At 53.3% G+C, this 72,089-nt stretch overlaps 1 protein-coding gene across 1 annotated transcript; it reads right to left on the reverse strand.

The window, feature by feature from the left end:
- Positions 1-2,066: 2,066 nt before the first annotated feature.
- LOC140470055 (proteolipid protein 2-like) lies at positions 2,067-57,012 on the reverse strand. Its single transcript, XM_072566507.1, has 4 exons — positions 56,853-57,012; positions 9,524-9,616; positions 8,511-8,604; positions 2,067-4,969 (listed from the first exon to the last, which is right to left on the reverse strand). Exons 1-4 carry the CDS (start codon positions 56,898-56,900, stop codon positions 4,953-4,955), a joined length of 252 nt encoding a protein of 83 aa, XP_072422608.1. The 5' UTR covers positions 56,901-57,012; the 3' UTR covers positions 2,067-4,952.
- Positions 57,013-72,089: the final 15,077 nt, after the last annotated feature.

The following is a 72,089-nucleotide window of genomic DNA, read 5'->3' on the forward strand; positions in this document are numbered from 1 at the left end:
ATTAGATTAGATACCCTACAGAGTGGAAACAGGCCCTTCGGCCCAACCAGTCCACACCGGCCCTCCCAAGAGTAACCCAGCCAGACCCATTTCCCTCTGACAAATGCACTTAACACTATGGGACAATTTAGCACGGCCAATCCACCCTAACCTGCACATCCCTGGGCACTACGGGACAATTTAGCACGGGCCAATCCACCCTAACCTGCACATCCCTGGGCACTACGGGGACAATTTAGCACCGCCAATCCCACCCTAACCTGCACATCCCTGGACACTTTAGGAATTCGATGATAACGAGGCCCGGTTGCCAGATACACACAGGAATGTTGAACAGCGAGGAAGCGGGGGCATTGTCAGGGCCTGCCTGTGAAGTCCTGTGCGGAGTTATTCCTGTCTGACTCCCTCTGCATGCCGACGGTCAGCCTGAGGCCTGTGTCGTATTGGCCGATCTGAAGCCTGGATCGTATCCGGGCCTGTCCGCGGTCGGGCGCACAGACTGCTTCAGTGTCCGAGGCCGGATGTTGTCCGATTGTCCTCGTTATTCCCCTGGAACCAGTCGCGGTCGGGCGGTTACCTTGTCTGGCTGAGACAGTGGTTAGCCCCCCCCCCCCCCCCCCCCCCCCGTCGCACCCCCCTCCCCGTCCCCGTCATTCCCACACAGGGCCGCGTGTGCCACCACGACACGCCGAAGGGCCCTTACCAGTTTGAAAACCCTGAGGGGTTTCAGGGAACACGGGGAGGAGATTCGCTTCGGTCCCACATCAGACATGAGCTCTTAAAACAGCAGGTTAGAGGGGCTGAATGGCCTCCTGTTCCTGTGTAACAGGCTGGAGGAGGAGGGGCTGAATGGCCTCCTGTTCCTGTGTAACAGGCTGGAGGATGAGGGGCTGAATGGCTTCCTGTTCCTGTGTAACAGGCTGGAGGAGGGAGGGGGCTGAAGCTGACCTGCCTCCTGCTATCCCTGCTGTTGAGGGGCTGAATGGCTTCCAGCTACTGCTGTAGAACAGTGGAGGGGCTGAATGGCCTCCATTTTCTGTGTAACAGGCTGGAGGAGGGGCTGAATGGCCTTCTGTTCCTGTGTAACAGGCTGGAGGAGGAGGGGGCTGAATGGCCTCCTGTTCCTGTGTAACAGGCTGGAGGAGGAGGGGCTGAATGGCCTCCTGTTCCTGTGTAACAGGCTGGAGGAGGAGAGGCTGAATGGCCTCCTGACCAGTCTCCTGCTATCCCCACTGTTGAAGAGGCCAAATGCAGTTAGGTGCAGAGGGATGGGGGAGAGCTCCCTGATCATCTGGTTGGGAGAGGGGCTGAATGGCCTCACTGCTTGAGGACCCGCATCCACCCTTCATCATTTCCCATCACTACAGAGAGACAGAGAGAGAGAGAGAGAGACACAGAGAGAGAGAGAGAGAGAGACAGAGAGAGAGAGAGAGACAGAGAGAGAGAGAGACAGAGAGAGAGAGAGAGAGAGAGAGACAGACAGAGAGAGAGAGAGAGAGAGACAGAGAGAGAGAGAGACAGAGAGAGAGAGAGAGAGAGAGAGACAGACAGAGAGAGAGAGACAGAGAGAGAGAGAGAGAGAGAGAGACATAGAGAGACAGACAGAGAGAGAGAGAGAGACAGAGAGAGAGAGAGAGAGAGACATAGAGAGACAGAGAGAGAGAGAGAGAGAGACAGAGAGAGAGAGAGAGAGACAGAGACAGAGAGAGAGAGAGAGACAGAGAGAGAGAGAGAGAGACATAGAGAGACAGAGATGCAGAGAAAGAGAGAGAGAGACAGACACAGAGCGAGAGACAGAGAGAGACACAGAGAGAGAGAGAGTCAGAGAGAGAGAGAGAGAAAGACAGAGAGACAGAGTGAGAGAGATAGAGACAGAGAGAGGGAGAGAGAACCAGAGAGAGAGAGAGACAGACAGACAGAGAGAGACACACAGAGAGAGAGACAGACAGAGAGAGAGAGAGAGAGAGAGACAGAGAGAGAGAGAGAGAGACACAGAGAGAGAGAGACACACAGACAGACAGACAGAGAGCGAGAGAGAGAGATGCAGCACAGACACAAGCAGCCAGTCTCCTGGAACAAAAGGCTTTTATTTCCACTGACCCATCGCTCCGTGAGGAGAGGTGGTGTGTGTGTGTGTTGGGGGGGTGGGGGTGGGGGTGGGGGGGGGGGGGAGACACATGCACTCGTGATGTCCCTTGGGTAGGAACAGCTGGGGTGTAAACACCGCTGAGCTCCCCCCCTCCCCAAGCCAAGGGGCTGTAATCCAGGCACCAATTCGAGCTGCACACACACACACACCCCCCTCCCACACACAGCGCCACTTGCCTCCCCCTGTCGGAGGGGAGCGAGGACACATACAGAGCTTGGACGACTGACGATCCGAGATTGCGACTTTGCGCTCGCGAGTCTGAAGCAGCAGGCACTTTACAGACTGGGCTCAGTGGTGCAGCCATCAAACAGCAGTGCAAATCAGACAGAACGCAACGTGGACAACGGGAAACCCCTTCAGCCGAGTGAAATGACTCAAAGGGACCAGGAAATAGGCGGGAGCGGTCAACTGAACTCTGTGTAATCTTGCATCCCGGCGATAAACCCCATGGCCTCTCCCCTTAGCCTGTCACCACTCCTCTGCGTTTCGGTTCGACCCGTCTAAATTTGACTACCCCCCACCCCACCCCCCGCCAAAGAAACGATTAAAGGCACGAGAACGCTCTGGAGACGCGATCAAGCTCCACGACGTATCGCCACGCTCTCACGGAAAGGCACTTTGAGGCACTCCCCCCACCCTCCTCCACCCGAGGGGGGATGGGGGGGGATGGGGTGGGATGGGGAGTAGAAAGGGGAGTCGCTCTCTCTCTCTCTCTCTCTCTCTCTCCCCAACCGCTCCCCCCCCTCTGCCCAAACCCGCGACCCCCCTCCAACCCGCTGCTCGCCCACCCCTCCCCCAGCGCGTGACTCCATCCCGTACCCAGAGTCGAGAAAGGCGCAAGGGGAAAGGGGGGGGGGGGGAAGGTGTTGCTGAGGGGGTTGGGGGGGGGCAGTTTCCAGGCCGGGGGAGGATCGGATCCCGATGCCCCCGTGAGACAGAAGGCGGGGGGGGTGGGGGGGGCAGGGGGGAGTGGAAGGGGAGTTCCAAATCTGTTTCCCCTACCCCATCCCACAGATTTTCACCCTGAGGGCGTGACAGGCTGCTCCCCCCACCCCCCCACCCCCACCCCACCCCGCAGTGCCCTGCCCGCACCGACGGGCATCTCATGATCACAGCTGGGGGCAGGGTTGGGGCGCAGAGGACTGGCCGTGGGAGTCTGGAGGCCTGGCTACGCACCTCTGACCGTTGGGTTCAAACGTCGAACGCTCCAGCACAGCGCAGGGCGGGGGGCCCACGTCGGCCCTCGACATTGCGCCAACCCTGCACGGCCTCGAGCAACGTCTTGCCAACGAAGGCTCACTTCCCCCCCTGCCTTCACCCCCTTCCCCCTCCTCCCCACCATCACCCCTCTACCCCCCATACCAATACCTCCAAAACCTCCAGTAGACGGGTCGGAGTCAATTCCTGGAGATTACCCTCCCTCGAAGACCAATTCCCCAGACGTACAAGATCCCATATCTATCTGGTGCTCAATTGGACGGGTATTGGAGGGGGGGGGGGGTGGCGGGGGGGGAAGAGAGGGGGGAGCAAGACTCCTGGCCAATCTGTGGGATTAACACTTGGCCAACCCTTTCCCCAATAATCGCCAATATTTTTCCCAAAACATAATTCAATTCCAACCGCGTTCAAATATTTTGATCCTCTAACGTCCCTGTTTTCACTGCCAGCAAATTAGGAACGGGAATTGCCTTCCTTCCCGTTGCCAAAGATGGAGAAAGCAGCCAAAACTCCAAGTCCCCAGTTCTGCCTGAATTGTCCCTTTTTATATAAATTAGAAACAGCATCTATCCGATATTCGATAACACAAATAACATGATCGGGAGGGAGTGCACGATGAAAGGGTCCCCAACTCACATTGAGGAGATGGACCCTTCATATTTGTAACTCGAGGGTCAGGCTTCAAGCAATTGTTAGGCCCGATCACTGTCGGCGAAGGAGTGGATGCTGCGCCGAGGTTTCTGAGGAGGGAGAGGAACCGAGGAGGACTGAGGGAGTAGGAGAGGGAGGGACAAGGAGGAGAGAGGAGGGCGGAGGAGACAGAGCGAGAGAGGGACTGAGACTGAGAGAGAGAGAGAGAGAGAGAGAGAGGGAGGGAGGGAGGGGGAGAATTGGGGTAGGGCAGGTGTGAAGGGGAGCAGGAGGTAGAGTGGGATGGGGAACGAATCCAAGGGGATGGGGTTAGGGCTACGGGATGCCGTAGGGAAAACAGGCTGGCAGAGGCATCAGGATACAGGGATTGGGATTGGGACCAGGGTACCATGCCAACGAGGAACAGAGGGATTGGGATTGGGACCATGATACCATGGCAACGAGGGGAACAGAGGGTTTGGGATTGGGACCAGGATACTATGGTAACAAGGCCAACAGATCAATTGGGTTTGGGATACAAGGATACCACCGGAACGAGTGTATCAGAGGGATTGGGATTGGGATTGGGATACAGGGATGCCATGGGAACGGGGCAACAGAGGGATTGGAATTGGAATTGGGATACAGGGATAGCAAGGCAACAAGGTGAGCAGAGGAATTGGGTTTCGGACTAGGATATCATGGGAATGGGGTGAACAGAGGGATTGGGATTGGGATACAGGGCGACATGGGAACCAGGCGAACAGAGGGATCAGGATTAGGGCACAGGTTGCCATGGGGAACCGGGTGAAAAAGCATCAGGATTGAGAACGCAGCAGAGGGCTGAGGACGGAATGGCTTCCCGGGGTTCTCCCCCTCAGAGCCAGGACGGGAATTTTGAGGCAGCTCCGGCATTCCCGATGGCCTGTCCCGCTCCCCCTTGTGAACGGCCACGTTAGGTGTCCACGGAATCTGGGAGAGAGCGGAAAGAGAGCAGGAGGTCAGTGGGCAGGCAAAACGCTAGAACCTTCCGGAAATACGCGAGAACCTTCCGGAATCAGCGCACACCGTCACACAGGCAAAGAACCACACATCTGTCCACATCCGCACGAGAAAGGAGTGGAAACCCGTGTACAATTGGAAGGAAAAAGGAAATTCACGGGAGATGGGAAATCAAAATAAAATAATCAGCACCGACGCCCTATCTCCGTCCCCCCTTCAGCCCCCCACACCCCCTCTCTATCTCCGTCCCCTCCTCCAGCCCCCTACACCCCTCCCTATCTCCGTCCCCTCCTCCAGCCCCCACACCCCCTCCCTATCCCCGTCCCCTCCTCCAGCCCCCTACACCCCCTCCCTATCTCCGTCCCCCCATCAGCCCCCTACACCCCCTCCCTATCCCCGTCCCCTCCTCCAGCCCCCTACACCCCCTCCCTATCCCCGTCCCCCCTTCAGCCCCCTACACCCCCTCCCTATCCCCGTCCCCTCCTCCAGCCCCCTACACCCCCTCCCTATCTCCGTCCCCCCTTCAGCCCCCCACACCCCCTCCCTATCCCCGTCCCCTCCTCCAGCCCCCTACACCCCCTCCCTATCCCCGTCCCCTCCTCCAGCCCCCTACACCCCCTCCCTATCTCCGTCCCCTCCTCCAGCCCCCTACACCCCCTCCCTATCCCCGTCCCCTCCTCCAGCCCCCTACACCCCCTCCCTATCTCCGTCCCCTCCTCCAGCCCCCTACACCCCCTCCCTATCCCCGTCCCCTCCTCCAGCCCCCTACACCCCCTCCCTATCTCCGTCCCCCCATCAGCCCCCTACACCCCCTCCCTATCTCCGTCCCCCCATCAGCCCCCTACACCCCCTCCCTATCTCCGTCCCCTCCTCCAGCCCCCCTACACCCCCTCCCTATCTCCGTCCCCTCCTCCAGCCCCCTACACCCCCTCCCTATCCCCGTCCCCTCCTCCAGCCCCTACACCCCCTCCCTATCCCCGTCCCCTCCTCCAGCCCCTACACCCCCTCCCTATCTCCGTCCCCCCTTCAGCCCCCTACACCCCCTCCCTATCGCCGTCCCCTCCTCCAGCCCCTACACCCCCTCCCTATCTCCGTCCCCCCTCCAGCCCCCTACACCCCCTCCCTATCTCCGTCCCCTCCTCCAGCCCCTACACCCCCTCCCTATCTCCGTCCCCTCCTCCAGCCCCTACACCCCCTCCCTATCTCCGTCCCCTCCTCCAGCCCCCTACACCCCCTCCCTATCCCCGTCCCCTCCTCCAGCCCCTACACCCCCTCCCTATCTCCGTCCCCCCTTCAGCCCCCTACACCCCCTCCCTATCGCCGTCCCCTCCTCCAGCCCCTACACCCCCTCCCTATCTCCGTCCCCCCTCCAGCCCCCTACACCCCCTCCCTATCTCCGTCCCCTCCTCCAGCCCCTACACCCCCTCCCTATCTCCGTCCCCTCCTCCAGCCCCCTACACCCCCTCCCTATCCCCGTCCCCTCCTCCAGCCCCTACACCCCCTCCCTATCTACGTCCCCTCCTCCAGCCCCCTACACCCCCTCCCTATCTCCGTCCCCCCTTCAGCCCCCTACACCCCCTCCCTATCCCCGTCCCCTCCTCCATCCCCCACACCCCCTCCCTATCTCCGTCCCCTCCTACAGTCCCTACACCCCCTCCCTATCTCCGTCCCCTCCTCCAGCCCCTACACCCCCTCCCTATCTCCGTCCCCCCTCCAGCCCCCTACACCCCCTCCCTATCTCCGTCCCCTCCTCCAGCCCCTACACCCCCTCCCTATCCCCGTCCCCTCCTCCAGCCCCCTACACCCCCTCCCTATCCCCGTCCCCCCTCCCTCCCCTACACCCCCTCCCTATCTCCGTCCCCTCCTCCCTCCCCCTACACCCCCTCCCTATCCCCGTCCCCTCCTCCAGCCCCCTACACCCCCTCCCTATCTCTGTCCCCTCCTCCAGCCCCCACACCCCCTCCCTATCTCTGTCACCCCCTCCCTATCCCCGTCCCCTCCTCCAGCCCCCTACACCCCCTCCCTATCTCCGTCCCCTCCTCCAGCCCCCTACACCCCCTCCCTATCCCCGTCCCCCTCCTCCAGCCCCCCACACCCCCTCCCTATCTCTGTCACCCCCTCCCTATCTCCGTCCCCTCCTCCAGCCCCCTACACCCCCTCCCTATCTCCGTCCCCTCCTCCAGCCCCCTACACCCCCTCCCTATCCCCGTCCCCCTCCTCCACCCCCCTACACCCCCTCCCTATCTCCGTCCCCTCCTCCAGCCCCTACACCCCCTCCCTATCTCCGTCCCCTCCTCCAGTCCCTACACCCCCTCCCTATCTCCGTCCCCTCCTCCAGCCCCCTACACCCCCCTCCCTATCTCCGTCCCCCTCCTCCAGCCCCCTACACCCCCTCCCTATCTCCGTCCCCTCCTCCAGCCCCTACACCCCCTCCCTATCCCCGTCCCCTCCTCCAGCCCTTACACCCCCTCCCTATCTCCGTCCCCTCCTCCAGCCCCCTACACCCCCTCCCTATCTCCGTCCCCTCCTCCAGCCCCCTACACCCCCTCCCTATCTCCGTCCCCTCCTCCAGCCCCCTACACCCCCTCCCTATCTCCGTCCCCTCCTCCAGCCCCCTACACCCCCTCCCTATCTCCGTCCCCTCCTCCAGCCCCCTACACCCCCTCCCTATCTCCGTCCCCTCCTCCAGCCCCCTACACCCCCCTCCCTATCTCCGTCCCCTCCTCCAGCCCCTACACCCCCTCCCTATCTCCGTCCCCTCCTCCAGCCCCTACACCCCCTCCCTATCCCCGTCCCCTCCTCCAGCCCCCTACACCCCCTCCCTATCTCCGTCCCCTCCTCCAGCCCCCTACACCCCCTCCCTATCTCCGTCCCCTCCTCCAGCCCCCTACATCCCCTCCCTATCCCCGTCCCCTCCTCCAGTCCCCTACACCCCCTCCCTATCTCCGTCCCCTCCTCCAGCCCCCTACACCCCCTCCCTATCTCCGTCCCCTCCTCCAGCCCCTACACCCCCTCCCTATCTCCGTCCCCTCCTCCAGCCCCTACACCCCCTCCCTATCTCCGTCCCCTCCTCCAGCCCCTACACCCCCTCCCTATCTCCGTCCCCTCCTCCAGCCCCCTAAACCCCCTCCCTATCTCCGTCCCCTCCTCCAGCCCCTACACCCCCTCCCTATCTCCGTCCCCTCCTCCAGCCCCCTACACCCCCTCCCTATCTCCGTCCCCTCCTCCAGTCCCCTACAAATCTCTCCAACGCTCAAAGGGCAACATGCTGGTAAATCTCTCCACCTAGACACAATGTAAATCGGCCTCTGCGTTCGCCGCCCTCCCCATCACCCACCCCCCCAACCCCCCACCCCTCAGAGTGTACCCCCATCCCTCTTGTCATCTCAGTTCCTGAGTGATGGACAATACTCTCGCTGCGGTTTGACCAACGTTGGACACAACTCTCAGATGTCTGCCACCTCCCCCACCTCACCCCCACCCGACGGTGCCCAGTCTGTGCCCCACTCACCCCTGGGCGCAGGTGCATGCTGCCTGGTCCGAATACTCGGGATGATCAGGAAGGCATCGTACCCAAACAGGGCAGCAGTGACTAATCCGAAGACCTGGGGCCAAGCAGAGAGACGGTGTGTGAGGGAGAGAGAGAGAGAGAGACATACAGAGGGAGAGGGAGAACATGGGAAAGAGGCAGAGGTCAGGGGGATAGAGGAGGAGCTGGAGGAAGAGACAAAGGGGGAAGAGAGGGATGGGGCAAAGGGGAGCGAGGGAGAACAGCGAGGGACAGACACAGAGGGAGCAGGAGCCGTAATCCATTGCATCGCGGAGATTTGGTGCAAATCAGGATGAGAACTGGGAGGGTCAGCGCTGAGGGAGGGTCAGTGCTGAGGGAGGGTCAGTGCTGAGGGAATGGGGGCTGTGGGAGGGTCAGTGCTGAGGGAGGGTCAGTGCTGAGGGAGTGGGTGCTGTGGGAGGGTCAGTGCTGAGGGAGTGGGCGCTGTGGGAGGGTCAGTGCTGAGGGAGGGTCAGTGCTGAGGGAGGGTTGGTGCTGAGGGAGTGGGGGCTGTGGGAGGGTCAGTGCTGAGGGAGTGGGGGCTGTGGGAGGGTCAGTGCTGAGGGAGGGTCAGTGCTGAGGGAGTGGGGGCTGTGGGAGGGTCAGTGCTGAGGGAGTGGGGGCTGTGGGAGGGTCAGTGCTGAGGGAGGGTCAGTGCTGAGGGAGTGGGGGCTGTGGGAGGGTCAGTGCTGAGGGAGTGGGCGCTGTGGGAGGGTCAGTGCTGAGGGAGTGGGCGCTGTGGGAGGGTCAGTGCTGAGGGAGGGTCAGTGCTGAGGGAGGGTCGGTGCTGAGGGAGTGGGGGCTGTGGGAGGGTCAGTGCTGAGGGAGGGTCGGTGCTGAGGGAGTGCTCCACTCTCCGGTGAAATAGGAAGTCTCTGTGTCCATGTTGTGGAGATGTTGGGTTGTGTCTCGTGTCGGATGTGGAGCACTGTCTGACACTCCCCCCCAGGATTCCCCCCCCCCCATATCCTTACCCCAGCAGCAATCCGCGGCCCATCGTTGCTGGTGAGAGCGATAATGGAAATGATGGCAAATACGATCACCGCAATGGCACACCGGATCAGATCCTGGAACACAACCCGGCAATTCAGGCAACGGGGCACTGGACACACACCACACAGGAACACACAGACACACACACAGGGACACACACACACAGGGACACACACACACAGGGACAAACACACACGGGGACACACACACACGGGGACACACACCACACAGGAACACACAGACACACACACAGGGACACACACACACAGGGACACACACACACGGGGACACACACACACGGGGACACACACCACACAGGAACACACAGACACACACAGGGACACACACACACAGGGACACACACACACGGGGACACACACACACGGGGACACACACACACAGGGACACACACACACAGGGACACACACACACAGGAACACACAGACACACAGGGACACACACACACGGGGACACACACACACCCACACACACACACACACAGGGACACACACACAGGGGCACACACACACGGGGACACACACACACGGGGACACACACACACAGGGACACACACACACGGGGACACACACACACGGGGACACACACACACGGGGACACACACACACACAGGGACACACACACACGGGGACACACACACACAGGGACACACACACACGGGGACACACACACACGGGGACACACACACACGGGGACACACACACACACGGGGACACACACACACGGGGACACACACACACGGGGACACACACACACAGGGACACACACACACGGGGACACACACACACGGGGACACACACACACAGGGACACGCACACACAGGGACACACACACAGGGGCACACACACACGGGGACACACACACACAGGGACACACACACACGGGGACACACACACAGGGACACACACACACAGGGACACACACACACAGGGACACACACACAGGGACACACACACACAGGAACACACAGACACACAGGGACACACACACACGGGGACACACACACACAGGGACACACACACACAGGAACACACAGGGACACAGGGACACACACACACGGGGACACACACACACAGGGACACACACACACAGGGACACACACACACGGGGACACACACACACGGGGACACACACACACAGGGACACACACACACGGGGACACACACACACAGGGACACACACACACAGGGACACACACACACGGGGACACACACACACAGGGACACACACACACGGGGACACACACACACACAGGGACACACACACACGGGGACACACACACACAGGGACACACACACACGGGGACACACACACACGGGGACACACACACACACGGGGACACACACACACGGGGACACACACACACGGGGACACACACACACGGGGACACACACACACAGGGACACGCACACACAGGGACACACACACAGGGGCACACACACACGGGGACACACACACACAGGGACACACACACACGGGGACACACACACAGGGACACACACACACAGGGACACACACACACAGGGACACACACACAGGGACACACACACACAGGGACACACACACACAGGGACACACACACAGGGACACACACACACAGGAACACACAGACACACAGGGACACACACACACGGGGACACACACACACAGGGACACACACACACAGGAACACACAGGGACACAGGGACACACACACACGGGGACACACACACACAGGGACACACACACACGGGGACACACACACACAGGAACACACAGACACACAGGGACACACACACACGGGGACACACACACACAGGGACACACACACACGGGGACACACACACACAGGGACACACACACACAGGAACACACAGACACACAGGGACACACACACACAGGGACACACACACACGGGGACACACACACACAGGGACACACACACACAGGGACACACACACACGGGGACACACACACACGGGGACACACACACACAGGGACACACACACACGGGGACAGACACACACGGGGACACACACACACAGGGACACACACACACGGGGACACACACACACAGGGACACACACACACGGGGACACACACACACGGGGACACACACACACGGGGACACACACACACAGGGACACACACACACGGGGACACACACACACACAGGGACACACACACACAGGGACACACACACACGGGGACACACACACACGGGGACACACACACACAGGGACACACACACACGGGGACACACACACACGGGGACACACACACACGGGGACACACACACACACGGGGACACACACACACGGGGACACACACACACAGGGACACACACACACGGGGACACACACACACGGGGACACACACACACGGGGACACACACACACAGGGACACACACACACGGGGACACACACACACACAGGGACACACACACACAGGGACACACACACACGGGGACACACACACACGGGGACACACACACACAGGGACACACACACGGGGACACACACACACGGGGACACACACACACGGGGACACACACACACACGGGGACACACACACACGGGGACACACACACACAGGGACACACACACACGGGGACACACACACACGGGGACACACACACACAGGGACACACACACACGGGGACACACACACACGGGGACACACACACACAGGGACACACACACACAGGGACACACACACAGGGGCACACACACACGGGGACACACACACACAGGGACACACACACACGGGGACACACACACAGGGACACACACACACAGGGACACACACACACAGGGACACACACACAGGGACACACACACACAGGAACACACAGACACACAGGGACACACACACACGCGGACACACACACACAGGGGCACACACACACAGGAACACACAGACACACAGGGACACACACACACGGGGACACACACACACAGGGACACACACACACAGGGACACACACACACGGGGACACACACACACAGGAACACACAGACACACAGGGACACACACACACGGGGACACACACACACAGGGACACACACACACGGGGACACACACACACGGGGACACACACACACAGGGACACACACACACAGGAACACACAGACACACAGGGACACACACACACAGGGACACACACACACGGGGACACACACACACAGGGACACACACACACAGGGACACACACACACGGGGACGGACACACACAGGGACACACACACACAGGAACACACAGACACACAGGGACACACACACACGGGGACACACACACACGGGGACACACACACACAGGGACACACACACACGGGGACACACACACACGGGGACACACACACACAGGGACACACACACACGGGGACACACACACACAGGGACACACACACACAGGGACACACACACACGGGGACACACACACACGGGGACACACACACACAGGAACACACAGACACACAGGGACACACACACACGGGGACACACACACACGGGGACACACACACACAGGGACACACACACACAGGGACACACACACACGGGGACACACACACACGGGGACACACACACACACAGGGACACACACACACAGACACACTCACAGGGACACACACACACAGACAGACACACAGGGACACACACACACACAGGGACACACACACACAGACACACTCACAGGGACACACTCACAGGGACACACACACACGGGGACACACACTCACAGGGACACACACACACAGACACACTCACAGGGACACACACACACAGACAGACACACAGGGACACACACACACGGGGACACACACTCACAGGGACACACACACACAGACACACTCACAGGGACACACACACACGGGGACACACACTCACAGGGACACACACACACAGACACACTCACAGGGACACACACACACAGGGACACACACACACAGGGACACACACACACGGGGACACACACACACAGGGACACACACACACGGGGACACACACACACGGGGACACACACACACAGGGACACACACACACAGGGACACACACACACGGGGACACACACACACGGGGACACACACACACAGGGACACACACACACAGGAACACACAGACACACAGGGACACACACACACAGGGACACACACACACAGGGACACACACACACGGGGACACACACACACAGGGACACACACACACGGGGACACACACCACACAGGAACACACAGACACACAGGGACACACACACACGGGGGGACACACACACAGGGAGCACCATACACACTCTCCCTCTCACAAACACACACACTCTCCCCCTCACTCTCCCTCTCACATGCACACACACTCCCTCTCTCACACACACACACTCTCCCTCTCTAACACACACACACACTCCCTCTCTCACACACACACTCTCTCTCTCTCTCTCACACACACTCCCTCTCTCACACACACACTCCCTCTCTCACACACACACACACTCCCTCTCTCTCACACACACTCCCTCTCTCACACACACACTCCCTCTCTCACACACACACTCCCTCTCTCACACACAGACACTCTCCCTCTCTCTCACACACACTCCCTCTCTCACACACACACTCTCCCTCTCTCTCACACACACACACTCCCTCTCTCTCACACACACACACACTCTCCCTCTCTCACACACACACTCTCCCTCTCTCTCTCACACACACACTCTCCCTCTCTCTCACACACACACACTCTCCCCCCTCACAAACACACACTCTCCCTCTCTCTCACACACACACACTTTCCCTCTCTCACACACACACACACTCTCCCTCTCTCATACACACACACACTCTCCCTCTCTCACACACACACACACTCTCCCTCTCTCACACACACACACACTCTCCCTCTCTCACACACACACACACACTCTCCCTCTCTCTCACAAACACACACACACACTCCCTCTCATACAAACAAGAATACACAGTCACTGAGACTGACACGAATATACACAGTCACTGAGACTGACACTAATTCACATACAGTCACAGACTGACACTAATTCACACACAGTCACTGAGACTGACAAACACACAGTCAGTGAGACTGACATAATACACACAGTCAGAGAACAACTCTAACACACACAGTCACTGAGACTGACACTAATATACACACAGTCACTGAGACTGACATTAACACACAGTGTCACTGAGACTGACTCGAACACACACAGTGTCACTGAGACTGACTTGAACACACACAGTGTCGCTGAGACTGACTCTAACACACACAGTCCCTGAGACTGACTCTAACACACACAGTCACTGAGACTGACACTAATACACACAGTCACTGAGACTGACACTAACACACACAGTCACTGAGACTGACACTAATACACACAGTCACTGAGACTGACTCGAACATACATGGTCACTGAGACTGACTCGAACATACACAGTCACTGAGACTGACACTAACACACACAGTCACTGAGACTGACACTAACATACACAGTCACTGAGACTGACACTAACAGACACAGTTACTGAGACTGACACTAACAGACACAGTTACTGAGACTGACACTAATATACACACAGTCACTGAGACTGATACTGACACTAACACACACAGTCACTGAGAGTGACGAACACACAGTCACTGAGACTGACTCTAATACACACAGTCACTGAGACTGACTCTAATACACACAGTCACTGAGAATGACACTAACACACACAGTCACTGAGACTGACACTAAAACACAGTCACTGAGACTGACACTAATATACACAGTCCCTGAGACTGACACTAACTGAGACTGACACTAACACACACAGTCACTGTGACTGACTCGAACACATACAGTCACTGAGATTGACACTAACAGACACACAGAGACACAGTCACTGAGATTGATACTAACACACACAGTCACAGAGACTGACACTAATACACACAGTCACTGAAACTGACACTAACAGACACACAGTCACTGAGACTGACACTAACAGACACACAGTCACTGAGACACACAGTCACTGTGACTGACACTAATATACACACAGTCACTGAGACTGACACTAACACACACAGTCACTGAGACTGACTCGAACATACACAGTCACTGAGACTGACACTAACACACACAGTCACTGAGACTGACTCGAACATACACAGTCACTGAAACTGACACTAACACACACGGTCACTGAGACACAGTCACTGAGACTGGCACTAATACACACAGTCACAGAGACACAGTCACTGAGACTGACACTAATACACACAGTCCCTAAGACTGACACTAACACGCACATGGTCACTGAGACTGACACTAACTGAGACTGACACTAACACACACAGTCACTGAGACTGACTCGAACACACACAGTCACTGAGATTGACATTAACAGACACACAGAGACACAGTCACTGATACTGACACTAACACACACAGTCACTGAGATTGACTCTAACACACAGAGTCACTGAAACTGACACTAATACACACACAGTCACTGAGACTGACACTAACACACACAGTCACTGAGACTGACTCGAACACACACAGTTACTGAAATTGACACTAACAGACACACAGAGACACAGTCACTGAGACTGACACTAACACACACAGTCACTGAGACTGACACTAACAGACACACAGTCACTGAGACACAGTCACTGAGACTGACACTAACACACACGCGGTCACTGAGACACACAGTCACTGAGACTGACACTAACAGACACACAGTCACTGCGACTGATACTAACACACACAGCCACTGAGACTGACACTAACAGACACACAGTCACTGAGACTGACACTAACAGACACACAGTCACTGAGACACAGTCACTGAGACTGACACTAACACACACAGTCACTGAGACTGACACTAGCAGACACACAGTCACTGAGACACAGTCACTGAGACTGACACTAACACACACGCGGTCACTGAGACACACAGTCACTGATTCTGACACTACTACACACACAGTCACTGAGACTGACACTAATTCACACACAGTCACAGACCGACTCTAATTCACACACAGTCACTGAGACTGACGAACACTCAGTCACTGAGACTGACTGTAATACACACAGTCACTGAGAATGACACTAACACACAGTCACTGAGACTGACACTAACATACACAGTCACTGAGACTGACTCGAACATACACAGTCACTGAGACTAACACTAATACACACAGTCACTGAGACTGACACTAATACACACAGTCACTGAGACTGCCACTAACACACACAGTCACTGAGACTGACACTAACTGAGACTGACACTAACACACACAGTCACTGAGACTGACTCGAACACAATCACTGAGATTGACACTAACAGACACACAGAGACACAGTCACTGAGACTGACACTAACACACACAGTCACTGAGATTGACTCTAACACACAGAGTCACTGAAACTGACACTAATACACACACAGTCACTGAGACTGACACTAACACACACAGTCACTGAGACTGACTCGAACACACACAGTCACTGAGATTGACACTAACAGACACGCAGAGACAAGTCACTGAGACTGACACTAATACACACAGTCACTGAGACTGACACTAACAGACACACAGTCACTGAGACACAGTCACTGAGACTGACACTAACACACATGCGGTCACTAAGACACACAGTCACTGAGACTGACACTAATATACACACAGTCACTGAGACTGACACTAACACACACAGTCACTGAGACTGACACTAACAGACACACAATCACTGAGACACAGTCACTGAGACTGACACTAACAGACACACAGTCACTGAGACACAGTCACTGAGACTGACACTAACACACACAGTCACTGAGACTGACACTAACAGACACACAGTCACTGAGACACAGTCACTGAGACTGACACTACCACACACGCGGTCACTGAGACACGCAGTCACTGAGACTGACACTAACAGACACACAGTCACTGAGACTGACACTACTACACACACAGTCACTGAGACTGACACTAATTCACACACAGTCACAGACCGACTCTAATTCACACACAGTCACTGAGACTGACGAACACAGAGTCACCGAGACTGACGAACACAGAGTCACTGAGACTGACTCTAATACACACAATCACTGAGAATGACACTAACACACACAGTCACTGAGACTGACACTAATATACACACAGTCACTGAGACTGACTCGAACATACACAGTCACTGAGACTGACACTAACACACACAGTCACTGAGACTGACTCAAACATACACAGTCACTGAGACTGACACTAACACACACATGGTCACTGAGACACAGTCACTGAGACTGGCACTAATATACACACAGTCACCGGGACTGACCCTAATACACACATGGTCACTGAGACTGACACAAATACACACAGTCACTGAGACTGACTCGAACACACACAGTCACTGAGACTGACACTAACACACACAGTCACTGAGACTGACTCTAACACACAGAGTCACTGAAACTGACACTAATACACACAGTCACTTAGACTAACACCAACAGACACACAGTCACTGAGACACACAGTCATTGAGACTGACACTAATATACACACAGTCACTGAGACTGACACTAACACACATAGTCACTGAGACTGACTCGAACATACACAGTCACTGAGACTGACACTAACACACACAGTCACTGAGACTGACTCGAACACACACAGTCACTGAGACTGATTCGAACATACACAGTCACTGAGACTGACTCGAACATACACATGGTCACTGAGACACAGTCACTGAGACTGGAACTAATATATGCACAGTCACTGAGACTGACACTGACACTAACACACACAGTCACTGAGAGTGACACTAACACACAGTCACTGAGAGTGACACTAACACACAGTCACTGAGACTGACACTAACACACACAGTCACTGAGACTGACACTAACACACACAGTTACTGAGACAGACACTAACACACACAGTCACTGAGACACAGTCACTGAGACTGACACTAACACACACATGGTCACTGAGACACACAGTCACTGAGACTGACACTAATATACACACAGTCACTGATACTAACACTGACACTAACACACAGTCACTGAGACTGACACTAACACACAGTCACTGAGGCTGACTCTAACACACAGAGTCACTGAAACTGACACAAATACACACACAGTCACTGAGACTCAGTCACTGAGACTGACACTAACACACACGCAGTCACTGAGACACGCAGTCACGGAGACTGACACTAATATACACACAGTCACTGAGACTGACACTAACACACACAGTCACTGAGACTGACTCGAACACACACAGTCACTGAGACTGACACTAATACACACACAGTCACTGAGACTGACACTACTACACACACAGTCACTGACACTGACACTAATTCACACACAGTCACAGACTGACACTAATTCACACACAGTCACTGAGACTGACTCTAACACACAGTCACTGAGACTGATGAACACACAGTCACTGAGACTGATGAACACACAGTCACTGAGACTGACGAACACACAGTCACTGAGACTGACTCTAATACACACAGTCACTGAGAATGACACTAACACACAGTCACTGAGACTAACTCGAACACACACAGTCACAGAGACTGACACTAAGACACACAGTCCCTGAGACTGACACTAACTGAGACTGACACTAACACACAGAGTCACTGAAACTGACATAAATACACACACAGTCACTGAGACTGACAATAACAGACACACAGTCACTGAGACACAGTCACTGAGACTGACACTAACACACACGCGGTCACTGAGACACACAGTCACTGAGACTGGCTCGAACATACACAGTCACTGAGACTGACTAACACACACAGTCACTGAGACTGACACTAACACACACAGTCCCTGAGACTGACACTAACACACGCACAGTCACTGAGACTGACACTAATACACACACAGTCACTGAGTCTGATACTAATACACACACAGTCACTGAGACTGACACTAAAACACACGCGGTCACTGAGACACACAGTCAATGAGACTGACACTAATATACACACAGTCACTGAGACTGACACTAATACACACAGTCACTGAGACTGACTCGAACACACACAGTCACTGAGACTGACTCTAACACTAACACACAGTCACTGAAACTGACTCGAACATACACAGTCACTGAGACTGACTCGAACATGCACAGTCACTGAGACTGACACTAATACACACAGTCACTGAAACTGACACTAATATACACAGTCACTGAGACTGACACTAACATACACAGTCACTGAGACTGACACTAACACACACATGGTCACTGAGACACAGTCACTGAGACTGACACTAACACACACATGGTCACTGAGACACACAGTCACTGAGACTGACACTAATATACACACAGTCACTGATACTAACACTGACACTAACACAGAGTCACTGAGACTGACACTAACACACAGTCACTGAGGCTGACTCTAACACACAGAGTCACTGAAACTGACACAAATACACACACAGTCACTGAGACTGACACTAACAGACACACAGTCACTGAGACACAGTTACTGAGACTGACACTAACAAACACAGTCATTGAGACTGACACTAACACACACGCAGTCACTGAGACACGCAGTCACGGAGACTGACACTAATATACACACAGTAACTGAGACTGACACTAACACACAGTCACTGAGACTGACTCGAACACACACAGTCACTGAGACTGACACTAATACACACACAGTCACTGAGACTGACACTACTACACACACAGTCACTGAGACTGACACTACTACACACACAGTCACTGACACTGACACTAATTCACACACAGTCACAGACTGACACTAATTCACACACAGTCACTTAGACTGACTCTAACACACAGTCACTTAGACTGATGAACACACAGTCACTGAGACTGATGAACACACAGTCACTGAGACTGACGAACACACAGTCACTGAGACTGACTCTAATACACACAGTCACTGAGAATGACACTAACACACACAGTCACTGAGACTGACTCGAACACACACAGTCACAGAGACTGACACTAAGACACACAGTCCCTGAGACTGACACTAACACACAGAGTCACTGAAACTGACATAAATACACACACAGTCACGGAGACTGTCAATAACAGACACACAGTCACTGAGACACAGTCACTGAGACTGACACTAACACACACGCGGTCACGGAGACACACAGTCACTGAGACTGACACTAATATACACACAGTCACTGAGACTGGCTCGAACATACACAGTCACTGAGACTGACACAAACACATACAGTCACTGAGACTGACTTGAACATACACAGTCACTGAGAATGACACTAACACACACAGTCACTGAGACTGACTCAGACACACACAGTCACTGAGACTGACACTAACACACAGTCACTGAGACTGACACTAATGCACACACAGTCACTGCGACTGACACTAATACACACAGTCACTGAGACACAGTCACTGAGACTGACACTAACACACACGCAGTCACTGATGCACACAGTCATTGAGACTGACACTAATATACACACAGTCACTGAGACTGACACTGACACTAACACACACAGTCACTGAGAGTGACACTAACACACATAGTCACTAAGACTGACTTGAACATACACAGTCACTGGGACTGACACTAACACACACATGGTCACTGAGACACAGTCACTGAGACTGAAACTAATATACACACAGTCACTGAGACTGACACTGACACACAGTCACTGAGACTGACGCTAACAGACACAGTCACTGAGAGTGACACTAACACGCAGTCACTGAGACTGACTCTAACACACACAATTACTGAGACACAGTCACTGAGACTGACACTAACACACAGTCACTGAGATTGACACTAATTCACACACAGTCACTGAGACTGACACTAATACACACAGTCCCTGAGACTGACACTAACACACATTCACTGAGACTGACTCTAACACACACAGTCACTGAGACTGACACTAATACACACACAGTCACTGAGACTGACACTAACAGACACACAGAGACACAGTCACTCAGACTGACACTAACACACACAGTCACTGAGACACACAGTCACTGAGACTGACACTAATATACACACAGTCACGGAGACTGACACTAACACACACAGTCACTGAGACTGACTCTAACACACAGTTACTGAGCCACACAGTCACTGAGACTGACACGAATACACACAGTCACTGAGACTGTCACTAATACACACAATCACTGAGACTGACACTAATACACACAGTCCCTGAGACTAACACTAACACACAGTCACTGAGACTGACTCTAACACACACAGGCACTGAGACTGACACTAACACACAGTCACTGAGACTGACTCTAACATAAACAGTCACTGACACTAATACACACACAGTCACTGAGACTGACACTAATACACACAGTCCCTGAGACTGACTCAAACACACAGTCACTGAGACTGACTCTAACATACACAGTCACTAACACTAATACACACACAGTCACTGAGACTGACTCTAACACACACAGTCACTGAGACTGACTCTAACATACACAGTCACTGAGACTGACACTAACACACAGTCACTGAGACTGACTCTAACATACACAGTCACTGACACTAATACACACAGTCACTGAGACTGACACGAACACACAGTCACTGAGACTGACACTAATACACACAGTCCCTGAGACTGCCACTAACACACACAGTCACTGAGACTGACACTAACTGAGACTGACACTAACACACACAGTCACTGAGAGTGACTCGAACACAGTCACTTAGATTGACACTAACAGACACACCGAGACACAGTCACTGAGACTGACACTAACACACAGTCACTGAGACTGACTCTAACACACAGAGTCACTGAAACTGACACTAACAGACACACAGTCACAGAGACACAGGTCATTGAGACTGACACTGACACACAGTCACTGAGACTGACTCGAACACACACAGTTACTGAGACTGACACTAATACACACACAGTCACTGAGACTGACACTAATACACACAGTCACTGAGACTGACACTAATACACACAGTCACTGAGACTGACATGAACACACAGTCACTGAGACTGCCACTAACACACACAGTCACTGAGACTGACACTAACTGAGACTGACACTAATACACACAGTCACTGAGACTGACTCGAACACAGTCACTGAGATTGACACTAACAGACACACAGAGACACAGTCACTGAGACTGACACTAACACACAGTCACTGAGACTGACTCTAACATACACAGTCACTGACACTAATACACACAGTCACTGAGACTGACTCGAACACAGTCACTGAGATTGACACTAACAGACACACAGAGACACAGTCACTGAGACTGACACTAACACACAGTCACTGAGACTGACTCTAACACACAGAGTCACTGAAACTGACACTAACAGACACACAGTCAGAGAGACACAGTGATTGAGACTGACACTGACACACAGTCACTGAGACTGACACTAACACACACAGTCACTGAGACTGACTCGAACACACACAGTTACTGAGACTGACACTAATACACACACGGTCACTGAGACTGAAACTAATACACACAGTCCCTGAGACTGACACTAACACACACAGTCACTGAGGTACAGTCACTGAGACTGACACTAACACACACACAGTCACTGAGACTGACACTAACAGACACATTAAGACACAGTCACTGAGACTGACACTAAAACACACGCGGTCACTGAGAGACACAGTCACTGAGACTGACACTAATATACACACAGTCACTGAGACTGACACTAACACACACAGTCACTGAGACTGACACTAACACACAGTCACTGAGACTGACACTAACACACACATGGTCACTGAGACACAGTCACTGAGACTGACTCGAACACACACAGTTACTGAAACTGACACTAATACACACACAGTCACTGAGACTGACACTAATACATACAGTCCCTGAGACTGACACTAATACACACAGTCACTGAGACTGACATGAACACACAGTCACTGAGACTGACACTAATACACACAGTCCCTGAGACTGCCACTAACACACACAGTCACTGAGACTGACACTAACTGAGACTGACACTAAAACACACAGTCACTGAGACTGACTCGAACACAGTCACTGAGATTGACACTAACAGACACACAGAGACACAGTCACTGAGACTGACACTAACACACAGTCACTGAGACTGACTCTAACACACAGAGTCACTGAAACTGACACTAACAGACACACAGTCAGAGAGACACAGTGATTGAGACTGACACTGACACACAGTTACTGAGACTGACACTAATACACACACAGTCACTGAGACTGACACTAATACACACAGTCCCTGAGACTGACACTAATACACACAGTCCCTGAGACTAACACTAACACACAGTCACTGAGACTGACTCTAATACACACAGGCACTGAGACTGACACTAACACACAGTCACTGAGACTGACTCTAACATAAACAGTCACTGACACTAATACACACACAGTCACTGAGACTGACACTAATACACACAGTCCCTGAGACTGACTCAAACACACAGTCACTGAGACTGACTCTAACATACACAGTCACTAACACTAATACACACACAGTCACTGAGACTGACTCTAACACACACAGTCACTGAGACTGACTCTAACATACACAGTCACTGAGACTGACACTAACACACAGTCACTGAGACTGACTCTAACATACACAGTCACTGACACTAATACACACAGTCACTGAGACTGACACGAACACACAGTCACTGAGACTGACACTAATACACACAGTCCCTGAGACTGCCACTAACACACACAGTCACTGAGACTGACACTAACTGAGACTGACACTAACACACACAGTCACTGAGAGTGACTCGAACACAGTCACTTAGATTGACACTAACAGACACACCGAGACACAGTCACTGAGACTGACACTAACACACAGTCACTGAGACTGACACTAACAGACACACAGTCACAGAGACACAGTCATTGAGACTGACACTGACACACAGTCACTGAGACTGACTCGAACACACACAGTTACTGAGACTGACACTAATACACACACAGTCACTGAGACTGACACTAATACACACAGTCACTGAGACTGACACTAATACACACAGTCACTGAGACTGACATGAACACACAGTCACTGAGACTGCCACTAACACACACAGTCACTGAGACTGACACTAACTGAGACTGACACTAATACACACAGTCACTGAGACTGACTCGAACACAGTCACTGAGATTGACACTAACAGACACACAGAGACACAGTCACTGAGACTGACACTAACACACAGTCACTGAGACTGACACTAACAGACACACAGTCACTGAGACACAGTCACTGAGACTGACACTACCACACACGCGGTCACTGAGACACGCAGTCACTGAGACTGACACTAACAGACACACAGTCACTGAGACTGACACTACTACACACACAGTCACTGAGACTGACACTAATTCACACACAGTCACAGACCGACTCTAATTCACACACAGTCACTGAGACTGACGAACACAGAGTCACCGAGACTGACGAACACAGAGTCACTGAGACTGACTCTAATACACACAATCACTGAGAATGACACTAACACACACAGTCACTGAGACTGACACTAATATACACACAGTCACTGAGACTGACTCGAACATACACAGTCACTGAGACTGACACTAACACACACAGTCACTGAGACTGACTCAAACATACACAGTCACTGAGACTGACACTAACACACACATGGTCACTGAGACACAGTCACTGAGACTGGCACTAATATACACACAGTCACTGAGACTGACACTAATACACACATGGTCACTGAGACTGACACAAATACACACAGTCACTGAGACTGACTCGAACACACACAGTCACTGAGACTGACACTAACACACACAGTCACTGAGACTGACTCTAACACACAGAGTCACTGAAACTGACACTAATACACACAGTCACTTAGACTAACACCAACAGACACACAGTCACTGAGACACACAGTCATTGAGACTGACACTAATATACACACAGTCACTGAGACTGACACTAACACACATAGTCACTGAGACTGACTCGAACATACACAGTCACTGAGACTGACACTAACACACACAGTCACTGAGACTGACTCGAACACACACAGTCACTGAGACTGATTCGAACATACACAGTCACTGAGACTGACTCGAACATACACATGGTCACTGAGACACAGTCACTGAGACTGGAACTAATATATGCACAGTCACTGAGACTGACACTGACACTAACACACACAGTCACTGAGAGTGACACTAACACACAGTCACTGAGAGTGACACTAACACACAGTCACTGAGACTGACACTAACACACACAGTCACTGAGACTGACACTAACACACACAGTTACTGAGACAGACACTAACACACACAGTCACTGAGACACAGTCACTGAGACTGACACTAATACACACAGTCCCTGAGACTGACACTAACACACACAGTCCCTGAGACTGACACTAACACACGCACAGTCACTGAGACTGACACTAATACACACACAGTCACTGAGTCTAATACTAATACACACACAGTCACTGAGACTGACACTAAAGCACACGCGGTCACTGAGACACACAGTCACTGAGACTGACACTAATATACACACAGTCACTGAGACTGACACTAATACACACAGTCACTGAGACTGACTCGAACACACACAGTCACTGAGACTGACTCTAACACTAACACACAGTCACTGAAACTGACTCGAACATACACAGTCACTGAGACTGACTCGAACATGCACAGTCACTGAGACTGACACTAATACACACAGTCACTGAAACTGACACTAATATACACAGTCACTGAGACTGACACTAACATACACAGTCACTGAGACTGACACTAACACACACATGGTCACTGAGACACAGTCACTGAGACTGACACTAACACACACATGGTCACTGAGACACACAGTCACTGAGACTGACACTAATATACACACAGTCACTGATACTAACACTGACACTAACACACAGTCACTGAGACTGACACTAACACACAGTCACTGAGGCTGACTCTAACACACAGAGTCACTGAAACTGACACAAATACACACACAGTCACTGAGACTCAGTCACTGAGACTGACACTAACACACACGCAGTCACTGAGACACGCAGTCACGGAGACTGACACTAATATACACACAGTCACTGAGACTGACACTAACACACACAGTCACTGAGACTGACTCGAACACACACAGTCACTGAGACTGACACTAATACACACACAGTCACTGAGACTGACACTACTACACACACAGTCACTGACACTGACACTAATTCACACACAGTCACAGACTGACACTAATTCACACACAGTCACTGAGACTGACTCTAACACACAGTCACTGAGACTGATGAACACACAGTCACTGAGACTGATGAACACACAGTCACTGAGACTGACGAACACACAGTCACTGAGACTGACTCTAATACACACAGTCACTGAGAATGACACTAACACACAGTCACTGAGACTAACTCGAACACACACAGTCACAGAGACTGACACTAAGACACACAGTCCCTGAGACTGACACTAACTGAGACTGACACTAACACACAGAGTCACTGAAACTGACATAAATACACACACAGTCACTGAGACTGACAATAACAGACACACAGTCACTGAGACACAGTCACTGAGACTGACACTAACACACACGCGGTCACTGAGACACACAGTCACTGAGACTGGCTCGAACATACACAGTCACTGAGACTGACTAACACACACAGTCACTGAGACTGACACTAACACACACAGTCCCTGAGACTGACACTAACACACGCACAGTCACTGAGACTGACACTAATACACACACAGTCACTGAGTCTGATACTAATACACACACAGTCACTGAGACTGACACTAAAACACACGCGGTCACTGAGACACACAGTCAATGAGACTGACACTAATATACACACAGTCACTGAGACTGACACTAATACACACAGTCACTGAGACTGACTCGAACACACACAGTCACTGAGACTGACTCTAACACTAACACACAGTCACTGAAACTGACTCAAACATACACAGTCACTGAGACTGACTCGAACATGCACAGTCACTGAGACTGACACTAATACACACAGTCACTGAAACTGACACTAATATACACAGTCACTGAGACTGACACTAACATACACAGTCACTGAGACTGACACTAACACACACATGGTCACTGAGACACAGTCACTGAGACTGACACTAACACACACATGGTCACTGAGACACACAGTCACTGAGACTGACACTAATATACACACAGTCACTGATACTAACACTGACACTAACACAGAGTCACTGAGACTGACACTAACACACAGTCACTGAGGCTGACTCTAACACACAGAGTCACTGAAACTGACACAAATACACACACAGTCACTGAGACTGACACTAACAGACACACAGTCACTGAGACACAGTTACTGAGACTGACACTAACAAACACAGTCATTGAGACTGACACTAACACACACGCAGTCACTGAGACACGCAGTCACGGAGACTGACACTAATATACACACAGTCACTGAGACTGACACTAACACACAGTCACTGAGACTGACTCGAACACACACAGTCACTGAGACTGACACTAATACACACACAGTCACTGAGACTGACACTACTACACACACAGTCACTGAGACTGACACTACTACACACACAGTCACTGACACTGACACTAATTCACACACAGTCACAGACTGACACTAATTCACACACAGTCACTTAGACTGACTCTAACACACAGTCACTTAGACTGATGAACACACAGTCACTGAGACTGATGAACACACAGTCACTGAGACTGACGAACACACAGTCACTGAGACTGACTCTAATACACACAGTCACTGAGAATGACACTAACACACACAGTCACTGAGACTGACTCGAACACACACAGTCACAGAGACTGACACTAAGACACACAGTCCCTGAGACTGACACTAACACACAGAGTCACTGAAACTGACATAAATACACACACAGTCACGGAGACTGTCAATAACAGACACACAGTCACTGAGACACAGTCACTGAGACTGACACTAACACACACGCGGTCACGGAGACACACAGTCACTGAGACTGACACTAATATACACACAGTCACTGAGACTGGCTCGAACATACACAGTCACTGAGACTGACACAAACACATACAGTCACTGAGACTGACTTGAACATACACAGTCACTGAGAATGACACTAACACACACAGTCACTGAGACTGACTCAGACACACACAGTCACTGAGACTGACACTAACACACAGTCACTGAGACTGACACTAATGCACACACAGTCACTGCGACTGACACTAATACACACAGTCACTGAGACACAGTCACTGAGACTGACACTAACACACACGCAGTCACTGATGCACACAGTCATTGAGACTGACACTAATATACACACAGTCACTGAGACTGACACTGACACTAACACACACAGTCACTGAGAGTGACACTAACACACATAGTCACTAAGACTGACTTGAACATACACAGTCACTGGGACTGACACTAACACACACATGGTCACTGAGACACAGTCACTGAGACTGAAACTAATATACACACAGTCACTGAGACTGACACTGACACACAGTCACTGAGACTGACGCTAACAGACACAGTCACTGAGAGTGACACTAACACGCAGTCACTGAGACTGACTCTAACACACACAATTACTGAGACACAGTCACTGAGACTGACACTAACACACAGTCACTGAGATTGACACTAATTCACACACAGTCACTGAGACTGACACTAATACACACAGTCCCTGAGACTGACACTAACACACATTCACTGAGACTGACTCTAACACACACAGTCACTGAGACTGACACTAATACACACACAGTCACTGAGACTGACACTAACAGACACACAGAGACACAGTCACTCAGACTGACACTAACACACACAGTCACTGAGACACACAGTCACTGAGACTGACACTAATATACACACAGTCACGGAGACTGACACTAACACACACAGTCACTGAGACTGACTCTAACACACAGTTACTGAGCCACACAGTCACTGAGACTGACACGAATACACACAGTCACTGAGACTGTCACTAATACACACAATCACTGAGACTGACACTAATACACACAGTCCCTGAGACTAACACTAACACACAGTCACTGAGACTGACTCTAACACACACAGGCACTGAGACTGACACTAACACACAGTCACTGAGACTGACTCTAACATAAACAGTCACTGACACTAATACACACACAGTCACTGAGACTGACACTAATACACACAGTCCCTGAGACTGACTCAAACACACAGTCACTGTGACTGACTCTAACATACACAGTCACTAACACTAATACACACACAGTCACTGAGACTGACTCTAACACACACAGTCACTGAGACTGACTCTAACATACACAGTCACTGAGACTGACACTAACACACAGTCACTGAGACTGACTCTAACATACACAGTCACTGACACTAATACACACAGTCACTGAGACTGACACGAACACACAGTCACTGAGACTGACACTAATACACACAGTCCCTGAGACTGCCACTAACACACACAGTCACTGAGACTGACACTAACTGAGACTGACACTAACACACACAGTCACTGAGAGTGACTCGAACACAGTCACTTAGATTGACACTAACAGACACACCGAGACACAGTCACTGAGACTGACACTAACACACAGTCACTGAGACTGACTCTAACACACAGAGTCACTGAAACTGACACTAACAGACACACAGTCACAGAGACACAGGTCATTGAGACTGACACTGACACACAGTCACTGAGACTGACTCGAACACACACAGTTACTGAGACTGACACTAATACACACACAGTCACTGAGACTGACACTAATACACACAGTCACTGAGACTGACACTAATACACACAGTCACTGAGACTGACATGAACACACAGTCACTGAGACTGCCACTAACACACACAGTCACTGAGACTGACACTAACTGAGACTGACACTAATACACACAGTCACTGAGACTGACTCGAACACAGTCACTGAGATTGACACTAACAGACACACAGAGACACAGTCACTGAGACTGACACTAACACACAGTCACTGAGACTGACTCTAACATACACAGTCACTGACACTAATACACACAGTCACTGAGACTGACTCGAACACAGTCACTGAGATTGACACTAACAGACACACAGAGACACAGTCACTGAGACTGACACTAACACACAGTCACTGAGACTGACTCTAACACACAGAGTCACTGAAACTGACACTAACAGACACACAGTCAGAGAGACACAGTGATTGAGACTGACACTGACACACAGTCACTGAGACTGACACTAACACACACAGTCACTGAGACTGACTCGAACACACACAGTTACTGAGACTGACACTAATACACACACGGTCACTGAGACTGAAACTAATACACACAGTCCCTGAGACTGACACTAACACACACAGTCACTGAGGTACAGTCACTGAGACTGACACTAACACACACACAGTCACTGAGACTGACACTAACAGACACATTAAGACACAGTCACTGAGACTGACACTAAAACACACGCGGTCACTGAGAGACACAGTCACTGAGACTGACACTAATATACACACAGTCACTGAGACTGACACTAACACACACAGTCACTGAGACTGACACTAACACACAGTCACTGAGACTGACACTAACACACACATGGTCACTGAGACACAGTCACTGAGACTGACTCGAACACACACAGTTACTGAAACTGACACTAATACACACACAGTCACTGAGACTGACACTAATACATACAGTCCCTGAGACTGACACTAATACACACAGTCACTGAGACTGACATGAACACACAGTCACTGAGACTGACACTAATACACACAGTCCCTGAGACTGCCACTAACACACACAGTCACTGAGACTGACACTAACTGAGACTGACACTAAAACACACAGTCACTGAGACTGACTCGAACACAGTCACTGAGATTGACACTAACAGACACACAGAGACACAGTCACTGAGACTGACACTAACACACAGTCACTGAGACTGACTCTAACACACAGAGTCACTGAAACTGACACTAACAGACACACAGTCAGAGAGACACAGTGATTGAGACTGACACTGACACACAGTTACTGAGACTGACACTAATACACACACAGTCACTGAGACTGACACTAATACACACAGTCCCTGAGACTGACACTAATACACACAGTCCCTGAGACTGACACGAACACACAGTCACTGAGACTGACACTAATACACACAGTCCCTGAGACTGCCACTAACACACACAGTCACTGAGACTGACACTAACTGAGACTGACACTAACACACACAGTCACTGAGACTGACTCGAACACAGTCACTGAGATTGACACTAACAGGCACACAGAGACACAGTCACTGAGACTGACACAAACACACAGTCACTGAGACTGACTCTAACACACAGAGTCACTGAAACTGACACAAATACACACACAGTCACTGAGACTGACACTAACAGACACACAGTCACAGAGACACAGTCACTGAGACTGACACTGACACACAGTCACTGAGACTGACACTAACACACACAGTCACTGAGACTGACTCGAACACACACAGTTACTGAGACTGACACTAATACACACACGGTCACTGAGAATGAAACTAATACACACAGTCCCTGAGACTGACACTAACACACACACAGTCACTGAGACTGACACTAACAGACACACAGTCACAGAGACACAGTCATTGAGACTGACACTGACACACAGTCACTGAGACTGACTCGAACACACACAGTTACTGAGACTGACACTAATACACACAGTCCCTGAGACTGACACTAATACACACAGTCACTGAGACTGACATGAACACACAGTCACTGAGACTGCCACTACCACACACAGTCACTGAGACTGACTCGAACACAGTCACTGAGATTGACACTAACAGACACACAGAGACACAGTCACTGAGACTGACACTAACACACAGTCACTGAGATTGACACTAACAGACACACAGAGACACAGTCACTGAAACTGACACTAACAGACACACAGTCAGAGAGACACAGTGATTGAGACTGACACTGACACACAGTCACTGAGACTGACACTAACACACACAGTCACTGAGACTGACTCGAACACACACAGTTACTGAGACTGACACTAATACACACACGGTCACTGAGACTGAAACTAATACACACAGTCCCTGAGACTGACACTAACACACACAGTCACTGAGGTACAGTCACTGAGACTGACACTAACACACACACAGTCACTGAGACTGACACTAACAGACACATTAAGACACAGTCACTGAGACTGACACTAAAACACACGCGGTCACTGAGAGACACAGTCACTGAGACTGACACTAATATACACACAGACACTGAGACTGAAACTAACACACAGAGTCACTGAAACTGACACTAACAGACACACAGTCAGAGAGACACAGTGATTGAGACTGACACTGACACACAGTCACTGAGACGGACTCGAACACACACAGTTACTGAGACTGACACTAATACACACACAGTCACTGAGACTGACACTAATACACACAGTCCCTGAGACTGACACTAATACACACAGTCCCTGAGACTGACACGAACACACAGTCACTGAGACTGACACTAATACACACAGTCCCTGAGACTGCCACTAACACACACAGTCACTGAGACTGACACTAACTGAGACTGACACTAACACACACAGTCACTGAGACTGACTCGAACACAGTCACTGAGATTGACACTAACAGGCACACAGAGACACAGTCACTGAGACTGACACAAACACACAGTCACTGAGACTGACTCTAACACACAGAGTCACTGAAACTGACACAAATACACACACAGTCACTGAGACTGACACTAACAGACACACAGTCAGAGAGACACAGTCACTGAGACTGACACTGACACACAGTCACTGAGACTGACACTAACACACACAGTCACTGAGACTGACTCGAACATACACAGTTACTGAGACTGACACTAATACACACACGGTCACTGAGAATGAAACAAATACACACAGTCCCTAAGACTGACACTAACACACACACAGTCACTGAGACTGACACTAACAGACACATTAAGACACAGTCACTGAGACTGACACTAAAACACACGCGGTCACTGAGAGACACAGTCACTGAGACTGACACTAATATACACACAGTCACTGAGACTGACACTAACACACAGAGTCACTGAAACTGACACTAACAGACACACAGTCAGAGAGACACAGTGATTGAGACTGACACTGACACACAGTCACTGAGACGGACTCGAACACACACAGTTACTGAGACTGACACTAATACACACACAGTCACTGAGACTGACACTAATACACACAGTCCCTGAGACTGACACTAATACACACAGTCCCTGAGACTGACACGAACACACAGTCACTGAGACTGACACTAATACACACAGTCCCTGAGACTGCCACTAACACACACAGTCACTGAGACTGACACTAACTGAGACTGACACTAACACACACAGTCACTGAGACTGACTCGAACACAGTCACTGAGATTGACACTAACAGGCACACAGAGACACAGTCACTGAGACTGACACAAACACACAGTCACTGAGACTGACTCTAACACACAGAGTCACTGAAACTGACACAAATACACACACAGTCACTGAGACTGACACTAACAGACACACAGTCAGAGAGACACAGTCACTGAGACTGACACTGACACACAGTCACTGAGACTGACACTAACACACACAGTCACTGAGACTGACTCGAACACACACAGTTACTGAGACTGACACTAATACACACACGGTCACTGAGAATGAAACAAATACACACAGTCCCTAAGACTGACACTAACACACACACAGTCACTGAGACTGACACTAACAGACACATTAAGACACAGTCACTGAGACTGACACTAAAACACACGCGGTCACTGAGAGACACAGTCACTGAGACTGACACTAATATACACACAGTCACTGAGACTGACACTAACACACGCAGTCACTGAGACTGACACTAACACACAGTCACTGAGACTGACACTAACACACACATGGTCACTGAGACACAGTCACTGAGACTGACTCGAACACACACAGTTACTGAGACTGACACTAATACACACACAGTCACTGAGACTGACACTAATACACACAGTCCCTGAGACTGACACTAATACACACAGTCACTGAGACTGACATGAACACACAGTCACTGAGACTGACACTAACACACACAGTCACTGAGACTGCCACTAACTGAGACTGACACTAACACACACAGTCACTGAGACTGACTCGAGCACAGTCACTGAGATTGACACTAACAGACACACAGAGACACAGTCACTGAGACTGACACTAACACACAGTCACTGAGACTGACTCTAACACACAGAGTCACTGAAACTGACACAAATACACACACAGTCACTGAGACTGACACTAACAGACACACAGTCACAGAGACACAGTCACTGAGACTGACACTGACACACAGTCACTGAGACTGACACTAACACACACAGTCACTGAGACTGACTCGAACACACACAGTTACTGAGACTGACACTAATATACACACGGTCACTGAGAATGAAACTAATACACACAGTCCCTGAGACTGACACTAACACACACACAGTCACTGAGACTGACACTAACAGACACACAGTCACAGAGACACAGTCATTGAGACTGACACTGACACACAGTCACTGAGACTGACTCGAACACACACAGTTACTGAGACTGACACTAATACACACACAGTAACTGAGACTGACACTAATACACACAGTCCCTGAGACTGACACTAATACACACAGTCACTGAGACTGACATGAACACACAGTCACTGAGACTGCCACTAACACACACAGTCACTGAGACTGACTCGAACACAGTCACTGAGATTGACACTAACAGACACACAGAGACACAGTCACTGAGACTGACACTAACACACAGTCACTGAGATTGACACTAACTGACACACAGAGACACAGTCACTGAAACTGACACTAACAGACACACAGTCAGAGAGACACAGTGATTGAGACTGACACTGACACACAGTCACTGAGACTGACACTAACACACACAGTCACTGAGACTGACTCGAACACACACAGTTACTGAGACTGACACTAATACACACACGGTCACTGAGACTGAAACTAATACACACAGTCCCTGAGACTGACACTAACACAAACAGTCACTGAGGTACAGTCACTGAGACTGACACTAACACACACACAGTCACTGAGACTGACACTAACAGACACATTAAGACACAGTCACTGAGACTGACACTAAAACACACGCGGTCACTGAGAGACACAGTCACTGAGACTGACACTAATATACACACAGTCACTGAGACTGACACTAACACACACAGTCACTGAGACTGACACTAACACACAGTCACTGAGACTGACACTAACACACACATGGTCACTGAGACACAGTCACTGAGACTGACTCGAACACACACAGTTACTGAAACTGACACTAATACACACACAGTCCCTGAGACTGACACTAATACACACAGTCACTGAGACTGACATGAACACACAGTCACTGAGACTGACACTAATACACACAGTCCGTGAGACTGCCACTAACACACACAGTCACTGAGAATGACACTAACTGAGACTGACACTAACACACACAGTCACTGAGACTGACTCGAACACAGTCACTGAGATTAACACTAACAGACACACAGAGACACAGTCACTGAGACTGACACTAACACACAGTCACTGAGACTGACTCTAACACACAGAGTCACTGAAACTGACACTAACAGACACACAGTCAGAGAGACACAGTGATTGAGACTGACACTGACACACAGTCACTGAGACGGACTCGAACACACACAGTTACTGAGACTGACACTAATACACACACAGTCACTGAGACTGACACTAATACACACAGTCCCTGAGACTGACACTAATACACACAGTCCCTGAGACTGACACGAACACACAGTCACTGAGACTGACACTAATACACACAGTCACTGAGACTGACACTAACACACACAGTCACTGAGACTGACACTAACTGAGACTGACACTAACACACACAGTCACTGAGACTGACTCGAACACAGTCACTGAGATTGACACTAACAGGCACACAGAGACACAGTCACTGAGACTGACACAAACACACAGTCACTGAGACTGACTCTAACACACAGAGTCACTGAAACTGACACAAATACACACACAGTCACTGAGACTGACACTAACAGACACACAGTCAGAGAGACACAGTCACTGAGACTGACACTGACACACAGTCACTGAGACTGACACTAACACACACAGTCACTGAGACTGACTCGAACACACACAGTTACTGAGACTGACACTAATACACACACGGTCACTGAGAATGAAACAAATACACACAGTCCCTAAGACTGACACTAACACACACACAGTCACTGAGACTGACACTAACAGACACATTAAGACACAGTCACTGAGACTGACACTAAAACACACGCGGTCACTGAGAGACACAGTCACTGAGACTGACACTAATATACACACAGTCACTGAGACTGACACTAACACACAGAGTCACTGAAACTGACACTAACAGACACACAGTCAGAGAGACACAGTGATTGAGACTGACACTGACACACAGTCACTGAGACGGACTCGAACACACACAGTTACTGAGACTGACACTAATACACACACAGTCACTGAGACTGACACTAATACACACAGTCCCTGAGACTGACACTAATACACACAGTCCCTGAGACTGACACGAACACACAGTCACTGAGACTGACACTAATACACACAGTCACTGAGACTGACACTAACACACACAGTCACTGAGACTGACACTAACTGAGACTGACACTAACACACACAGTCACTGAGACTGACTCGAACACAGTCACTGAGATTGACACTAACAGGCACACAGAGACACAGTCACTGAGACTGACACAAACACACAGTCACTGAGACTGACTCTAACACACAGAGTCACTGAAACTGACACAAATACACACACAGTCACTGAGACTGACACTAACAGACACACAGTCAGAGAGACACAGTCACTGAGACTGACACTGACACACAGTCACTGAGACTGACACTAACACACACAGTCACTGAGACTGACTCGAACACACACAGTCACTGAGACTGACACGAATACACACACGGTCACTGAGAATGAAACAAATACACACAGTCCCTAAGACTGACACTAACACACACACAGTCACTGAGACTGACACTAACAGACACATTAAGACACAGTCACTGAGACTGACACTAAAACACACGCGGTCACTGAGAGACACAGTCACTGAGACTGACACTAATATACACACAGTCACTGAGACTGACACTAACACACGCAGTCACTGAGACTGACACTAACACACAGTCACTGAGACTGACACTAACACACACATGGTCACTGAGACACAGTCACTGAGACTGACTCGAACACACACAGTTACTGAGACTGACACTAATACACACACAGTCACTGAGACTGACACTAATACACACAGTCCCTGAGACTGACACTAATACACACAGTCACTGAGACTGACATGAACACACAGTCACTGAGACTGACACTAATACACACAGTCCCTGAGACTGCCACTAACACACACAGTCACTGAGACTGCCACTAACTGAGACTGACACTAACACACACAGTCACTGAGACTGACTCGAGCACAGTCACTGAGATTGACACTAACAGACACACAGAGACACAGTCACTGAGACTGACACTAACACACAGTCACTGAGACTGACTCTAACACACAGAGTCACTGAAACTGACACAAATACACACACAGTCACTGAGACTGACACTAACAGACACACAGTCACAGAGACACAGTCACTGAGACTGACACTGACACACAGTCACTGAGACTGACACTAACACACACAGTCACTGAGACTGACTCGAACACACACAGTTACTGAGACTGACACTAATATACACACGGTCACTGAGAATGAAACTAATACACACAGTCCCTGAGACTGACACTAACACACACACAGTCACTGAGACTGACACTAACAGACACACAGTCACAGAGACACAGTCATTGAGACTGACACTGACACACAGTCACTGAGACTGACTCGAACACACACAGTTACTGAGACTGACACTAATACACACACGGTCACTGAGACTGAAACTAATACACACAGTCCCTGAGACTGACACTAACACAAACAGTCACTGAGGTACAGTCACTGAGACTGACACTAACACACACACAGTCACTGAGACTGACACTAACAGACACATTAAGACACAGTCACTGAGACTGACACTAAAACACACGCGGTCACTGAGAGACACAGTCACTGAGACTGACACTAATATACACACAGTCACTGAGACTGACACTAACACACACAGTCACTGAGACTGACACTAACACACAGTCACTGAGACTGACACTAACACACACATGGTCACTGAGACACAGTCACTGAGACTGACTCGAACACACACAGTTACTGAAACTGACACTAATACACACACAGTCCCTGAGACTGACACTAATACACACAGTCACTGAGACTGACATGAACACACAGTCACTGAGACTGACACTAATACACACAGTCCGTGAGACTGCCACTAACACACACAGTCACTGAGAATGACACTAACTGAGACTGACACTAACACACACAGTCACTGAGACTGACTCGAACACAGTCACTGAGATTAACACTAACAGACACACAGAGACACAGTCACTGAGACTGACACTAACACACAGTCACTGAGACTGACTCTAACACACAGAGTCACTGAAACTGACACTAACAGACACACAGTCAGAGAGACACAGTGATTGAGACTGACACTGACACACAGTCACTGAGACGGACTCGAACACACACAGTTACTGAGACTGACACTAATACACACACAGTCACTGAGACTGACACTAATACACACAGTCCCTGAGACTGACACTAATACACACAGTCCCTGAGACTGACACGAACACACAGTCACTGAGACTGACACTAATACACACAGTCACTGAGACTGACACTAACACACACAGTCACTGAGACTGACACTAACTGAGACTGACACTAACACACACAGTCACTGAGACTGACTCGAACACAGTCACTGAGATTGACACTAACAGGCACACAGAGACACAGTCACTGAGACTGACACAAACACACAGTCACTGAGACTGACTCTAACACACAGAGTCACTGAAACTGACACAAATACACACACAGTCACTGAGACTGACACTAACAGACACACAGTCAGAGAGACACAGTCACTGAGACTGACACTGACACACAGTCACTGAGACTGACACTAACACACACAGTCACTGAGACTGACTCGAACACACACAGTTACTGAGACTGACACTAATACACACACGGTCACTGAGAATGAAACAAATACACACAGTCCCTAAGACTGACACTAACACACACACAGTCACTGAGACTGACACTAACAGACACATTAAGACACAGTCACTGAGACTGACACTAAAACACACGCGGTCACTGAGAGACACAGTCACTGAGACTGACACTAATATACACACAGTCACTGAGACTGACACTAACACACAGAGTCACTGAAACTGACACTAACAGACACACAGTCAGAGAGACACAGTGATTGAGACTGACACTGACACACAGTCACTGAGACGGACTCGAACACACACAGTTACTGAGACTGACACTAATACACACACAGTCACTGAGACTGACACTAATACACACAGTCCCTGAGACTGACACTAATACACACAGTCCCTGAGACTGACACGAACACACAGTCACTGAGACTGACACTAATACACACAGTCACTGAGACTGACACTAACACACACAGTCACTGAGACTGACACTAACTGAGACTGACACTAACACACACAGTCACTGAGACTGACTCGAACACAGTCACTGAGATTGACACTAACAGGCACACAGAGACACAGTCACTGAGACTGACACAAACACACAGTCACTGAGACTGACTCTAACACACAGAGTCACTGAAACTGACACAAATACACACACAGTCACTGAGACTGACACTAACAGACACACAGTCAGAGAGACACAGTCACTGAGACTGACACTGACACACAGTCACTGAGACTGACACTAACACACACAGTCACTGAGACTGACTCGAACACACACAGTCACTGAGACTGACACGAATACACACACGGTCACTGAGAATGAAACAAATACACACAGTCCCTAAGACTGACACTAACACACACACAGTCACTGAGACTGACACTAACAGACACATTAAGACACAGTCACTGAGACTGACACTAAAACACACGCGGTCACTGAGAGACACAGTCACTGAGACTGACACTAATATACACACAGTCACTGAGACTGACACTAACACACGCAGTCACTGAGACTGACACTAACACACAGTCACTGAGACTGACACTAACACACACATGGTCACTGAGACACAGTCACTGAGACTGACTCGAACACACACAGTTACTGAGACTGACACTAATACACACACAGTCACTGAGACTGACACTAATACACACAGTCCCTGAGACTGACACTAATACACACAGTCACTGAGACTGACATGAACACACAGTCACTGAGACTGACACTAATACACACAGTCCCTGAGACTGCCACTAACACACACAGTCACTGAGACTGCCACTAACTGAGACTGACACTAACACACACAGTCACTGAGACTGACTCGAGCACAGTCACTGAGATTGACACTAACAGACACACAGAGACACAGTCACTGAGACTGACACTAACACACAGTCACTGAGACTGACTCTAACACACAGAGTCACTGAAACTGACACAAATACACACACAGTCACTGAGACTGACACTAACAGACACACAGTCACAGAGACACAGTCACTGAGACTGACACTGACACACAGTCACTGAGACTGACACTAACACACACAGTCACTGAGACTGACTCGAACACACACAGTTACTGAGACTGACACTAATATACACACGGTCACTGAGAATGAAACTAATACACACAGTCCCTGAGACTGACACTAACACACACACAGTCACTGAGACTGACACTAACAGACACACAGTCACAGAGACACAGTCATTGAGACTGACACTGACACACAGTCACTGAGACTGACTCGAACACACACAGTTACTGAGACTGACACTAATACACACACAGTAACTGAGACTGACACTAATACACACAGTCCCTGAGACTGACACTAATACACACAGTCACTGAGACTGACATGAACACACAGTCACTGAGACTGCCACTAACACACACAGTCACTGAGACTGACTCGAACACAGTCACTGAGATTGACACTAACAGACACACAGAGACACAGTCACTGAGACTGACACTAACACACAGTCACTGAGATTGACACTAACTGACACACAGAGACACAGTCACTGAAACTGACACTAACAGACACACAGTCAGAGAGACACAGTGATTGAGACTGACACTGACACACAGTCACTGAGACTGACACTAACACACACAGTCACTGAGACTGACTCGAACACACACAGTTACTGAGACTGACACTAATACACACACGGTCACTGAGACTGAAACTAATACACACAGTCCCTGAGACTGACACTAACACAAACAGTCACTGAGGTACAGTCACTGAGACTGACACTAACACACACACAGTCACTGAGACTGACACTAACAGACACATTAAGACACAGTCACTGAGACTGACACTAAAACACACGCGGTCACTGAGAGACACAGTCACTGAGACTGACACTAATATACACACAGTCACTGAGACTGACACTAACACACACAGTCACTGAGACTGACACTAACACACAGTCACTGAGACTGACACTAACACACACATGGTCACTGAGACACAGTCACTGAGACTGACTCGAACACACACAGTTACTGAAACTGACACTAATACACACACAGTCCCTGAGACTGACACTAATACACACAGTCACTGAGACTGACATGAACACACAGTCACTGAGACTGACACTAATACACACAGTCCGTGAGACTGCCACTAACACACACAGTCACTGAGAATGACACTAACTGAGACTGACACTAACACACACAGTCACTGAGACTGACTCGAACACAGTCACTGAGATTAACACTAACAGACACACAGAGACACAGTCACTGAGACTGACACTAACACACAGTCACTGAGACTGACTCTAACACACAGAGTCACTGAAACTGACACTAACAGACACACAGTCAGAGAGACACAGTGATTGAGACTGACACTGACACACAGTCACTGAGACGGACTCGAACACACACAGTTACTGAGACTGACACTAATACACACACAGTCACTGAGACTGACACTAATACACACAGTCCCTGAGACTGACACTAATACACACAGTCCCTGAGACTGACACGAACACACAGTCACTGAGACTGACACTAATACACACAGTCACTGAGACTGACACTAACACACACAGTCACTGAGACTGACACTAACTGAGACTGACACTAACACACACAGTCACTGAGACTGACTCGAACACAGTCACTGAGATTGACACTAACAGGCACACAGAGACACAGTCACTGAGACTGACACAAACACACAGTCACTGAGACTGACTCTAACACACAGAGTCACTGAAACTGACACAAATACACACACAGTCACTGAGACTGACACTAACAGACACACAGTCACAGAGACACAGTCACTGAGACTGACACTGACACACAGACACTGAGACTGACACTAACACACACAGTCACTGAGACTGACTCGAACACACACAGTTACTGAGACTGACACTAATACACACACGGTCACTGAGAATGAAACTAATACACACAGTCCCTGAGACTGACACTAACACACACACAGTCACTGAGACTGACACTAACAGACACACAGTCACAGAGACACAGTCATTGAGACTGACACTGACACACAGTCACTGAGACTGACTCGAACACACACAGTTACTGAGACTGACACTAATACACACACAGTCACTGAGACTGAGACTAATACACACAGTCCCTGAGACTGACACTAATACACACAGTCACTGAGACTGACATGAACACACAGTCACTGAGACTGCCACTAACACACACAGTCACTGAGACTGACTCGAACACAGTCACTGAGATTGACACTAACAGACACACAGAGACACAGTCACTGAGACTGACACTAACACACAGTCACTGAGATTGACACTAACAGACACACAGAGACACAGTCACTGAAACTGACACTAACAGACACACAGTCAGAGAGACACAGTGATTGAGACTGACACTGACACACAGTCACTGAGACTGACACTAACACACACAGTCACTGAGACTGACTCGAACACACACAGTTACTGAGACTGACACTAATACACACACGGTCACTGAGACTGAAACTAATACACACAGTCCCTGAGACTGACACTAACACACACACAGTCACTGAGACTGACACTAACAGACACACAGTCACAGAGACACAGTCATTGAGACTGACACTGACACACAGTCACTGAGACTGACTCGAACACACACAGTTACTGAGACTGACACTAATACACACACAGTAACTGAGACTGACACTAATACACACAGTCCCTGAGACTGACACTAATACACACAGTCACTGAGACTGACATGAACACACAGTCACTGAGACTGCCACTAACACACACAGTCACTGAGACTGACTCGAACACACACAGTTACTGAGACTGACACTAATACACACACGGTCACTGAGACTGAAACTAATACACACAGTCCCTGAGACTGACACTAACACACACAGTCACTGAGGTACAGTCACTGAGACTGACACTAACACACACACAGTCCCTGAGACTGACACTAATACACACAGTCACTGAGACTGACACTAATACACACAGTCCCTGAGACTGACACTAATACACACAGTCACTGAGACTGACACTAATACACACAGTCACTGAGACTGACACTAACTGAGACTGACTCGAACACAGTCACTGAGATTGACACTAACAGACACACAGAGACACAGTCACTGAGACTAACACTAACACACAGTCACTGAGATTGACACTAACAGACACACAGAGACACAGTCACTGAAACTGACACTAACAGACACACAGTCAGAGAGACACAGTGATTGAGACTGACACTGACACACAGTCACTGAGACTGACACTAACACACACAGTCACTGAGACTGACTCGAACACACACAGTTACTGAGACTGACACTAATACACACACGGTCACTGAGACTGAAACTAATACACACAGTCCCTGAGACTGACACTAACACACACAGTCACTGAGGTACAGTCACTGAGACTGACACTAACACACACACAGTCACTGAGACTGACACTAACAGACACATTAAGACACAGTCACTGAGACTGACACTAAAACACACGCGGTCACTGAGAGACACAGTCACTGAGACTGACACTAATATACACACAGTCACTGAGACTGACACTAACACACACAGTCACTGAGACTGACACTAACACACAGTCACTGAGACTGACACTAACACACACATGGTCACTGAGACACAGTCACTGAGACTGACTCGAACACACACAGTTACTGAAACTGACACTAATACACACACAGTCACTGAGACTGACACTAATACACACAGTCCCTGAGACTGACACTAATACACACAGTCACTGAGACTGACATGAACACACAGTCACTGAGACTGACACTAATACACACAGTCCCTGAGACTGCCACTAACACACACAGTGACTGAGACTGACACTAACTGAGACTGACACTAACACACACAGTCACTGAGACTGACTCGAACACAGTCACTGAGATTAACACTAACAGACACACTGAGACACAGTCACTGAGACTGACACTAACACACAGTCACTGAGACTGACACTAACAGACACACAGTCAGAGAGACACAGTGATTGAGACTGACACTGACACACAGTCACTGAGACAGACTCGAACACACACAGTTACTGAGACTGACACTAACACACACACAGTCACTGAGACTGACACTAACAGACACATTAAGACACAGTCACTGAGACTGACACTAAAACACACGCGGTCACTGAGAGACACAGTCACTGAGACTGACACTAATATACACACAGTCACTGAGACTGACACTAACACACACAGTCACTGAGACTGACACTAACACACAGTCACTGAGACTGACACTAACACACACATGGTCACTGAGACACAGTCACTGAGACTGACTCGAACACACACAGTTACTGAAACTGACACTAATACACACACAGTCACTGAGACTGACACTAATACACACAGTCCCTGAGACTGACACTAATACACACAGTCACTGAGACTGACATGAACACACAGTCACTGAGACTGACACTAATACACACAGTCCCTGAGACTGCCACTAACACACACAGTCACTGAGACTGACACTAACTGAGACTGACACTAACACACACAGTCACTGAGACTGACTCGAACACAGTCACTGAGATTAACACTAACAGACACACTGAGACACAGTCACTGAGACTGACACTAACACACAGTCACTGAGACTGACACTAACAGACACACAGTCAGAGAGACACAGTGATTGAGACTGACACTGACACACAGTCACTGAGACAGACTCGAACACACACAGTTACTGAGACTGACACTAATACACACACAGTCACTGAGACTGACACTAATACACACAGTCCCTGAGACTGACACTAATACACACAGTCCCTGAGACTGACACGAACACACAGTCACTGAGACTGACACTAATACACACAGTCCCTGAGACTGCCACTAACACACACAGTCACTGAGACTGACACTAACTGAGACTGACACTAACACACACAGTCACTGAGACTGACTCGAACACAGTCACTGAGATTGACACTAACAGGCACACAGAGACACAGTCACTGAGACTGACACAAACACACAGTCACTGAGACTGACTCTAACACACAGAGTCACTGAAACTGACACAAATACACACACAGTCACTGAGACTGACACTAACAGACACACAGTCACAGAGACACAGTCACTGAGACTGACACTGACACACAGTCACTGAGACTGACACTAACACACACAGTCACTGAGACTGACTCGAACACACACAGTCACTGAGACTGACACTAATACACACACGGTCACTGAGAATGAAACAAATACACACAGTCCCTAAGACTGACACTAACACACACACAGTCACTGAGACTGACACTAACAGACACATTAAGACACAGTCACTGAGACTGACACTAAAACACACGCGGTCACTGAGAGACACAGTCACTGAGACTGACACTAATATACACACAGTCACTGAGACTGACACTAACACACGCAGTCACTGAGACTGACACTAACACACAGTCACTGAGACTGACACTAACACACACATGGTCACTGAGACACAGTCACTGAGACTGACTCGAACACACACAGTTACTGAGACTGACACTAATACACACACAGTCACTGAGACTGACACTAATACACACAGTCCCTGAGACTGACACTAATACACACAGTCACTGAGACTGACATGAACACACAGTCACTGAGACTGACACTAATACACACAGTCCCTGAGACTGCCACTAACACACACAGTCACTGAGACTGCCACTAACTGAGACTGACACTAACACACACAGTCACTGAGACTGACTCGAGCACAGTCACTGAGATTGACACTAACAGACACACAGAGACACAGTCACTGAGACTGACACTAACACACAGTCACTGAGACTGACTCTAACACACAGAGTCACTGAAACTGACACTAACAGACACACAGTCAGAGAGACACAGTGATTGAGACTGACACTGACACACAGTCACTGAGACGGTCTCGAACACACACAGTTACTGAGACTGACACTAATACACACACAGTCACTGAGACTGACACTAATACACACAGTCCCTGAGACTGATACGAACACACAGTCACTGAGACTGACACTAATACACACAGTCCCTGAGACTGCCACTAACACACACAGTCACTGAGACTGACACTAACTGAGACTGACACTAACACACACAGTCACTGAGACTGACTCGAACACAGTCACTGAGATTGACACTAATAGACACACAGAGACACAGTCACTGAGACTGACACAAACACACAGTCACTGAGACTGACACTAACACACACAGTCACTGAGGTACAGTCACTGAGACTGACACTAACACACACACAGTCACTGAGACTGACACTAACAGACACATTAAGACACAGTCACTGAGACTGACACTAAAACACACGCGGTCACTGAGAGACACAGTCACTGAGACTGACACTAATATACACACAGTCACTGAGACTGACACTAACACACGCAGTCACTGAGACTGACACTAACACACAGTCACTGAGACTGACACTAACACACACATGGTCACTGAGACACAGTCACTGAGACTGACTCGAACACACACAGTTACTGAGACTGACACTAATACACACACAGTCACTGAGACTGACACTAATACACACAGTCCCTGAGACTGACACTAATACACACAGTCACTGAGACTGACATGAACACACAGTCACTGAGACTGACACGAATGCACACAGTCCCTGAGACTGCCACTAACACACACAGTCACTGAGACTGACACTAACTGAGACTGACACTAACACACACAGTCACTGAGACTGACTCGAACACAGTCACTGAGATTGACACTAACAGACACACAGAGACACAGTCACTGAGACTGACACTAACACACAGTCACTGAGACTGACTCTAACACACAGAGTCACTGAAACTGACACTAACAGACACACAGTCAGAGAGACACAGTGATTGAGACTGACACTGACACACAGTCACTGAGACGGACTCGAACACACACAGTTACTGAGACTGACACTAATACACACACAGTCACTGAGACTGACACTAATACACACAGTCCCTGAGACTGACAGTAACACACATTCACTGAGACTGACTCTAACACACACAGTCACTGAGACTGACACTAACAGACACACGGGACACAGTCACAGATACTGACACTAACACACACAGTCACTGAGACTGACACTAATATACACACAGTCACTGAGACTGACACTAACACACAGTCACTGAGACTGACACTAACACACAGTCACTGAGACACACAGTCACTGAGACTGACACGAATACACACAGTCACTGAGACTGTCACTAATACACACAATCACTGAGACTGACACTAATACACACAGTCCCTGACACTGACTCTAACATAAACAGTCACTGACACTAATACACACACAGTCACTGAGACTGACTCTAACATACACAGTCACTGACACTAATACACACACAGTCACTGAGACTGACTCTAACATACACAGTCACTGAGACTGACACTAACACACAGTCACTGAGACTGACTCTAACATACACAGTCACTGACACTAATACACACAGTCACTGAGACTGACACGAACACACAGTCACTGAGACTGACACTAATACACACAGTCCCTGGACTGCCACTAACACACACAGTCACTGAGACTGACACTAACTGAGACTGACACTAACACACACAGTCACTGAGAGTGATTCGAACACAGTCACTGAGATTGACACTAACAGACACACAGAGACGCAGTCACTGAGACTGACACGAATACACACAGTCACTGAGACTGACTCTAACACACAGAGTCACTGAAACTGACACTAACAGACACACAGTCACAAAGACACAGTCACTGAGACTGACACTGGCACACAGTCACTGAGACTGACACTAATACACACAGTCCCTGAGACTGACACTAATACACACAGTCACTGAGACTGACACGAACACACAGTCACTGAGACTGACACTAATACACACAGTCCCTGAGACTGCCACTAACACACACAGTCACTGAGACTGACACTAACTGAGACTGACACTAACACACACAGTCACTGAGACTGACTCGAACACAGTCACTGAGACTGACACTAACAGACAAACAGAGACACAGTCACTGAGACTGACACTAACACACACAGTCACTGAGACTGACTCGAACACAGTCACTGAGATTGACACTAATAGACACACAGAGACACAGTCACTGAGACTGACACAAACACACAGTCACTGAGACTGACTCTAACACAGAGTCACTGAAACTGACACAAATACACACACAGTCACTGAGACTGACACTAACAGACACATCGTCACAGAGACACAGTCACTGAGACTGACACTGACACACAGTCACTGAGACTGACACTAACACACACAGTCACTGAGACTGACTCGAACACACACAGTTACTGAGACTGACACTAATACACACACAGTCACTGAGACTGACACTAATACACACAGTCCCTGAGACTGACACTAATACACACAGTCCCTGAGACTGACACTAACACACACAGTCACTGAGACTGACACTAACACACACACAGTCACTGAGACTGACACTAACAGACACACAGAGACACAGTTTCTGAGACCGACACTAACACACACAGTCACTGAGACTGACACTAATACACACACAGTCACTGAGACTGACACTAATACACACAGTCACTGAGATACAGTCACTGAGACTGACACTAACACACACACAGTCACTGAGACTGACACTAACAGACACACGCGGTCACTGAGAGACACAGTCATTGAGACTGACACTAATATACACACAGTCACTGAGACTGACACTAACACACACAGTCACTGAGACTGACACTAACACACAGAGTCACTGAGACTGACACTAACACACACAGTCACTGAGACTGACTCGAACATACACAGTCACTGAGACTGACACTAATACACACAGTCACTGAGACTGACACTAACACACAGTCACTGAGACTGACACTAACACACAGTCACTGAGACTGACTCTAACACACAGTCACTGAGACTGACTCTAACACACAGTCACTGAAACTGACACAAATACACACACAGTCACTGAGACTGACACTAACAGACACACAGTCACAGAGACGCAGTCACTGAGACTGACACTGACACACAGTCACTGAGACTGACACTAATACACACACGGTCACTGAGACTGACACTAATACACACAGTCTCTGAGACTGACACTAACACACACAGTCAGTGAGATACAGTCACTGAGACTGACACTAACACAAACACAGTCACTGAGACTGACACTAACAGACACACAGAGACACAGTTTCTGAGACTGACACTAACACACACAGTCACTGAGACTGACACTAATACACACAGTCACTGAGATACAGTCACTGAGACTGACACTAACACACACACAGTCACTGAGACTGACACTAACAGACACACTGAGACACAGTCACTGAGACTGACACTAAAACACACGCGGTCACTGAGAGACACAGTCACTGTGACTGACACTAATATACACACAGTCACTGAGACTGACACTAACACACAGTCACTGAGACTGACACTAACACACACATGGTTACTCAGACACAGTCACTGAGACTGACACTAACACACACATGATCACTGAGAAACACAGTCATTGAGACTGACAATAATATACACACAGTCACTGATACTAACACTGACACTAACACACACAGTCACTGAGACTGACATAGAACATAGAACATAGAACATAGAACATATAACATAGAACATTACAGCGCAGTACAGGCCCTTCGGCCCTCGATGTTGCGCCGATCCAAGCCCACCTAACCTACACTAACCCACTATCCTCCATATACCTATCCAATGCCCGCTTAAATACTCATAAAGAGGGAGAGTCCACCACTGCTACTGGCAGGGCATTCCATGAACTTACGACTCGCTGAGTGAAGAACCTACCCCTAACATCAGTCCTATATCTACCACCCCTTAATTTAAAGCTATGCCCCCTCGTAATAGCTGACTCCATACGTGGGAAAAGGTTCTCACTGTCAACCCTATCTAACCCCCTAATCATCTTGTACACCTCTATCAAGTCACCCCTAAACCTTCTTTTCTCCAATGAAAACAACCCCAAGTGCCTCAGCCTTTCCTCATACGATCTTCCTACCATACCAGGCAACATCCTGGTAAACTTCCTCTGCATCCGTTCCAGTGCCTCCACATCCTTCCTATAGTTTGGCGACCAAAACTGCACACAATATTCCAGATGCGGCCGCACCAGAGTCTTATACAACTGCACTGAGACTGACACTAACACATACAGTCACTGAGACTGACTCGAACATACACAGTCACTGAGACTGACTCGAACATACACAGTCACTGAGACTGACACTAACACACACAGTCACTGAGACTGACACTAACAGACACACAGTCACTGAGACACATTCACTGAGACTGACACTAACACACACAGTCACTGAGACTGACACTAACAGACATGTAGTCACTGAGACTCAGTCACTGAGATGGACACTAAACACACACGCAGTCACTGAGACACACAGTCACTGAGACTGACACTAATATACACACAGTCACTGAGACTGACACTAACACACACAGTCACTGAGACTGACTCGAACACACACAGTCACTGAGACTGACACTAATACAAACACAGTCACTGAGACTGACACTAGTACACACACAGTCACTGAGACTGACACTAATACACACACAGTCACTGACACTGACACTAATTCACACACAGTCACAGACTGACACTAATTCACACACAGTCACTGAGACTGACTCTAACACACAGTCACTGAGACTGACTCTAATACACAGTCATTGAGACTGACTCTAACACACACAGTCACTGTGACTGACACTAATACACACACAGTTACTGAGACTGACACTAACACACAGTCACTGAGATTGACACTAATACACACAGTCACTGAGACTGACACTAACACACACAGTCACTGAGACTGACACTAATACACACAGTCACTGAGATACAGTCACTGAGACTGACACTAAAACACACACAGTCACTGAGACTGACACTAACAGACACACTGAGACACAGTCACTGAGGCTGACACTAATATACACACAGTCACTGAGACTGACACTAATACACACAGTCACTGAGACTGACACTAACACACACAGTCACTGAGACTGACACTAACACACACATGGTCACTGAGACACAGTCACTGAGACTGACACTAACACACACATGGTCACTGAGACACACAGTCATTGAGACTGACACTAATATACACACAGTCACTGATACTAACACTGACACTAACACACATAGTCACTGAGACTGACACTAACACACAGTCACTGAGACTGACACTAACACACAGTCACTGAGACTGACACTAACACACACAGTCACTGAGACTGACTCGAACATACACAGTCACTGAGACTGACGCTAATAGACACAGTCACTGAGACTGACACTAACACACACAGTCACCGAGACTGACACTAACACACACAGTCACTGAGACTGACTCGAACATACACAGTCACTGAGACTGACGCTAACACACAGTCACTGAGACTGACACTAACACACACAGTCACTGAGACTGACACTAACAGACACACAGTCACTGAGACACAGTCACTGAGACTGACACTAACAGACATGCAGTCACTGAGACTCAGTCACTGAGAATGACACTAACACACACGCAGTCACTGAGACACACAGTCACTGAGACTGACACTAATATACACACAGTCACTGAGACTGACACTAATACAAACACAGTCACTGAGACTGACACTACTACACACACAGTCACTGACACTGACACTAATACACACACAGCCACAGACTGACACTAATTCACACACAGTCCCTGAGACTGACACTAACACACAGTCACTGAGACTGACTCTAACATACACAGTCACTGACACTAATACACACACAGTCACTGAGACTGACACTACTACACACACAGTCACTGACATTAATTCACACACAATCACTGAGACTGACACTAATTCACACACAGTCACTGAGACTGACACTAATACACACAGTCACTGAGATTCACACGAACACACACTTAGTCACTAAGACTGACACTAATATACACACTTGGTGAAACTGACACTAATACACACACAGTCACTGAGACTGATACACAGTCACTGAGACTGACACTAACACACAGTCACTGAGATTGACTCTAACACACACAGTCACTGAGACTGACACTGACACACGTATAGTCTCAGTGACTGTGTGTATATTAGTGTCAGTCTCAGTGACTAAGTGTGTGTTCGTGTCAGTCTCAGTGACTGTGTGTGTATTAGTGTCAGTCTCAGTGACTGTGTGTATTAGTGTCAGTCTCAGTGACTGTGTGTCTGTTAGTGTCAGTCTCAGTGACTGTGTGTGTTAGAGTCAGTCTCAGTGACTGTGTGTGTTAGAGTCAGTCTCAGTGACTGTGTGTGTTAGAGTCAGTCTCAGAAACCGTGTGTGTATTAGATCCAGTCTCTAATACACTGTGACTGTGTCTCAGTGACTGTGTGTTAGTGTCAGTCTCAGTGACTGTGTGTATTAGTGTCAGTCTCAGTGACTGTGTCTCAGTGACAGTGTGTGTTCATGTCAGTCTCAGTGGCTGTGTGTTTCAGTGACCGTGTGTGTATTAGTGTCAGTGTCAGTGACTGTGTCTCAGTGACTGTGCGTGTTAGTGTCAGTCTCAGTGATTGTGTGTGTATTAGTGTCAGTCTCAGTGACTGTGTGTGTGTCAGTCTCAGAAACCGTGTGTGTATTAGAGTCAGTCTCTAATACACACACGGTTTCTGAGACTGACACACACACACAGTCACTGAGACTGATACACAGTCACTGAGACTGACACTAACACACAGTCACTGAGATTGACTCTAACACACACAGTCACTGAGACTGACACTGACACACGTATAGTCTCAGTGACTGTGTGTATATTAGTGTCAGTCTCAGTGACTAAGTGTGTGTTCGTGTCAGTCTCAGTGACTGTGTGTGTATTAGTGTCAGTCTCAGTGACTGTGTGTATTAGTGTCAGTCTCAGTGACTGTGTGTCTGTTAGTGTCAGTCTCAGTGACTGTGTGTGTTAGAGTCAGTCTCAGTGACTGTGTGTGTTAGAGTCAGTCTCAGTGACTGTGTGTGTTAGAGTCAGTCTCAGAAACCGTGTGTGTATTAGATCCAGTCTCTAATACACTGTGACTGTGTCTCAGTGACTGTGTGTTAGTGTCAGTCTCAGTGACTGTGTGTATTAGTGTCAGTCTCAGTGACTGTGTCTCAGTGACAGTGTGTGTTCATGTCAGTCTCAGTGGCTGTGTGTTTCAGTGACCATGTGTGTATTAGTGTCAGTGTCAGTGACTGTGTCTCAGTGACTGTGTGTTAGTGTCAGTCTCAGTGATTGTATGTGTATTAGTGTCAGTCTCAGTGACTGTGTGTGTTCATATCAGTCTCAGTGACTGTGTTTGTGTCAGTCTCAGTGACTGTGTGTGTTAGTGTCAGTCTCAGTGACTGTGTGTTTGTGTCAGTCTCAGTGACTGTGTTTGTGTCAGTCTCAGTGACTGTGTTTGTGTCAGTCTCAGTGACTGTGTGTGTTAGTGTCGGTCTCAGTGACTGTGTGTGTTCATGTCAGTCTCAGTGACTGTGTGTCTCAGAGACTGTGTGTGTTAGTGTCAGTTTCAGTGACTGTGTATTCGTGTCAGTCTCAGTCTCAGTGACTGTGTGTCTCAGTGACTGTATGTGTTCGTGTCAATCTCAGTGACTGTGTGTGTTCGTGTCAGTCTCAGTGACTGTGTGTATTACTGTCAGTCTCAGTGACTGTGTGTATTACTGTCATTTTCAGTGACTGTGTATTTGTGTCAGTCTCAGTGACTGTGTGTCTCAGAGACTGTATATGTTAGAGTCAGTCTCAGTGACTGTGTTTCAGTGTCAGTTTCAGTGTCTGTGTGTGTTAGTGTCAGTCTCAGTGACTGTGTGTCTCAGTGACTGTGTGTGTTCGTGTCAGTCTCAGTGACGGTGTGTCTCAGTGACTGTGTGTGTTCGTGTCAGTCTCAGTGACGGTGTGTCTCAGTGACTGTGTGTGGTCATGTCAGTCTCAGTGACTGTGTGTATTAGTGTCAGTGTCAGTGACTGTGTGTGTTCATGTCAGTCTCAGTGACTGTGTGTGTTCGTGTCAGTCTCAGTGACTGTGTGTCTCAGAGACTGTATATGTTAGAGTCAGTCTCAGTGACTGTGTGTCAGTGTCAGTTTCAGTGACTGTGTATTCGTGTCAGTCTCTGTGACTTTGTGTCTCAGTGACTGTGTGTGTTCGTGTCTGTCTCAGTGACTGTGTGTGTATTATTGCCAGTGACTGTGTGTGTTCGTGTCAGTCTCAGTGACTGTGTGTTCGTGTCAGTCTCACTGACTGTGTGTCTCAGTGACTGTGTATGTTAGAGTCAGTCTCAGTGACTGTGTTTGTTAGTGTCAGTCTCAGTGACTGTGTGTGTTAGTGTCAGTTCAGTGACTGTGTATTTGTGTCAGTCTCGGTGACCGTGTGTCTCAGTGACTCTATGTGTTCGTGTCAGTCTCAGTGACTGTGTGTGTTCGTGTCAGTCTCAGTGACTGTGTGTCTCAGTGACTGTATGTGTTCGTGTCAGTCTCAGTGACTGTGTGTGTTCATGTCAGTCTCAGTGACAGTGTGTCTCAGAGACTGTGTGTGTTTGTGTCAATCTCAGTGACTGTGTGTCTCAGTGACTGTGTGTGTTTGTGTCAGTCTCAGTGACTGTTTGTCTCAGTGACTGTGTGTATTCGCGTCAGTCTCAGTGACACTGTAACAAACACACTGTCACAGACTGGGACCCTGACACTAAGTTGTGAGTGGAGGGGAAGGGGTAGGTTGTGTGGCAGGAGGTGACAGGAGTTACCGTCAAGGGCCAGTGAATGAAGCTCAGTGACTGATCGAACCGGTTCATGAAGATGATGAAGAAGATGACGCTGAAGATCAGCTCGATGATGGGGGCAGTGGAATAGCCGCCATATGCCGAGGAACAGAAACAGATGAAGACAATCAGGCAGAGTAACTGTTGGAGAACCGAGAGAGACAGTGAGAATGGTCACACAAAAGGGCAGCTCCTCACGGCCCCCCCAGACACCCAGACACAGCTCACCGACCGGCCCCACCCAGACACATCTCACCGACCGGCCACACCCCACCCAGACACATCTCACCGACCGGCCACACCCCACCCAGACACATCTCACCGACCGGCCCCACCCAGACACATCTCACCGACCGGCCACACCCCACCCAGACACATCTCACCGACCGGCCCCACCCCACCCAGACACAGCTCACCGACCGGCCCCACCTAGACACATCTCACCGACCGGCCACACCCCACCCAGACACATCTCACCGACCGGCCACACCCCACCCAGACACATCTCACCGACCGGCCCCACCCAGACACATCTCACCGACCGGCCACACCCCACCCAGACACATCTCACCGACCGGCCCCACCCCACCCAGACACATCTCACCGACCGGCCCCACCCAGACACATCTCACCGACCGGCCCCACCCCACCCAGACACATCTCACCGACCGGCCCCACCCCACCCAGACACAGCTCACCGACCGGCCCCACCCCACCCAGACACATCTCACCGACCGGCCTGGCCCCACCCAGACACATCTCACCGACCGGCCCCACCCCACCCAGACACATCTCACCGACCGGCCACACCCCACCCAGACACATATCACCGACCGGCCCCACCCCACCCAGACACATCTCACCGACCGGCCACACCCCACCCAGACACATCTCACCGACCGGCCCCACCCCACCCAGACACATCTCACCGACCGGCCACACCCCACCCAGACACATCTCACCGACCGGCCACACCCCACCCAGACACATCTCACCAACCGGCCACACCCCACCCAGACACATCTCACCGACCGGTCACACCCCACCCAGACACATCTCACCGACCGGCCTGGCCCCACCCAGACACGTCTCACCGACCGGACCGACCCCACCCAGACACATCTCACCGACCGGCCCCACCCAGACACATCTCACCGACCGGCCCCACCCAGACACATCTCACCGTCCGGCCACACCCAGACACATCTCACCGACCGGCCACACCCCACCCAGACACATCTCACCGACCGTCCACACCCCACCCAGACACATCTCACCGACCGGCCCCACCCCACCCAGACACATCTCACCGACCGGCCCCACCCAGACACATCTCACCGACCGGCCACACCCCACCCAGACACATCTCACCGACCGGCCCCACCCCACCCAGACACATCTCACCGACCGGCCCCACCCAGACACATCTCACCGACCGGCCCCACCCCACCCAGACACATCTCACCGACCGGCCCGACCCCACCCAGACACATCTCACCGACTGGCCACAACCCACCCAGACACATCTCACCGACCGGCCACACCCCACCCAGACACATCTCACCGACCGGCCACACCCCACCCAGACGCATCTCACCGACCGGCCCCACCCAGACACATCTCACCGACCGGCCACACCCCACCCAGACACATCTCACCGACCGGCCACACCCCACCCAGACACATCTCACCGACCGGCCACACCCCACCCAGACACAGCTCACCGACCGGCCACACCCCACCCAGACACATCTCACCGACCGGCCCCACCCAGACACATCTCACCGACCGGCTCCACCCAGACACATCTCACCGACCGGCCCCACCCCACCCAGACACATCTCACCGACCGGCCACACCCCACCCAGACACATCTCACCGACCGGCCCCACCCAGACACATCTCACCGACCGGCCCCACCCAGACACATCTCACCGACCGGCCCCACCCCACCCAGACACGTCTCACCGACCGGCCCCACCCCACCCAGACACATCTCACCGACCGGCCCCACCCCACCCAGACACATCTCACCGACCGGCCCCACCAAGACACATCTCACCGACCGGCCCCACACCACCCAGACACATCTCACCGACCGGCCCCACCAAGACACATCTCACCGACCGGCCTGGCCCCACCCAGACACGTCTCACCGACCGGCAACACCCCACCCAGACACATCTCACCGACCGGCCACACCCCACCCAGACACATGTCACCGACCGGCCACACCCCACCCAGACACATCTCACCGACCGGCCCCACCCCACCCAGACACATCTCACCGACCGGCCACACCCCACCCAGACACATCTCACCGACCGGCCCCACCCAGACACATCTCACCGACCGGCCCCACCCAGACACATCTCACCGACCGGCCTGGCCCCACCCAGACACATCTCACCGACCGGCCCCACCCCGCCCAGACACGTCTCACCGACCGGCCACACCCCACCCAGACACATCTCACCGACCGGCCACACCCCACCCAGACACATCTCACCGACCGGCCCCACCCAGACACATCTCACCGACCGGCCCCACCCAACCCAGACACATCTGACCGACAGGCCCCACCCAGACACATCTCACCGACCGGCCCCACCCAGACACATCTCACCGACCGGCCCCACCCCACCCAGACACATCTCACCGACCGGCCCCACCCCACCCAGACACATCTCACCGACCGGCCCCACCCCACCCAGACACATCTCACCGACCGGCCCCACCCCACCCAGACACATATCACCAACCGGCCCCACCCCACCCAGACACATCTCACTGACTGGCCCAACCCCACCCAGACACATCTCACCGACCGGCCCCACCCCACCCAGACACATCTCACCGACCGGCCCCACCCCACCCAGACACATCTCACCGACCGGCCACACCCCACCCAGACACATCTCACCGACCGGCCCCACCCCACCCAGACACATCTCACCGACCGGCCACACCCCACCCAGACACATCTCACCGACCGGCCCCACCCCACCCAGACACATCTCACCGACCGGCCCCACCCCACCCAGACACATCTCACCGACCGGCCCCACCCAGACACATCTCACCGACCGGCCCCACCCAGACACATCTCACCGACCGGCCTGGCCCCACCCAGACACGTCTCACCGACTGGCCCCACCCCACCCAGACACATCTCACCGACCGGCCCCACCCCACCCAGACACATCTCACCGACCGGCCACACCCCACCCAGACACATCTCACCGACCGGCCCCACCCCACCCAGACACATCTCACCGACCGGCCCCACCCAGACACATCTCACCGACCGGCCCCACCCCACCCAGACACATCTCACCGACCGGCCCCACCCCACCCAGACACATATCACCGACCGGCCCCACCCCACCCAGACACATCTCACCGACCGGCCACACCCCACCCAGACACATCTCACCGACCGGCCCCACCCCACCCAGACACATCTCACCGACCGGCCCCACCCCACCCAGACACATCTGACCGACCGGCCCCACCCAGACACATCTCACCGACCGGCCCCACCCAGACACATCTCACCGACCGGCCTGGCCCCACCCAGACACGTCTCACCGACTGGCCCCACCCCACCAAGACACATCTCACCGACCGGCCCCACCCCACCCAGACACATCTCACCGACCGGCCACACCCCACCCAGACACATCTCACCGACCGGCCCCACCCCACCCAGACACATATCACCGACCGGCCCCACCCCACCCAGACACATCTCACCGACCGGCCCCACCCCACCCAGACACATCTCACCGACCGGCCACACCCCACCCAGACACATCTCACCGACCGGCCCCACCCCACCCAGACACATCTCACCGACCGGCCACACCCCACCCAGACACATCTCACCGACCGGCCACACCCAGACACATCTCACCGACCGGCCCCACCCAGACACATCTCACCGACCGGCCACACCCCACCCAGACACATCTCACCGACCGGCCCCACCCCACGCAGACACATCTCACCGACCGGCCCCACCCCACCCAGACACATCTCAACGACCGGCCCCACCCAACCCAGACACATCTCACCGACCGGCCCCACCCAGACACATCTCACCGACCGGCCCCACCCAGACACATCTCACCGACCGGCCGGGCCCCACCCAGACACATCTCACCGACCGGCCCCATCCCACCCAGACACATCTCACCGACCGGCCCCACCCCACCCAGACACAGCTCACCGACCGGCCCCACCCCACCCAGACACATCTCACCGACCGGCCCCATCCCACCCAGACACATCTCACCGACCGGCTCCACCCCACCCAGACACATCTCACCGACCGGCCCCACCCCACCCAGACACATCTCACCGACCGGCCCCACCCCACCCAGACACATCTCACCGACCGGCCCCACCCCACCCAGACACAGCTCACCGACCGGCCCCACCCCACCCAGACACATCTCACCGACCGGCCCCACCCCACCCAGACACATCTCACCGACCGGCTCCACCCCACCCAGACACATCTCACCGACCGGCCCCACCCCACCCAGACACATCTCACCGACCGGCCACACCCCACCCAGACACATCTCACCGACCGGCCACACCCCACCCAGACACAGCTCACCGACCGGGCCCACCCCACCCAGACACATCTCACCGACCGGCCCCACCCCACCCAGACACATCTCAACGACCGGCCCCACCCCAGCCAGACACATCTCACCGACCGGCCACAACCCACCCAGACACATCTCACCGACCGGCCCCACCCCACCCAGACACATCTCACCGACCGGCCCCACCCCACCCAGACACATCTCACCGACCGGCCACACCCCACCCAGACACATCTCACCGACCGGCCCCACCCAGACACATCTCACCGACCGGCCCCACCCAGACACATCTCACCGACCGGCCCCACCCCACCCAGACACATCTCACCGACCGGCCACACCCCACCCAGACACATCTCACCGACCGGCCACACCCCACCCAGACACAGCTCACCGACCGGCCCCACCCAGACACATCTCACCGACCGGCCCCACCCAGACACATCTCACCGACCGGCCCCACCCCACCCAGACACATCTCACCGACCGGCCCAGCCCCACCCAGACACATCTCACCGACCGGCCACACCCAGACACATCTCACCGACCGGCCCCACCCAGACACATCTCACCGACCGGCCCCACCCCACCCAGACACATCTCACCGACCGGCCACACCCCACCCAGGCACATCTCACCGACCGGCCCCACCCAGACCCATCTCACCGACCGGCCCCACCCAGACACATCTCACCGACCGGCCTGGCCCCACCCAGACACGTCTCACCGACCGGCCACACCCCACCCAGACACATCTCACCGACCGGCCACACCCCACCCAGACACATCTCACCGACCGGCCACACCCCACCCAGACACATCTCACCGACCGGCCACACCCCACCCAGACACATGTCACCGACCGGCCCCACCCAGACACATCTCACCGACCGGCCCCACCCAGACACATCTCACCGACCGGCCCCACCCAGACACATCTCACCGACCGGCCACACCCCACCCAGACACATCTCACCGACCGGCCCCACCCCACCCAGACACATCTCACCGACCGGCCCCACCCCACCCAGACACATCTCACCGACCGGCCACACCCCACCCAGACACATGTCACCGACCGGCCCCACCCAGACACATCTCACCGACCGGCCCCACCCAGACACATCTCACCGACCGGCCCCACCCAGACACATCTCACCGACCGGCCACACCCCACCCAGACACATCTCACCGACCGGCCCCACCCCACCCAGACACATCTCACCGACCGGCCTGGCCCCACCCAGACACATCTCACCGACCGGCCCCACCCAGACACATCTCACCGACCGGCCCCACCCCACCAAGACACATCTCACCGACCGGCCCCACCCCACCCAGACACATCTCACCGACCGGCCACACCCCACCCAGACACATCTCACCGACCGGCCCCACCCCACCCAGACACATCTCACCGACCGGCCACACCCCACCCAGACACATCTCACCGACCGGCCCCACCCCACCCAGACACATATCACCAACCGGCCCCACCCCACCCAGACACATCTCACTGACTGGCCCAACCCCACCCAGACACATCTCACCGACCGGCCCCACCCCACCCAGACACATCTCACCGACCGGCCCCACCCCACCCAGACACATCTCACCGACCGGCCACACCCCACCCAGACACATCTCACCGACCGGCCCCACCCCACCCAGACACATCTCACCGACCGGCCCCACCCCACCCAGACACATCTGACCGACCGGCCCCACCCAGACACATCTCACCGACCGGCCCCACCCAGACACATCTCACCGACCGGCCTGGCCCCACCCAGACACGTCTCACCGACTGGCCCCACCCCACCCAGACACATCTCACCGACCGGCCCCCACCCCACCCAGACACATCTCACCGACCGGCCACACCCCAACCAGACACATCTCACCGACCGGCCCCACCCCACCCAGACACATCTCACCGACCGGCCCCACCCCACCCAGGCACATCTCACCGACCGGCCCCACCCCACCCAGACACATATCACCGACCGGCCCCCACCCCACCCAGACACATCTCACCGACCGGCCACACCCCACCCAGACACATCTCACCGACCGGCCCCACCCCACCCAGACACATCTCACCGACCGGCCCCACCCCACCCAGACACATCTGACCGACCGGCCCCACCCAGACACATCTCACCGACCGGCCCCACCCAGACACGTCTCACCGACTGGCCCCACCCCACCCAGACACATCTCACCGACCGGCCCCACCCCACCCAGACACATCTCACCGACCGGCCACACCCCACCCAGACACATCTCACCGACCGGCCCCACCCCCACCCAGACACATATCACCGACCGGCCCCACCCCACCCAGACACATCTCACCGACCGGCCCCACCCCACCCAGACACATCTCACCGACCGGCCCCACCCAGACACATCTCACCGACCGGCCCCACCCAGACACATCTCACCGACCGGCCTGGCCCCACCCAGACACGTCTCACCGACTGGCCCCACCCCACCCAGACACATCTCACCGACCGGCCCCCACCCCACCCAGACACATCTCACCGACCGGCCACACCCCACCCAGACACATCTCACCGACCGGCCCCACCCCACCCAGACACATCTCACCGACCGGCCCCACCCAGACACATCTCACCGACCGGCCCCACCCCACCCAGACACATCTCACCGACCGGCCCCACCCCACCCAGACACATCTCACCGACCGGCCACACCCCACCCAGACACATCTCACCGACCGGCCCCACCCCACCCAGACACATCTCACCGACCGGCCCCACCCCACCCAGACACATCTCACCGACCGGCCACACCCAGACACATCTGACCGACCGGCCCCACCCAGACACATCTCACCGACCGGCCCCCACCCAGACACATCTCACCGACCGGCCCCACCCCACCCAGACACATCTCACCGACCGGCCCCACCCAGACACATCTCACCGACCGGCCCCACCCCACCCAGACACATCTCACCGACCGGCCCCACCCCACCCAGACACATATCACCGACCGGCCCCACCCCACCCAGACACATCTCACCGACCGGCCACACCCCACCCAGACACATCTCACCGACCGGCCCCACCCCACCCAGACACATCTCACCGACCGGCCCCACCCCACCCAGACACATATCACCGACCGGCCCCACCCAGACACATCTCACCGACCGGCCCCCACCCAGACACATCTCACCGACCGGCCTGGCCCCACCCAGACACGTCTCACCGACTGGCCCCACCCCACCCAGACACATCTCACCGACCGGCCCCACCCCACCCAGACACATCTCACCGACCGGCCACACCCCACCCAGACACATCTCACCGACCGGCCCCACCCCACCCAGACACAGCTCACCGACCGGCCCCACCCCACCCAGACACATCTCACCGACCGGCCCCACCCCACCCAGACACATCTCACCGACCGGCCCCACCCCACCCAGACACATCTCACCGACCGGCCACACCCCACCCAGACACATCTCACCGACCGGCCCCACCCCACCCAGACACATCTCACCGACCGGCCACACCCCACCCAGACACATCTCACCGACCGGGCCACACCCAGACACATCTCACCGACCGGCCCCACCCAGACACATCTCACCGACCGGCCACACCCCACCCAGACACATCTCACCGACCGGCCCCACCCCACCCAGACACATCTCACCGACCGGCCCCACCCCACCCAGACACATCTCAACGACCGGCCCCACCCAACCCAGACACATCTCACCAACCGGCCCCACCCAGACACATCTCACCGACCGGCCCCACCCAGACACATCTCACCGACCGGCCGGGCCCCACCCAGACACATCTCACCGACCGGCCCCATCCCACCCAGACACATCTCACCGACCGGCCCCACCCCACCCAGACACATCTCACCGACCGGCCCCACCCCACCCAGACACAGCTCACCGACCGGCCCCATCCCACCCAGACACATCTCACCGACCGGCCCCACCCCACCCAGACACAGCTCACCGACCGGCCCCACCCCACCCAGACACATCTCACCGACCGGCCCCACCCCACCCAGACACATCTCACCGACCGGCCCCACCCCACCCAGACACAGCTCACCGACCGGCCCCACCCCACCCAGACACATCTCACCGACCGGCCCCACCCCACCCAGACACATCTCACCGACCGGCTCCACCCCACCCAGACACATCTCACCGACCGGCCCCACCCCACCCAGACACATCTCACCGACCGGCCCCACCCCACCCAGACACATCTCAACGACCGGCCCCACCCCAGCCAGACACATCTCACCGACCGGCCACAACCCACCCAGACACATCTCACCGACCGGCCCCACCCCACCCAGACACATCTCACCGACCGGCCCCACCCCACCCAGACACATCTCACCGACCGGCCACACCCCACCCAGACACATCTCACCGACCGGCCCCACCCAGACACATCTCACCGACCGGCCCCACCCAGACACATCTCACCGACCGGCCCCACCCCACCCAGACACATCTCACCGACCGGCCACACCCCACCCAGACACATCTCACCGACCGGCCACACCCCACCCAGACACAGCTCACCGACCGGCCCCACCCAGACACATCTCACCGACCGGCCCCACCCAGACACATCTCACCGACCGGCCCCACCCCACCCAGACACATCTCACCGACCGGCCCAGCCCCACCCAGACACATCTCACCGACCGGCCACACCCAGACACATCTCACCGACCGGCCCCACCCAGACACATCTCACCGACCGGCCCCACCCCACCCAGACACATCTCACCGACCGGCCACACCCCACCCAGACACATCTCACCGACCGGCCCCACCCAGACCCATCTCACCGACCGGCCCCACCCAGACACATCTCACCGACCGGCCTGGCCCCACCCAGACACGTCTCACCGACCGGCCACACCCCACCCAGACACATCTCACCGACCGGCCACACCCCACCCAGACACATCTCACCGACCGGCCACACCCCACCCAGACACATCTCACCGACCGGCCACACCCCACCCAGACACATGTCACCGACCGGCCCCACCCAGACACATCTCACCGACCGGCCCCACCCAGACACATCTCACCGACCGGCCACACCCCACCCAGACACATCTCACCGACCGGCCCCACCCCACCCAGACACATCTCACCGACCGGCCCCACCCCACCCAGACACATCTCACCGACCGGCCACACCCCACCCAGACACATGTCACCGACCGGCCCCACCCAGACACATCTCACCGACCGGCCCCACCCAGACACATCTCACCGACCGGCCCCACCCAGACACATCTCACCGACCGGCCACACCCCACCCAGACACATCTCACCGACCGGCCCCCACCCCACCAAGACACATCTCACCGACCGGCCCCACCCCACCCAGACACATCTCACCGACCGGCCACACCCCACCCAGACACATCTCACCGACCGGCCCCACCCCACCCAGACACATCTCACCGACCGGCCACACCCCACCCAGACACATCTCACCGACCGGCCCCACCCCACCCAGACACATATCACCAACCGGCCCCACCCCACCCAGACACATCTCACTGACTGGCCCAACCCCACCCAGACACATCTCACCGACCGGCCCCACCCCACCCAGACACATCTCACCGACCGGCCCCACCCCACCCAGACACATCTCACCGACCGGCCACACCCCACCCAGACACATCTCACCGACCGGCCCCACCCCACCCAGACACATCTCACCGACCGGCCACACCCCACCCAGACACATCTCACCGACCGGCCCCACCCCACCCAGACACATCTCACCGACCGGCCCCACCCCACCCAGACACATCTGACCGACCGGCCCCACCCAGACACATCTCACCGACCGGCCCCACCCAGACACATCTCACCGACCGGCCTGGCCCCACCCAGACACGTCTCACCGACTGGCCCCACCCCACCCAGACACATCTCACCGACCGGCCCCACCCCACCCAGACACATCTCACCGACCGGCCACACCCCACCCAGACACATCTCACCGACCGGCCCCACCCCACCCAGACACATATCACCGACCGGCCCCACCCCACCCAGACACATCTCACCGACCGGCCCCACCCCACCCAGGCACATCTCACCGACCGGCCCCACCCCACCCAGACACATATCACCGACCGGCCCCACCCCACCCAGACACATCTCACCGACCGGCCACACCCCACCCAGACACATCTCACCGACCGGCCCCACCCCACCCAGACACATCTCACCGACCGGCCCCACCCCACCCAGACACATCTGACCGACCGGCCCCACCCAGACACATCTCACCGACCGGCCCCACCCAGACACATCTCACCGACTGGCCCCACCCCACCCAGACACATCTCACCGACCGGCCCCACCCCACCCAGACACATCTCACCGACCGGCCACACCCCACCCAGACACATCTCACCGACCGGCCCCACCCCACCCAGACACATATCACCGACCGGCCCCACCCCACCCAGACACATCTCACCGACCGGCCCCACCCCACCCAGACACATCTCACCGACCGGCCACACCCCACCCAGACACATCTCACCGACCGGCCCCACCCCACCCAGACACATCTCACCGACCGGCCACACCCCACCCAGACACATCTCACCGACCGGCCACACCCAGACACATCTCACCGACCGGCCCCACCCAGACACATCTCACCGACCGGCCCCACCCAGACACATCTCACCGACCGGCCACACCCCACCCAGACACATCTCACCGACCGGCCACACCCCACCCAGACACATCTCACCGACCGGCCACACCCCACCCAGACACATCTCACCGACCGGCCCCACCCCACCCAGACACATCTCACCGACCGGCCACACCCCACCCAGACACATCTCACCGACCGGCCACACCCAGACACATCTCACCGACCGGCCCCACCCAGACACATCTCACCGACCGGCCCCACCCAGACACATCTCACCGACCGGCCGGGCCCCACCCAGACACATCTCACCGACCGGCCCCATCCCACCCAGACACATCTCACCGACCGGCCCCACCCCACCCAGACACAGCTCACCGACCGGCCCCACCCCACCCAGACACATCTCACCGACCGGCCCCATCCCACCCAGACACATCTCACCGACCGGCCCCACCCCACCCAGACACATCTCACCGACCGGCCACACCCCACCCAGACACATCTCACCGACCGGCCCCACCCCAGCCAGACACATCTCACCGACCGGCCCCACCCCACCCAGACACATCTCACCGACCGGCCCCACCCCACCCAGACACATCTCACCGATCGGCCACACCCCACCCAGACACATCTCACCGACCGGCCCCACCCAGACACATCTCACCGACCGGCCCCACCCAGACACATCTCACCGACCGGCCCCACACCACCCAGACACATCTCACCGACCGGCCACACCCCACCCAGACACATCTCACCGACCGGCCACACCCCACCCAGACACAGCTCACCGACCGGCCCCACCCAGACACATCTCACCGACCGGCCCCACCCAGACACATCTCACCGACCGGCCCCACCCCACCCAGACACATCTCACCGACCGGCCCAGCCCCACCCAGACACATCTCACCGACCGGCCACACCCAGACACATCTCACCGACCGGCCCCACCCAGACACATCTCACCGACCGGCCCCACCCCACCCAGACACATCTCACCGACCGGCCACACCCCACCCAGACACATCTCACCGACCGGCCCCACCCAGACCCATCTCACCGACCGGCCCCACCCAGACACATCTCACCGACCGGCCTGGCCCCACCCAGACACGTCTCACCGACCGGCCACACCCCACCCAGACACATCTCACCGACCGGCCACACCCCACCCAGACACATCTCACCGACCGGCCACACCCCACCCAGACACATCTCACCGACCGGCCACACCCAGACACATCTCACCGACCGGCCCCACCCAGACACATCTCACCGACCGGCCCCACCCAGACACATCTCACCGACCGGCCACACCCCACCCAGACACATCTCACCGACCGGCCCCACCCCACCCAGACACATCTCACCGACCGGCCCCACCCCACCCAGACACATCTCACCGACCGGCCACACCCCACCCAGACACATGTCACCGACCGGCCCCACCCAGACACATCTCACCGACCGGCCCCACCCAGACACATCTCACCGACCGGCCCCACCCAGACACATCTCACCGACCGGCCACACCCCACCCAGACACATCTCACCGAACGGCCCCACCCAGACACATCTCACCGACCGGCCCCACCCCACCCAGACACATCTCACCGACCGGCCTGGCCCCACCCAGACACATCTCACCGACCGGCCACACCCAGGCACATCTCACCGACCGGCCCCACCCAGACACATCTCACCGACCGGCCCCACCCCACCCAGACACATCTCACCGACCGGCCACAGCCCACCCAGACACATCTCACCGACCGGCCACACCCCACCCAGACACATCTCACCGACCGGCCACACCCCACCCAGACACATCTCACCGACCGGCCCCACCCCACCCAGACACATCTCACCGACCGGCCTGGCCCCACCCAGACACATCTCACCGACCGGCCACACCCAGACACATCTCACCGACCGGCCCCACCCAGACACATCTCACCGACCGGCCCCACCCCACCCAGACACATCTCACCGACCGGCCACACCCAGACACATCTCACCGACCGGCCCCACCCCACCCAGACACATCTCACCGACCGGCCCCACCCCACCCAGACACATCTCACCGACCGGCCCCACCCCACCCAGACACATCTCACCGACCGGCCCCACCCCACCCAGACACATTTCACCGACCGGCCACACCCCACCCAGACACATCTCACCGACCGGCCACACCCCACTCAGACACATCTCACCGACCGGCCCCACCCCACCCAGAAACATCTCACCGACCGGCCACACCCCACCCAGACACATCTCACCGACCGGCCCCACCCCACCCAGACACATCTCACCGACCGGCCCCACCCCACCCAGACACATCTCACCGACCGGCCACACCCAGACACATCTCACCGACCGGCCCCACCCCACCCAGACACATCTCACCGACCGGCCCCACCCCACGCAGACACATCTCACCGACCGGCCCCACCCCACCCAGACACATCTCACCGACCGGCCCCACCCCACCCAGACACAACTCACCGACCGGCCACACCCCACCCAGACACATCTCACCGACCGGCCCCACCCAGACACATCTCACCGACCGGCCCCACCCCACCCAGACACATCTCACCGACCGGCCGCACCCCACCCAGACACATCTCACCGACCGGCCCCACCCCACCCAGACACATCTCACCGACCGGCCCCACCCCACCAAGACACATCTCACCGACCGGCCCCACCCAGACACATCTCACCGACCGGCCACACCCCACCCAGACACATCTCACCGACCAGCCCCACCCCACCCAGACACATCTCACCGACCGGCCACACCCCACCCAGACACATCTCACCGACCGGCCCCACCCAGACACATCTCACCGACCGGCCACACCCCACCCAGACACATCTCACCGACCGGCCCCACCCCACCCAGACACATCTCACCGACCGGCCCCACCCCACCCAGACACATCTCACCGACGGGCCACACCCCACCCAGACACAGCTCACCGATCGGCCACACCCCACCCAGACACATCTCACCGACCGGCCCCACCCCACCCAGACACAACTCACCGACCGGCCCCACCCAGACACATCTCACCGACCGGCCACACCCCACCCAGACACATCTCACCGACCAGCCCCACCCCACCCAGACACATCTCACCGACCGGCCACACCCCACCCAGACACATCTCACCGACCGGCCCCACCCGGACACATCTCACCGACCGGCCACACCCCACCCAGACACATCTCACCGACCGGCCACACCCCACCCAGACACATCTCACCGACCAGCCCCACCCCACCCACACACATCTCACCGACCGGCCACACCCCACCCAGACACATCTCACCGACCGGCCCCACCCCACCCAGACACATCTCACCGACCGGCCACACCCCACCCAGACACATCTCACCGACCGGCCCCACCCCACCCAGACACATCTCACCGACCGGCCCCACCCCACCCAGACACATCTCACCGACCGGCCCCACCCCACCCAGACACATCTCACCGACCGGCCCCACCCCACCCAGACACATCTCACCGACCGGCCCCACCGCACCCAGACACATCTCACCGACCGGCCCCACCCCACCCAGACACATCTCACCGACCGGCCCCACCCCACCCAGACACATCTCACCGACCGGCCCCACCCCACCCAGACACATCTCACCGACCGGCCCCACCCAGACACATCTCACCGACCGGCCCCACCCAGACACATCTCACCAACCGGCCCCACCCCACCCAGACACATCTCACCGACCGGCCCCACCCCACCCAGACACATCTCACCGACCGGCCCCACCCAGACACATCTCACCGACCGGCCCCACCCAGACACATCTCACCGACCGGCCCCACCCCACCCAGA

Source organism: Chiloscyllium punctatum, chromosome 50 (genome assembly GCF_047496795.1).
Source record: "Chiloscyllium punctatum isolate Juve2018m chromosome 50, sChiPun1.3, whole genome shotgun sequence".
NCBI lineage: Eukaryota > Metazoa > Chordata > Chondrichthyes > Orectolobiformes > Hemiscylliidae > Chiloscyllium > Chiloscyllium punctatum.

Excerpts from the sequence above, each read along its gene's own strand:
- LOC140470055 (XM_072566507.1), bottom strand. The coding sequence starts at position 56,900 with ATGAACCGGTTCGATCAGTCACTGAGCTTCATTCACTGGCCCTTGACG. Across the intron at positions 9,617-56,852 it reads TCATTCACTGGCCCTTGACG|GATCTGATCCGGTGTGCCAT; the intron begins GTAACTCCTGTC and ends GTTGTGTTCCAG. Across the intron at positions 8,605-9,523 it reads GGCCGCGGATTGCTGCTGGG|GTCTTCGGATTAGTCACTGC; the intron begins GTAAGGATATGG and ends GCTTGGCCCCAG.